This window comes from Lepidochelys olivacea (genome assembly GCF_965140295.1).
Source record: "Lepidochelys olivacea isolate rLepOli2 genome assembly, chromosome: 6".
Classification (NCBI taxonomy): Eukaryota; Metazoa; Chordata; order Testudines; family Cheloniidae; genus Lepidochelys; species Lepidochelys olivacea.
Genome location: NC_140416.1, coordinates 94,896,822 through 94,968,910, shown reverse-complemented (window position 1 = coordinate 94,968,910; position 72,089 = coordinate 94,896,822).

The window sequence follows — 72,089 nt, the reverse complement described above, 5'->3', positions numbered from 1 at the left end:
CTCATCTATTTTTATTGGTGGGTGGCTAAAATCTTATGAACAGCAATTCATAGAATCATTGAAACATAGAATATTAGGGTTGGAAGAGACCTCAGGAGGTCATCTAGTCCAATCCCCTGCTCAAAGCAGGACCAATACCCACTAAATCATCTCAGCCAGGGCTTTGTCAAGCTGGGCCTTAAAAACCTCAAAGGATGGAGATTCCACCACCTCCCTAGGTAACCCATTTCAGTGGTTCATCATCCTCCTAGTGAAATAGTGTTTCCTAATATTCAACCTAGACCTCCCCCACTGCAGCTTGCGACCATTGCTCCTTGTTCGGTCATCTGCCACCACTGAGAACCGCTGAGCTCCATCCTCTTTGGAACCCCCTTCAGGTAGTTGAAGGCTGCTATCAAATCCCCCCTCATTCTTCTCTTCTGTAGACTAAATAAGCCCAGTTCCCTCAGCCTCTCCTCATAAGTCATGTGCCCCAGCCCCCTAATCATTTTTGTTGCCCTCCACTGGACTCCCTCCAATTTGTCCACATCCCTTCTGTAGCGGGGGGAACAAAACTGGACGCAATACTCCGGGTTTGGCCTCACCACACTTCCCTATATCTGCTGGCAATGCTCCTACTAATACAGCCCAATGTGCCATTGGCCTTCTTGGCAACAAGGGCACACTGCTTACTCATATACAGCTTCTTGTCTGCTGTAATCCCCATGTCCTTTTCTGCAGAACTGCTGCTTAGCCAGTTGGTTCCCAGCCTGTCGCGATGCACGGGATTCTTCCTTCCTATGTGCAGGACTCTGCATTTGTCCTTGTTGAAAATCATCAGATTCCTTTTGGCCCAATCCTACTGGGGCACTCCGCTTGATACCAGCTGCTAACTAGACACTGAGCTGTTGATCACTACCCATTCAGCTCGACAATCTAGCCAGATTTCTATCCACTTATAGTCCATTCATCCAATCCATACTCTTTTAACTTGCTGGCAAGAATACTTGGAGTTATCATTCCTTGGAGCTAATCAAATACTATGAGATCCGAATTCTCCACTCTTTTTACACTGGTGGTAGTGTTTTCCACTCTCTTTCCACAGGTGTATACGGCTGCACCAGGCAGGGGGAATCAGGCATGCTATTTGCTGAGTTGTATTGACGGACTTTGTTGTTGATTCTGCAACGCGACTGAAAGAAATTTTATTCAACAACTTATGATTCAAATCCTGAAATTCTAATTCAATTTTTGTTCACACCTTTCTCAGGCAAATTCCCATTAAATATGATGGACGTTTGCTTGAGTAATAACTGATTGTGATTCTATTTTCGGAACCAGGTGGTCTTTTGCAACAGCATAAAAATCTTGGAAGATTTCTGGGCTTAACATTGGGTGGGCAACTTGCCATTGTATTGGGTACATAAGAGCACTGGAAGTTATATTTTATAGACTTTATGTTTATATAATAACCCTTCCTGTGTGGCAGTTAAAAGCCCTACTGCATGCTTAAGTCATTTTCCAACTATCTTGGCAAAGGCAGGCTTTTGACATACTAAATTTTATAACAATAAATGATTTTTACATACTCTAAGATCAAGTTAAATAATTATAGGAAGAACTGTGATTAATTATAACAAAGGGATTCAGATGCCTGGTAGCGGGAGGGATAAACTGTCATTTAGCTATAAAGGGGTTTTATCTTCTGTTTAAGCTTAGATATTTTTATTATGTGTAGCATATTAGAGAGCATGCCACAGATACAAACATAAGTACATCATTATATGTTCTATGATATTTAACAGCTGTTCTATAGAAAGTAAGGGACCATAATGTTGTGAAATAACATATTAAAAGCAAATAAAAGATTAAGGGGCTAAATTCATACCATCCATCCTTTGAAGTCAATGGAGTTACACCAGGGGTACTTTGAGAGTTACAGTCACCATTAAGTGACTATAAATAAGAGTAAAAATTATAAAGAATATAAATGCTGTATAGTTTTCTATAAACATGTTCAAAATATACTAGCTACTCAAAAAAAAAAAAAAGGCCTAATCCTTAATTTCCCCTGCTAGTGTCAGCAGAGAGGACACAGAATGGATGTATCGGGCCAGGCAGAGAGGAGGCAGATCTAGCTTCTTATAAGGTGCCCTTGACCCTAGAAAAGCCTCTCTGGGGATGCTCCAAAGCTCAGGAGGGGGTAGGATTAGGGGTGTGGTATTCTCATGACATTAGTTCTCTCACTAGTTCTCTCACTTAGTTCAGCACCGGGTAGGGGGCTGGGGATTCCGAGCATAAGCAAATGCTGAGTCCATTCACTTTAATTTAGTTTGCTTACTTTGCTACACACCTTATTACCTAAACCCCCTCTGGAAGGAGCGTATAGCTCCTTCCAGAGGGGGTTTAGGTAATAAGGTTTGCCAGTTAGGCATCAGAAGCATGGCTTCTATAGGGAAATATGGACAACAAGAAGAAGTAGAGAGGCAGAAGATGTTTATGAATGTCTCCGGCTTCTGGATATCTGTCATTGTCAGGGTCTGAGCCCTTTTCCTATTCCCAGTTCACTCTGCTCTGAATTTACTATCTCCCTGTCTACCTAGCTAATCTATCTAAGGACTTAGAACCAGCTCTGAGCTCCTTACTGCTCTGTAGTTTGAAAGATTTTTTGACCTTCACTTGGTGAAATGCTACATACAGTAGTAGGCTGGGTTAGATCACTAAAGAGCCACCCAGAATACGGAGTTACTTTTGGTAAGAGCCTGCTGATTCCCCAGTGTGAGGCGTCATGTTAAATAAAAGAAAGGTGGGGGGGAGCGGGAAGGAAGCTGTTTCTTCAAATTGCCTGTGGGTGTGGGAAACAAAAATGATACATTTTCAGTGAACAGCGCACACTAAAATGTTGATATTTTGTATCATTTCACAGATGCATGAGTCTGAACCCTATTTTAAAAAGAGAAATATATCTAAATATAATGTTTTGCAGTGTTTCCTTCTGAGACTCTGCACTATCACTCATTTTCATTTCTTCTGTCCTGATGACACTGATTTAAGATTCAGCATGTATTCTGTCTTGTTATTTTCAATTCCTCAAAAGTCAGTTGTGTCGAGCTGGTAAGAATTACCTTTACTCATAGCATTCACTTACTTCTAATCTTAAACCAAATAACATGAAAATAACGCTATCGAACAGGCTGTTAGTGAAGAGAGAATCTCAAATGGCTGGGAATTTTGATAATGGATCCAAAAGTCTCTATGTATGTGTCATGGACAAACCTTTCTTTATTCATATGGGAAAAGCACCCCAAAATCAGAGCCTAATCTAAGCACAAACAAACAGGAGCAGGGTGGACTCACCAATGTCCCCCCTTTTGGCTGTACATGATGTAGAACCTCTTTCTTGTCTAATGCCCGCAGCTGACACTTGCTCTGGTCTCTGCGGTGGTTTGCCTTGTCTCATGACTCAGCCCACCAGCCAGCTCACATTTAAGTCCACGCCTTCCAGAGTAACAGACATTTTTGGAGTAACAAAAATCTCCAGTGTCCTTACATCTGGTGCTGAGCCTAAACTGTCAGCCTGTGGTCCTCACACTCTTCTCTAAGAATGTTAAGTCATTCTTGTGCCTTTTCTCAAGGTGCTTCATACCACCTTTCTTAATGGCTGGGTGGATAACCCAGGTCCTCCCACTACATTAGGTTCCAGTCCAGGGACCCTACAACCAGCAACCAAGGTCTGTTGTATCTGATATCTATCCAATCTACTTCCTCCCTGGACTTCTTCATATCATAGATTGTCAGCAGGCCTCTCCCAGAGCCTTTGTAAATTCGCTCTTTGTTCAGGGCCAGGACTAACAGGGTTAGTCCCCTGGTGTCCCCAACAAAATCCCAGACTCAAGGTACAAATATAAATCCATTTCTGCACTCCTTAGGCTTGACCTTTCATTCCTCTCTGTTCACTACTCAGAAGAGGATCTCAAAGTAAACTCACTCCATGGGCTTCCTCCTTGATCCTCCTAATCTCTCTAGTCCTTTCAGAACAATTGCAGGTTCTCTCTGTAGTCCAGCCTTCCTTTCTTTATAGTCATCACTCAGCTCCTTCCCCAACCGGACTTCTTCTTCATCCAGTCACATAACATAATTGGCCTCTCAGGGCCACCTATTTCAGACCCTCATGGGTATGCTAAATCAGGTTAGAAGGTTTCATGAAAATAAGCTAATTTGGCACATGTAGACCCACCAGAGCCCTGAATGAAAGGGGGAGGGAAAGAAAACTAGTAGGAAAGAAAAATCTCTGAACTTTCTGAACCTTCCAACAAAGGCTCAGTTCAGGTAAATTTGAGTTGGGGTGAGGGTTTGCTTTGGTCTTCCTATATTATCAGAACTGGTTTGCACATCCTCTTTAGCTGGCAAACCGGATGAGTAAACTCAAAGGAATAAGCCTTTTCCCAACATTTGCAGCACATCCTGGCTTTGGGTGGGCTGGAAATAATGAAGTACAGCCAAATCTTGATAGATGAACCCTAAATAGCTGAAAGTGTCAGCTAGTTAGAGCTCAGATTTGAGCCCTAAGGTTTGCATGAATTGTGACTCCTGAAATCACCTGGACTTTACCAGATGACCCTCCCATGGGGCATATGGCTGAATCATGGGGCCTGTGCCAAGAGAACATCCCTTCAGGCATGTAGCTGGAAGAAAGAGGGATGTGGAGGCAAAGCTGTAGACAAGCTCTGCTCATGTGAAACCAAGGAATTCTGCAGTAACACAGGCTCAGTCCTAAAGAGTTTAGGAGACTGCTGGACAGAAACTGTACTCCTGTAGAGCAGCTAAGCTCCAGAGCAACATTCCTTTGCAGACCTGTCCATAAAGTATTCTGGCAGAGATGCTGTTTTGCTGACTCTCTCTAACCCAAGGGAGCCTGCTTGGTCAGGGTTAGGAGACTTCAATTTCCTTGATTAGCTGAACCCCCTAATATTCAAAGGATTTTAGTGTGACATATGAAGTAAAACCAAAAGATGATGTCAGCCAAATGCCTGTGAACATCCAAACAGGGCCCGGTTTGGTTCTTCTTTTCCATCCGGACAGTTTGACTCTCTGTAAACATTTAAAAAATTTAAAAAACAACAAAACACTTCATCAAGGCAAACCAGCCAACACTTCATCTCAACAACATACAGTGAAACACCTAATCCCTAAAACAGTATCAACTCAAACAGCACTTGAACAAGGGAAGTGACAATCTATTGTACTTCTTTAGTGAGTTCATTTTTGTGTGTGTCAGTTATAGCATCATAATGCACATTGCATTATTGTTCTACTTAGTGAATTGCTGATGTGTATAATGATGCACCTGTTAGTCAAGAAATCCCTCAGAAGCCAAACCGTGTTATAAAACTGACATACTCTGACACAGCCAGAACTGTCAGGATGTTTCCTCTGCATTATGCAATATTTTCTGCTTTATGGCCATTAAAGACAATAATAAAACAGCTGTTACTGAGTAGTATGTTGTCATATATCAGTGAAAAGCATGGAAATGATTATAGCAGTGCTATTCGCAGAGTTATAGTTAAGGGTGGGTCATAGTTTCCATTATAAATTCTTCTTTTTGTGGGCAAGTGTGACTATATATCTGCCATATAGTGCTCCAGGTACAAACTTGCCACAGAATGTGTGAATCCAGGAGCAATGAGCAACTTTTGTGTTTGAAAATATAAATTTCATGTAGGATTGACAGTGCCAGAAAGTCAAGACTTCATCATAGGCAAAAAATAGTCTACAACTACATGATAGGCTACAGGACCTCTACTGCTCTGCCTTATCTCTAACATGGACCATCACTGGCAGGGGGTAGTTTAATCACTGTGAGCTTTCAGTCTTTTGGTTGCAACAACTAAGTGTCTGTTTATTTAGGGGCCTATACAGCCCCCATCATTGACACTATCTGAGCAGCTCATAGACATGTATGAATTTATCCTCACAACATCCTTGTGAGATAAGAGAGAATTATTTCTTTATATTATTATTATTATTAGTAGTAATAGTATAATAGGGAACAGCAACAGAGAGACTACGTGACTTACCCAGGACATATAGGAAGTCCCATAACAGAACTAGAAATTCAACCCAAATTTCCTGAATTTCAGTTTAGTGCCCCAATTAGAGAATCATGCTTTCTCTGCTAGATCATCATTTAGCAAATGGTTCTGATTCTGAGGTTCAAGTTTTTAGTGTGGGCAGCAGGAACCAAACCGGGACTAGAGTAACACGACTGTCCTGCGCTGCAGTTGTCAGCCATCAAAGGTTAACAACTACCTGACCTGAGTCTGAATCAGCTACTGACCCTTGCTTGATTCAAACCAGTGAACTAGATATCAAAGGTTCTGTGTCGTTCCCAGAGTTGAGAGTCCTCCACTGAGAATGACCTCTGCGTAGCCCTCAGACAAACAAATCTATGGGCCATCAACACAAGTGTTCCAGCTGGCTTCAGTTTAGAAGGAGAAGGTCTACACAAGAATCAAATGATAAGAGGATTGGTAGATTAAAACCAGTACCTTGAATTAGACCTGGAAATGGAAAGGAAACCAGATCAATCTGTGGAGCACAAGCATAACATGCTCTTTGCATGCAAGTGCGCCATGCAGTGGCAGCTTGCAATGTAGGGTTAATTTCCGGAGCACACACTTCAATTGCTGAAGTCCCTGTGGCCTGCGCCACTTCCCGCAGCTCCCTTTAGCCAGGAACGGCGAACCACGGCCACTGGGATCTGTGCGCGGGCGTGCAAATGTAAACAAACTGCCTGGTGGCCCGCCAGTGAATTGCCCTGATGGGCCATGTGCGGCCCACAGACCACAGGTTGCCCATCACTTCCCTACAACTTACCCACATGGGTTATACACCTCCACAATCCCCCACAGGCTCTCAAATCTTTAATATGTCCCCCAGAGTTTCCTTTCGTTACTCCTCTTTCAACATTCCTTTTATCCTTCCTTTACTATTTCCCATTTCTCTTTTTTCCACCACCTACAGATAAAAATTGTTAAAGTCAATACTATTTGTGAAGCAAACATCTTTAGCTAATTCTGTATCAAAGCTGTAATTTTCTCTCTAACTGGGTTTTATAGTCATTACATTAATACAGGGTACTTAGTCTGAGGATCTTTGTATTTCTGATAAACTTGGAAATAAAATAATACAACTAGAAAGACATCTGCTAGTTTGAAAAGCATGACTCACATGTGTGTGGGGGAAATGGAAGCACTAAATCTTGTCTCGTCTTTCTAAGCTTGCTTAGCTGTGGATAACTCCTAAATATTTTGAATCATTCAATAATTATCATATGAATTTCAAATATGCAAATCATGATAGCATATGGGCACCAAATAAATGGATTAAAAGGAACAACTGCTTACTCTACAGAGGAGAATAAAAATCTTCGCCACATCTTCTCGCTCTGCTAGATTTGAGTGCTACTTAAAGAGATGTCTCAACTGAAGCCCAGTATGTGCTTCAACTATTTGCCACCTCTCAAAAATAGGCATGACTTGGGCTCAGCCTGGTTCTGGATATTCTCATTGTCCATATAAATAACTAATCTTTTTTGGAACTTACTAAACTTTTGGCCTCAATAATATCTTGTGGCAATTAATTCCATAGGGTAATTAAGCATTGTGTATCAAAGTATTTCCTTTGGTCATTTTTGTCTTTCAGTTTAATTATTTGTCCCCTTGTTCTTGTATTATGAGAAAGGGTAAACAGTATTACCTTTATTTTAAATGCTTCCATCCTATGCCTCTTACAGTGGCATGTGTGGGAGGGATGTAGGGATGGAATTGATGGCAAAATGTTTTGTAAGCTTGGTAAAAATGCTAAGTCTCTGAAGTAACTTAATTTCTGTGAAACCAGTTATGGCTGTTGATGCACTAACAAAGCACATCAATTTAAAATGGAAGGCTTATTTCCCTCAGGAGTTGGGGCATTTGATCACCTTAAAAATATATCTTGAAAATATTATTTTTTAAAAAAAAATCAGAAATATGATGAGGCCCCTGAATGCTATACTGGATACTTTTGAGTATTTCATGACCTTCATTTGGTTTTCACTGTAAGACTTCTCCTGAAAACCTAGAAAACACAGCCAATTCATCTACAATTCATTTACAGCTGCAGCAGCACAGGAGCTAGCAAACAGAGCTGTAAACAGGGGAGTTTGAGTGGGAGTTCTGTTGGAGGAGAAGGTATTTGTGTTTGTTTGGCTTTGTATTGGTAGTATTTGTATGTGTAGAGGCTTGTAGGGGCTTTGTGCTGGGAGAGAAGCTGAGCCCTGATTAGGGGGCGGGGCTTCACTGACTAGGGGTCCTATAAAGGTAGCAGCCAGTCAGGCAGCAGCACAGACAGCTGCAGCAGCACAGGAGCTAGCAAACAGAGCTGTAAACAGGGGAGTTTGAGTGGGAGTTCTGTTGGAGGAGAAGGTATTTGTGTTTGTTTGGCTTTGTATTGGTAGTATTTGTATGTGTAGAGGCTTGTAGGGGCTTTGTGCTGGGAGAGAAGCTGAGCCCTGATTAGGGGGCGGGGCTTCACTGACTAGGGGTCCTATAAAGGTAGCAGCCAGTCAGGCAGCAGCACAGACAGCTGCAGTAGCACAGGAGCTAGCAAACAGAGCTGTAAACAGGGGAGTTTGAGTGGGAGTTTGAAAGCGGAGTTTGTCTTGTGGTGCTTGTGTGGGGTTTGGTTTTGCTGTGGGTGGTGGTGTTTTGGTGTGGTTTGTGTTTCCCAGATTAACAGGATTTAGGTGGGAAGGCTATGACAGATTCAGAGGTGGCAGTGGGAGTGACCCATGTAGCAGATGACACAATGAAGATGACTGGATGTGGAAGCTGTGGTATGTACATGATCCTGGAGGGGGCACCTGGTAAGAGTTTTGTCTGCATGAAATGCCGTCTGATAGAGCTGATGGAGGAAAAGATCAGAGGTTTGGAGATGCAGGTGGAAAGTCTGGTAGAGTTTAGGAAGGGGTTTGAGCAGATTATGGAGCAAAGACATGAGGTATCTGAAGGGAAAAGCTCAGACTTGCAGATGGAAGCAGGACTAGGGAATTCTGAGGGGAGACTGGGTGAGGAAAGTGGTCAGTGGAAGCATGTGACTAAAAGAACTAGGCAGAGGAAAAGACGGGCTAGTGAAGGAGAAATAAAGCTTCAGAATAGGTTTGCAGAGTTGGAAAATGAAGAAGGGGCTCAGCAGGTAGTCACTGAAGGTGACAGGGCAAGGAAGAAGAGAAGAGCGGTTAGTCCTATAGGAAAAGGGGAAGAGTTAATGGAGATTACACCAAATATGAGCCCCAGGAGGATACAGGATGGGTTAAAAAGGATTACAAGGGAGAATGGGAATGGAAAAAACTTGCAGCCAGAGGGAACAGGGGATAGACTGGAGAATAGCACCGTCACTAGGAAAAGGCAGGTCTATGTGATTGGGGACTCTTTATTGAGAAGAATAGATAGGCCTGTAACCAGAGCTGATCCAGAAAATAGGAGGGTGTGCTGTCTTCCAGGTGCTAAGATACGGGATGTAGACCTGAGGTTAAAAAGGATTCTAAAGGGAGCGGGAAAGAATCCCCTAATTATCCTTCATGTGGGAACAAATGATACGGCTAGATTCTCACTGGAAAGTATTAAGGGAGACTATGTTAGGCTGGGGAGGACGCTTAAGGAAATTGAGGCTCAGGTGATCTTTAGTGGGATTCTGCCTGTTCCTAGAGAAGGGCAACAAAGGTGTGACAAGATTATGACTATCAATAGATGGCTTAGGCAGTGGTGCTATAAGGAGGGCTTTGGGATGTATGGCCATTGGGAGGCATTCATGGATAGAGGACAGTTCTCTCGGGATGGACTTCATCTGAGTAGGGAAGGAAATAGACTTCTAGGATGGAGGCTGGCACAACTGATTAAGAGAGCTTTAAACTAGGAATTTGGGGGAGATGGTTGGGAGATGTCCAGGTAATCTCCACGCCAGAATTTAGCATAGAGTGGAAAGAAAATGAAGTAAGAGTGGATACAGCTGTAGGTAGGAGGAAGGGCAGTGTAGATACAAGTCTAATAGGTTATACTGGTAGTAAAATAACCGTGCCTAATAGGGTACAGAATGTGAGTGAGGCCAAACAGCAAAAATTAAGATGTTTGTACACTAATGCAAGGAGCCTAGGTAACAAAATGGAGGAACTAGAGTTACTGGTGCAGGAAGTGAAACCAGATATTATAGGTATAACAGAGACCTGGTGGAATAGTAGTCATGACTGGGCTACAGGTATTGAAGGGTATGTGCTGTTTAGGAAAGACCGAAAAAAAGGTAAAGGTGGTGGAGTAGCACTGTATATCAATGATGAGATAGAATGTAAAGAAATAAGAAGCGATGAAATGGATATGACTGAGTCTGTCTGGGCAATAATTAAATTGGGGAAGAAAACTATTAGAGCCTCCCCTGGGATAGTGCTTGGGGTGTGCTATAGACCGCCGGGATCTAATTTGGATATGGATAGAGCCCTTTTTAATGTTTTTAATAAAGTAAATACTAATGGAAACTGTGTGATCATGGGAGACTTTAACTTCCCAGATATAGACTGGAGGACGAGTGCTAGTAATAATAATAGGGCTCAGATTTTCCTAGATGCGATAGCTGATGGATTCCTTCAACAAGTAGTTGCTGAACCGACTAGAGGGGATGCCATTTTAGATTTGGTCTTGGCGAGTAATGAGGATCTCATAGAGGAAATGGTTGTAGGGGATAATCTTGGCTCAAGTGATCATGAGCTAATTCAGTTCAAACTGAATGGAAGGATTAACAAAAATAAATCTGCAACTAGGGTTTTTGATTTCAAAAGGGCTGACTTTCAAAAATTAAGGAAATTAGTTAGGGAAGTGGATTGGACTGAAGAATTTATGGGTTTAAAGGTAGAGGAGGCCTGGGATTATTTTAAATTAAAGCTGCAGAAGCTATCGGAAGCCTGCATCCCAAGAAAGGGGAAAAAATTCATAGGCAGGAGTTGTAGACCAAGCTGGATGAGCAAGCATCTTAGAGAGGTAATTAAGAAAAAGCAGAAAGCATATAGGGAGTGGAAGAAGGGAGGGATCAGTAAGGAAAGCTACCTTATTGAGGTCAGAATATGTAGGGATAAAGTGAGACAGGCTAAAAGTCAAGTAGAGTTGGACCTTGCAAAGGGAATTAAAACCAATAGTAAAAGGTTCTATAGTCATATAAATAGGAAGAAAACAAAGAAAGAAGAAGTGGGACCGCTAAAAACTGAGGATGGAGTGGAGGTCAAGGATAATCTAGGCATGGCCCAATATCTAAACAAATACTTTGCCTCAGTCTTTAATAAGACTAAAGAGGATCTTAGGGATAATGGTAGCATGATAAATGGGAATGAGGATATGGAGGTAGACATCACCATATCTGAGGTAGAAGCGAAACTCAAACAGCTTAATGGGGCTAAATCGGGGGGCCCAGATAATCTTCATCCAAGAATATTAAAAGAATTGGCACAAGAAATTGCAAGCCCATTAGCAAGAATTTTTAATGAATCTGTAAATTCAGGGGTTGTACCATATGATTGGAGAATTGCTAACATAGTTCCTATTTTTAAGAAAGGGAAAAAAAGTGATCCAAGTAATTATAGGCCTGTTAGTTTGACATCTGTAGTATGCAAGGTCTTGGAAAAAATTTTGAAGGAGAAGGTAGTTAAGGACATTGAAGTCAATGGTAAATGGGACAAAATACAACATGGTTTTACAAAAGGTAGATCGTGCCAAACCAACCTGATTTCCTTCTTTGAGAGAGTAACAGATTTTTTAGATAAAGGAAACGCAGTGGATCTAATTTATTTAGATTTTAGTAAGGCGTTTGATACTGTGCCACATGGGGAATTATTAGTTAAATTGGATAAGATGGGCATCAATAGGAAAATTGAAAGGTGGATAGGGAATTGGTTAAAGGGGAGACTACAACGGGTTCAACTGAAAGGTGAACTGTCAAGTTGGAGGGAGGTTACCAGTGGAGTTCCTCAAGGATCAGTTTTGGGACCAATCTTATTTAATCTTTTTATTACTGACCTGGGCACAAAAAGTGGGAGTGTGCTAATAAAGTTTGCAGATGATACAAAGCTGGGAGGTATTGCTAATTTAGAGAAGGACAGGGATACCCTACAGGAGGATCTGGATGACCTTGTAAACTGGAGTAATAGGAATAGGATGAAATTTAATAGTGAGAAGTGTAAGGTCATGCATTTAGGGATTAATAACAAGAATTTTAGTTATAAGCTAGGGACGCATCAACTAGAAGTAACGGAGGAGGAAAAGGACCTTGGAGTATTGGTTGATCATAGGTTGACTATGAGCTGCCAATGTGATATGGCTGTGAAAAAAGCTAATGTCGTCTTGGGATGCATCAGGAGAGGTATTTCCAGTAGGGATAAGGAGGTTTTAGTACCGTTATATAAGGCACTGGTGAGACCTCACCTGGAATACTGTGTGCAGTTCTGGTCTCCCATGTTTAAGAAGGATGAATTCAAACTGGAACAGGTACAGAGAAGGGCTACTAGGATGATCCGAGGAATGGAAAATTTGTCTTATGAAAGGAGACTCAGGGAGCTTGGCTTGTTTAGCCTAACTAAAAGAAGGTTGAGGGGAGATATGATTGCTCTCTATAAATATATCAGAGGGATAAATACCAGAGAGGGAGAGGAATTATTTAAACTCAATACCAATGTGGACACAAGAACAAATGGATATAAACTGGCCACTAGGAAATTTAGATTAGAAATTAGACGAAGGTTTCTAACCATCAGAGGAGTGAAGTTTTGGAATAGCCTTCCGAGGGAAGTAGTGGGGGCAGAAGATCTATCTTGCTTTAAGATTAAACTCGATAAGTTTATGGAGGAGATGGTATGATGGGATAACATGGTTTTGGTAATTAAATATTCATGGTAAATAGGCCCAATGGCCTGTGATGGGTTTTTAGATGGGGTAAGATCCAAGTTACCCGGGAAAGAATTTTCTGTAGTATCTGGCTGATGAATCTTGCCCATATGCTCAGGGTTTAGCTGATCGCCATATTTGGGGTCGGGAAGGAATTTTCCTCCAGGGCAGATTGGAAGGCCCTGGAGGTTTTTCGCCTTCCTCTGTAGCATGGGGCACGGGTCACTTGCTGGAGGATTCTCTGCTCCTTGAGGTCTTCAAACTACAATTTGAGGACTTCAATAGCACAGATATAGGTGTGAGGTCTTTTTTAGGTGTGGTGGGTGAAATTCTGTGGCCTGCATTGTGCAGGAGGTCAGACTAGATGATCATAATGGTCCCTTCTGACCTAAATATCTATGAATCTATGAATCTATGTGAACCTGACAGAAGTTAATCTAGGAAAGTGCATTTCACTCACAAAGGCCCAAATGACATTTCCATGTTTACTAAAAGGGCAGCGTGAAATGACGCTATAAAAGCACAATGGAAGCTACAGCACGCTGCAGAAAACATGGTGCTAATGGGATGTGTGCTGTGTTGTGGCTTGCCAAGCATTTCTGAGATGATTTGTGAAGTTAGCTAGGGTTGTAAAGCCATTGTAGTAAGCCCTCCTCGCTCAGAACTGTGTGCTATCGGTCAAATGTATGTAACACCGTTCAAGATTAGATTAGAGGCTTCAGGGGCAAACACTGGATAAATGTTTTTTCATCAGTTGCTTAAGTAGTTTGTCAAAATAAGGATGGGTTCTAACCTTCAAGAAGAAGAATTAATACAGAGAGAGAGAGAGAGAGAGTTTAATGCCAGCTATTCTATCCAAAATCAAGGGGCAGGTCCTACAAAATGCTGAGCAGCCATAGGCAGGTGCTGAACAAAACTTAACTCCCACCTTGCAGGAAGTGTACATTGACTCTCAGGACTGGATCCCAAATGAATGGTTGCTATGGGCCTGATCCTAAGTCCAGTGAAGCAAATGGAATGCTTTTCATTGACTTCAAAGGACTTCATTGACTTCTGTTAAGAGTCCAATGGCCGTTGGTGTGGCAGTCACCTCACTGGGTCTTATTTCTGTCTAGGGAGAAGTGACAGGTTCAGATTAACTATTTTATGTAACATTAATATTATAGTAGCACCTAGAGGCCTCAACTGAGCTCAAGACCCCATTGTGCTAAGCTGTTTACAGACATCCAAGGGAAGAGAAGTAATTTGCTGAAGGTCACTTAGCAGGTCTGTGGTAGAACTGGGAACAAGTCCCAGGTCTCCTGAATTCCCTATCTCCTGGCCCATGCTGATTAAATAACTGATTTGAACTTCCTCCAACAACTCAGACTGGACCAGGACCATTTACTGCTTGGCTTTCCAAAGAAGTTCAATTGTTGGTTTTTTCCCCCTTAGCATTTCCAGTTTTCACACACCTCTGAATTATCTACTTTAATTCAGAATCAGAAGTAGGAACTGGTGATCTGTTGCCCACTGATACAGTTGTATAATGTGGTTCATTACAGTACATCAGCCACCAGCAGCTCAGTCTCAATAACGGTTGTTTAAACAAAAGTTCTCCCCCTGCCCCCTGCGAAGTAGTGTCCTGCTGTGACCCTTGGGAATGATGTTAAAGCAAGGAGAGTTATGAAACTAGCCTATTGACCTAATATGAGTCACAACATTAGGAAACATGTCATAGACCTTTGCCAGCAGGTCTCGTGCTAGTGCTGGAAGTTTGAACACTAGATGTGAGAGGATATGATGGGTTCATTTCCTAAGTGCTTTCATAGATTAACTGACTCCCTCCTTGCTGACAGCTAAACATGGAAGTCAAAGGAGGAAATTTTCTCTCTGTGGAAATTGCTCCCTGAAAACACCATGTAGAGTTCATATTCATTTTAAAAAATGTTTACTCAATGAGCAGCTCCAGAGTTTGTATGCTGAGATAACTAGGTCATAATTTGTATTTACTTGGGCACAATGGTCCCTGGAAAAGTGATGCAATATCTTATCCCGGTCTAGCCCCTGTGAAAAGTGTTGTGAAAAGAAAAACACACAAACAGGATACATGGGAAATGGAGAAAGCACAAAGGAGCTGCCAATACTGAAGGCAAATAAAGGACTTAGGACCAAATAAAGCCCCTTGTCCATGGGAAGATACTAAAGAGGATCCTTAGGCAGTGAAAGAATTGTGGTTCCACTTCATGTATAGGGCTGAATGCAGATGGCAGAGGATTTGTCAGAAGATACATAACCCCTGCATGGTACTGAGTCTTTCTGTGACCTTCCTGTGCAGCAGTATTTAAGGGGTTCAGAAGGAAGAGGGGGTGTCTGAGGATCTTTTTCTGGGTGGTTCCTCCTGTCCTTCCATCCATGGGATGGGGGGATAAGTCCCATGAAGGCTACCTCAATCACTGGTCTGAGAGTAGCCTGTCTGGACCAGTTCCACAGACACTGTCACCTGGAGAGAGGGTTTTCTGCTAGGCCCATGCATCTGCCCAGTGGCTGGCCTGGCTACCCAAGATGAGCACTGGGCTCAGAATTTGGCCTATAGATGTGGGTATCAAATATCTTTATTTATAGACCCATTATGTTTGTTCCCCATTACTAAAGCTGTTATTGCTAGTGATTGGACAAAAAGGTTCAGAGCTCAGATTCCATTCAGATGAGGATCCAAAACATATCCCACCATGCCCAGTTTGCAAAATGGGTCTGGAAATCACATGAGAAGAAGCTTTCTTGTAAGACTTCAGGGCTTCCTGCTTCTTCTTGCACTAGCAATAGCACAAGTAAAATCTCACGGCATTTCAGCAGTTCGGGAGGAGCTGTGAATATTAAAAGTCATCTTTCTAAACCAATTAACTACCCTTGATCACACTATTACAGGAGGGGCAGGGAGAGAAAGAGGGGGATTCTACTCATCCCTGGAGTGCCAGTGTGTGGCCACAGCTGAGAATTAGCTCCTCCAGTCTGACATCCCACTGATGGGATACTTATACCCACTCTCTTGCTCTCTCAGAACTTGACACCTCCTTCTTCGTGGCTTAGCCCTCTACCAGATCACTGTAGTTTTCCCATTCTGGGGGGCTTTGTGTATCAAAATCTTTCTGTATCAGCCATCCCAGGCAATCTTCCAATTCACTGCCTGTCAGTATTACCACTTCTCCAGTGACTGACAGGAGAATCCGGGCCCACCTTCTTTTCCAGGTTACAGCCCAGGGACCCTACAACTAGCAGTTAAAGTCTGCACTGTCCCACGCCTTGATTCTGTTTGCCTGGATTGCTTCCTACACAATCTCTATCAGGCTCCTTCTCCACTCACGTCCAAGTATGCCCTTTCCTCTGAGCCAGGCTCCCTTCTCTCCTTAGCATCAGAGACAGTGGATGCAGACCTCCTTCCTGCAGCCCCATTCTGCCGTCTACTAGTTGGAGTTTATACGTCCGGCCTGTTCCTGTCCAGGTGAGCTTCATCCTTTAATTAGGCCTCATTGCTCCCTAGCTCCTCCTCCAGGTGCACCCAAGTTGGTTCAATGGCCCACCTAGCCACCTTAACCCCTTCAGGCCTTGTGTGGCGAGAACATCACATCATACACACCTTGAAAAAAAGTTCAGTTCAGATTGGATTTGAATTTTGGAGTAAAATGTGTCAGTTCTTATTTTATCCATATAGCTTCACATATTCCCAGTTATTGATTTGATAACACACTGAAAAACAAATCAAATAAATACAAAACAGCTGAATTTTACATTTTAATGAAGAGATATGGCAACATATTGAACAAAATACAGAGGGCCATACCCCATAAATTAAAATTCTGAGACAAACCACCTGTGTCTACTCTAGAATACCAGTCTGGATACCATACCAGAAAGACAGAATTGAGGTGAGATCACATCCTGTGTCATTATTACCAGCCAAATTAATTTAGCACCTCATTGGTATGGGGTATTGTCAGACTATTTGCCAGATGGGAAGCCGAGGTTTTAATCTGGGAATTCTTCATATGAGTAATTTAAAACCCCCTTTCCTGCTTCACAATTAAGACTGAGAACTCCAAGAAGAGGAAAATCTATTTAAAGCTTTTTCAAGACAAATCTGAAGGTGATTTTTAAGGGGAATTTTATGGCTTCCATGAGGTAGAACGTTAACCCTTAGATGACTGGAATTTTCCAGATTGCCAGCAGAATGACAACGATCATCATAGCACCCTAATGGCCAAGGCAATTCTGGTTCACCATCATACTACCACTAGCCACAGCCATTCTGGGGGCACCAATCCAGTCTCCCTACATCTGGCAGCACAGCTTTTGGAAGGACAATGAGCACAGAGCAAACTTGCTCTCAGGGAGTTCAAGCCGTCCTCCAGCACAGCAGGAAACCCACTACATGAAAATGCTACTCGTCTAAATGGAAACCATTTTCCCTTTGGTGACAGCAGTATCACTTATTGGCTGAGGTGTCAGCTATCCCTCTCATACTGGTATATCTTCTATTGCTAAAGACATCCAGTTGTTGACCAGCTCCCCATGGGTACATTTGACAGCTATTAGCACTTTCGGCCCCCACCCTCTGGTAGAAGGATTTTTCACTGATCCCACTACTACAAACTTCCTGAAGGCTATCATAAGGACATTTCCTCCAGTTTCAAAATCAGAACCTGCTTGGGACCTGAACCTCACCCTTTCTGTCCTCATGGGACCACCTTTTGAACCCTTAGCCTCTTGTTTCCTCCCGAACATGACTTTGAAAGAAGCCTTTCTGATGGCTATTACCTCTGCAGAAGGGTAGGGAAACTTGGAGCCCTTAGGGAAGCCTCAACTTACACAATTTTTCACAAAAATTCCTACAGCCCAAGTTCATACCTAGGATGCCTTCTGAGTTTCACATTAGCCAGTGCTGTACACCCGCCAGTTAATCTCACCAAGGCATGGAGGACGCAAGACTCCATTACTCAGATGTGCAAAGGGCTCTTGCCTTCTATCTGCAAGGAATGGCACCCTTTGGAAGTCTCCCAGGTTGTTTGTTACTATCACCAAGAGAATGAAAAGGAAAGCTATCTCTTCCTGAAAATTCTCTAAGTGGATATCCTCTTGAATCTCCCTATGGTATGGCATTATGAACATCCTCTTCTCAGACCATCAGGGCTCATTTTCAGAGACCCCAAGCAGCATAAGTAGCCTCCTTGCAGGGAATTCCCTGCTTGGAGATTTGCAGAGGGATCAGCACTTCAAAAAGAAAGAAATGTTACTTACATTATATTGACTGGAGTTTGTTGAGATGTGTGGTCCCTCTGGCTATTCATGACCCACCCTCCTTCCCCTGTGCTCTTGTCAACCTGAGTCACAAGGTCAGAATTGAAGGGCAAGTAGTTGGTCCACACCTTCCTTTATGCCCTTGGATGGACGTATAAAGAGGTAAAGGGTACGGGCATGGACCAAGAGGCACTGCTCTAGAAGAATTTCTGGCCTGGGCACATGGAGTGTGCTCAAACCTATGAAGAATACCCATAGGGACCACACAGCTCCAAGAACTCCAGTGCCTATAAAGTAACCTTCCTTTTTGATAGCTACAATGACATAAAAGTTTCAGTTTGAGTGCAAATCATATTTTGAGTGAGGTTTCTGATTGGCTCTTATTGATCCAAATGAGATGAACCCACTCCAGCTCAGAACATGCATCATCTTTCCAGCTACCACTACAATATCTAAACTTTAAACTGGAGCTGGTCAGAACATTTTACATTGAAAATATGTTCAGTGAAAAATGGGGAAAAAATCAGTGAAAAATTATTAATGGTTTTCAAGCAGCTCTATTTTTACAACTGATATTTGAAATGTGCCAGCATCTGATTAGGTTTCTCTATCTCAAGGTAAATTATTATACATTTGGCTTCCTAGTTTTGCTTTCACCTAAACAATGACAGTAATTTCCCAGAGCCCCAAGTTGAATGCAAATTGCCACAAAGCATTATCTCCAAAGGTGAGCCTATTTTACTTCTTACCCCATTCAGTACAATCCCCACTAGAACAGGGAAATGTGTGCTCCAAAGTGCATTGAAGGATTTAATGGGAGTCTTGTACCCAGTGCCTGTTGCTGAATGTTTATCTCATGACAGAGATGGATGAACATTAGGGAACCATAATAGCAGAAATAAAATCTACCACTGTTGTCTCTGGGTCTACTATGATGTTTATTTTTAAATTATGGACACCCTGAGGCAGAGATGTGAAGATCTTTGAATATGAGGTCATGCAAGGAAGTTACGGCTCTTGCTCAGAGAGTGAATTATCTCTGTAAACTATGGGTCAATAATGTCTAAGGGCAGTTCCTGAGTACAGGAACATCTGAAAAATTTGAACCTTGATAATCCTAGAGAGGACTTTTGTCCAAAATGATGGATGTTTATCTATCCTATCCTATACTCTTGGAGTTTGCAGAACTGACCTAGAAATTTCTCTAGAACTGGTTTGTCTTGTGAGATTTCTGGGTCGTATTTCTTTTATCTGGTCAGAACAGAAACACCAAAAGAATAGACTTTATTTTCTCAGAATTTCAGCACTCCTGGATCTGGTCCAAACTGGAACCAGGAAATATGAAGGTGAGTGAAAACAAAATACAATAGTAAAAAATGTTAACTGAACTTCTGGATCCTCAAACAAGGTTTGGCTTGTGTTTAATTAATTCCTGGGAGAACACCCTTATATGATTCCATAACATTCAGATTCTTCCATTCTTCACAACCCAGAACTGAAGTCCTTTTCTGATATCCTGTTTTGTTTCATCTGCCCATGGAAATACATATTTTACAGTAATTTGTGAGTGCATGTTTTGGTCCACATCAGTGTCATAGTTGTCTCATTGCTTCATTAAATACGGATATCACAAAATAATACAGCTGTAACAAGATTAATGGGTCAACTTCTCTTAAGCTGCTTTCTACTTGAGACAAAGGGAAATCAGTGTATATTTAGAATAGTGCATTGACTCCTCAGGAAGCTCTGCACTGTATCCTGTTTTCATATGGTGGAGGGTAACATAGCCAGAGATCTATGTCTGATTAGTACTGAGTCAGATGCCTGTGGCAGTGTGGTGGGGCGGTGCCCCACCCCAAGGGCAGACTGGGCTACAGCAGGCCAGAGCGGCTGCACAAGGTGGCAGCCAATCAGGGAGGGCCTGTTAGAGAGACAATCAGGGCTGAGGAAGAGGCAGCCAATCAGGGCCAGGCTAGGCTCTATATAAAGGCTGCCTAGGCAAGAGGCAGGCAGTCTCTCCCAGACCTTTAAGGGAGAAGGTCTGTCTCCTGAGCGAAGGAGACCAGACCAGACCAGGGCAGGGCAGGGCAGGGCAGGTGGAGCTGAGGAGAGCTCCAGCCCAATACCTGCCAGGCTGCAGGCCCTGATAGAAGAGCCCACAAGGTGCATGGGGGCCGAAGGGGAAATGGCCCAGGGAGGAGAGGCAGACAAGGGGAGTGAAGGAGGGCAGGGAGGCTGCCTCCAGAGAGTCCCTGGGCTGGGACCCAGAGCAGAGGGTGGGCCTGGGTTCCCCCCTTGTACTACACCCGGTCTTCAGAAGGGGCCATAGAGGACTGCACCTGACCCCGATAGAAGGGTTTAGACTTTGGGGATGTGGTTGGCCACTGCAGCTAGGGTGAAGAGAAAAGACAGCTGTTAAACCCCCCTAACCCCAGAAGAGGGTGAGTGTGGACTAGGGGGCACTGCTAGAGGGCAGTGTCCTGAAGCGGACGCCGCCGAGCGAGGAGCAACGCAGGGCGAGACACTGATGGGACACCACCAATGGAGGGCGCTCCACATGGACTGAGCTAATTCCCAGACATACCAGTGGGAGGTGTTGTGGTGGTGAGTCCCCAACCCATCACAGGCAGCATCGCAGATATTAGGAGTTATCTGCCTGACAATTGTACTGCCCTAATGTAAAAATAACACTGGAAAGGAGCAAACATTTGAAACATACGGCAATCATAACTGTTATTAAAAAAATGTCTGCTACATGGAGCCACTGTCATTTTTGCCCAGACATGTAACTGACAAGCTGCTTCACAAGACTGGTTTGCCTCCTACCGAAAGCAACACTAAGATAAAAAGGTTAGCTAGAATAAGTAGCTAGAAAGACACAGCAGACAACTGAGACTGACAGATGTAAGGGCTGACAATCTTTGTTCAGTTCTTCACCTGCTATGACAGATTCCCATGGCTCACATTTTTTACTTCTCTGAACAATCCCTAACGTGATAGGTATGTACCCCTCTTGTGGAGTGGGGAAGCTGAAACATGGAGAGATTAGGGGCCCAACTTTCAAAAGAGCTCAGCACCCACAAGCAGGGCTCGATTTTTCAGAGGAATAAAGTACCCAATGCAGGCACCTGAAATAAGTGGCCACATTTTCAAAGAAGCTCAGAGACTAAACTGTTTTGAAATCTGACCATAAGCACCACAATGGGAGTTGCTGGGTGCAATCTGGCCCTTAATTGGGTGCGTAAACCAGAGGATATACAGCACACTGGTATAACTGAAACCAAATTATAGCTGGCAAGATTTTTATGCTAAAGGTTTATCACATGGTAAGATGCCAAGGAATGTAGAAATTTAAAAAAAAAAATCATCCCTCCCAAGAAAATCATTTAGTTTACATGGGAGGTGCTTTGCAGAGTTAAATAATGAATTTTCTCATGAGAGAGAGGAAATTATTCTAATAGAGAAAAGTAATAAAGCCAATTGTGTCATTTTGGAAGATTGCAATCTAAAAAAATAATGAAAAAATAACAGGCTGACCCAGTAAAGGCTTAAAAAAAGAGAGAGAAAACTCCAACAAGCTAAAGTTAAATTCCTTTTGATGTTTCTAATGTTCTGCTCCAATTCCCAATAATCACCAGGATTACTGGTGTATGATTCCTACAAGCCTTAACAGAATATGTCTGTTAAGGATTTACTCTCTTGTTTGTGACATTTCAGTAATCATGTAAACTGTTATGAAAACAGATAGCTGGCCACGATCAGAAATAAAGAAGAATGCAGACAATCCTGCAGAGAAAAAGATAAAGGATAAAAAACACCAAAACAACATACAATATTATAAATTCAGACTCAGTCATGCCTGAGAGGCTGCATCAGGCTTGTTTCAAAGGGCTCTCTCCTCAAAGAAGTTGTGATATTTTCTTGAAGCCTTGGATTAGCATTTATGCCATACAGCTACTGCGATGACACAGTTTGAAAGAATACCCTCCTACAAATATGCAACAGGACAAGAAAAAATCTGGAGAAAAATAATTTTGTTGAATAGCAAACTGTACTTTAGTTTATCATGATCATCATTCATTATTTGTATTCCAGTAGATGATGCTGATGAACTGTTTTTATTCCAGTAGCACCTAGAGGCTCCAACAGAGATTGTTCCCAGCACTGTACAACACACAGTAAGAGACAGTCTCTGCTCTGAAGGGAACTTAAGCAGTAGGGTTGCCAACTTGGTAATATTTAAAAACTGAACACTCCAGCAGGAATGCCGGAACCTCTCTTGCCCTGCCTTTTCCACCTGAGGCCCCATCCCTGTGCTGCTTATTCCCCCCCAAAGCTCCACCCCTGCCCCACCTCTTTCCCCAACCTCCCATCCCTGCCCCACCTCTTCCTGAGCCCCACTCCCCCGTCACTCGCTGCTTTTCCTCTTCCCCTCACTCCTCAGCCTGGGTCAGGAGGGATTTGTATGCAGAGCCAGGGCTGGGAGCTGCAGCCACCTGACGAAGGTAGGAGGCGGCCCTGTCTGAGTAGGGGCTGGAGCGTGTAATGTCCTAGCACCTCCCTTGCTCACAGTAACCAGACTTTGGGTGTCCAGTCACTAGAACTGACCAGATGCTGTCGGGTCCCCTTTTCGACTGAACTTTCTGGTCAAAAACTGGGCACCTGGCCACCCTATTAGGCAGAGGTGACACAGGAAATCTTTGTCAGAGTAGGGCTTGAACTCAGACCTCCTGAATCCCAGAAGGTCCTCTTTCCTGGCTTTAAAATGCAACATTTGCCTGGGGGGAATGTCTGTCCCTAAAACAGAAGTGGTGGCCTGGTTTTTAGAACCTTGATGGAAGGCGCAGGTGCTCAGGGTCTCTGAAAAATTAAGTTCATAATTGGGCTCCTAGTTATAAATAAATAACCATAATGGGATGAATTACCCTTTCCCAGAATAAAACACCTCGGGGAGAGAAATGGGGGGAAGAAAGCCTGAGGAGGATTCTAAGTGAAAATGAGCCCCCAAACCTGGAGGCTTATGGGGATCAACAGGAGGCACGGGCTGTCTGTGCAGAGACCTGGAGCACCCACTGTAACTCCTTCCTTCTCTGACTGTCTGGCTGCATGGCTGTAATGGAGTCACACTACAAGGGATTCCCCACTCTGTCCCCAACGCTTCTCCCTCTTATGGATCTTGGAGGCATGACCTGGCTATATAATATTTGCACTTCTACCAGGCCTTCCATCTAAGGGTCTCAGAACATACTTCATTAGTGAATTTAGCCTAATGAGATCCCTTGAGGTGGATATTTTTTATTGTCTCTCTCTTACAGATGAGGAAACCAATGATCAGGAAGGTTATGTGACTTGCAAAAAGTCACATAGCAAGTCAGTGGGAGAGATGAGAACAGACCATGTGTATCTTGACTACTAGGCCTGTACTCTAACCACTAGAAAACACTCTCTCTAATGTCAGCATTCCCCTGTAAGGGAAAAGTTTGACTTACGTGGCATATTTCCATCCTGCAATATACGTCAGCAAGGCAAGAGTACACAAAACTGGTCTTATAGTGTGATAGGTAATGTCACATGGAATGTTGGAGAAGTTAAGGTCAGAAGCAAATCAATGTATTATTCTCCCCAAGCTTCCATAAACAAGTCAGACAAACACTGCAGCTGTCTGCTGCTCCGAGTATGGATGGAACATGAGTTCATAGTTAGCAGAGGACACTCTGCATATAGTGCTATCTTATGTGAGATGTGGACGTCTTGTCCACTGAAGCTGCATTTACTAAATAATATATTCTTCAGCTGTTATTTAGGACACCATCTTTCTAGCTGTTAACGAATACATATCTCTTAGATGTCTCTCACGGCCAGGGACATCGCTCATGTTTGTACCAAGTTTACCTACGTAACAAGCCAATTTGGCTTCCCCTCACTTTTATTGTTGGAATGTATTTACACTAGAAATAAAGAATCATAAAACTAAAGTTACAAAATGAAGCTTTTACATTAGTGGGATGACTCTTACATTCTTTCAAATTTCTATCGGGAATGTTTTGGTGTCCTTGTTTTGGGCCTCTGTTCCATATTTCGGCCTTGTCAGGTATGAAGTATGGTTGCCAGGCATCTGGTTTTCGACTGGCATGCCTGGTTTAAAAGGGACCCTGGTGGCTTCAGTTGATGAGGCTGCAGGACTAAGGCAGGCTAGTCCCTACCTGTCCCGGCACTGCGCTGCACCCCTGAAGCGGCCAGCAGGTCCAGCTCCTAGCTGGTGGGGCCACGGGGCTACCTGCACAGCCCCAGCCCTGAGCCGGGAATTGCGGCCAATGGGAGCTGGGGGGGCAGTGACTGTGTGCAACAGGAGTGTGGAGCCTCCTGGCCCCCCGCCTAGAAGCCGGACCTGTTAGCAACTTCCGGGGCACAGTGCGGAGCCAGGACAGACAGGGAGCCTGCCTTAGCCCTGCTGCGCAGCTAACGGGGAGCTGCCTGAGGTATGCCCAGGCCCCAACCCCCTGCCTCAGCCCTGAGCCCTGAGCCCCCTCCAGCCCAGAGCCCCCGCAAACCTCTCATCCCCAGCCCCACCCCAGAGCCTGCATCCCCAGCCCCCCTGCATCCCAGCCACCTGCCCCAGCCCAGAGCCCCCTCGTGCACTCCGAATCCCTCGGCTCCACCCCCAGCCTGGAGCCGCCTCCTGCACCTCAAACTCCTTGTCCCTAGCCCAACCCCAGAGCCCACACTCCCAGCCCAAAGCCCATACCCCCACCCCTTGCCTCAACCCACAGCCTCTTCCCACATTCTGAATTCCTTGTCCCACCCCCCAGCCTGAAGCCTCCTACTGCACCCCAAACCCCACATCCCCAGCCCAGAGCCCGGATTCCCAGCCAGAGCCCTCACCTCCTCCCAAACCCCAACTCCCTGCCCCATCCTGGAGATCCCTCCTGCCCCCTGAACCGCTCCTTTCTGGCCCCTTCCCAGAGCCTGCACCCCCAGTTAGAGCCTTCATCCCCTCCCACAGCCCAACCCCCTGCCCCAGCCCAGTGAAAGTGAGTGGGGGGGGGGAGAGCGATCCACCGAGGGAGCGGGAATGTAGTGAGCAGAGGCAGGGTCTCAGGGAAGGGATGGGGCATCAGGGGCAGGGGAGGGGCCAGGGTGTTCAGTTTTGTGTGATTAGAAAATTGGCAACCCTAATATGAACATAGGCAAAGTAAACAGCAGAGTGAATGTTTTAGGACTTCTTTCTATTTAATTTTGCACTGGATTTGTTGATGCATCCCAACCTTTCCCATCATGGATTCACACTGTAGGGTGAAATATAGTCCATATGGTGCTCAAGCAAATTTTTCTTCTTAACAGTTGCAATAGCCTGTAGTTACTGTCAAGCAGTTTCTGTGAAAACCTTATAATGGGTTTCCTTAGTGATCGATCAGAGGAAGCTGCTGCTGCTGGGTGAACCCCAAAGCTTGGTTATATGTTTATCTGAACTCATCCTTCACTGTGGGAATTTCCTGACCTTTCAGAGCTTGATTTCTCAAACTTTGCCTCTAGTTTTTGCATGGAAAATAATCTTTACATACAAGAGAATTGCCAGTGTGCTTCACATTTGATGAACGGGGAGGCCAGATAGCAACTGTGAAAAAACGGGACAGAGGGTGGGGGGTAATAGGCGTCTCTATAAGAAAAAGTCCCAAAGAATGGGACTGTCCCTTTAAAAATGGGACATCTGGTCACCCTATATATATATCCATAAAGCATCTGGGGTTCCTAGAGTCAAAGGACATTTCAATAAAGACAAATGATATTATAGTGTTTATCATTTACTATTTTACAGTTACAAATAGTGTTCATTGTATTTTACTTTTTAATATTGAGTACATTGAAACTGAAACCCTGAGAGCTGGTCAAATACTTTCTGCTCAAAATCTTGGCCTTGGTGATTTTATATTAAATCCCATTACATCACCATTTCACTTTTTGGCAAGGCAGCACATGCGCTGGGGCTCCCAGCACATGGGGTATTTGAACAGCTGCTCATCACTTGTGAAATCGCACCTCATTTATTGAGTGGACTTACTCCATTAGCTGTGAATCTATTTTGACAGAAGCACTTGTCATTAAAAACGCTGTGTTTGGACTTGATTAAAATCTTGTATGTATTATATTGAGCATCAGCAAATGCTTTTGGAGTGTGGCTCTTACTAACCTGGTGTTGCAAAGGTTACCATACTACGAAATACAATTCATTACGTTGCCTCAGAAAATTAGTTTTAAACATCAGGTGCACATGATATCATGGACCAGATTCATCCCAGGTGTATAACTCCACTGACTTAAATTAACCCTTTTGGATAAAGAACAACTGTTGATATACATGGTTCTCAGACACTACAGTGACGGGCACTCCTAAAACCATAGAAACCCTACAGTTTCTTATAAACCCCTAGGAAGATACAAGATAATAACCATGATAAAATAAATAGGGTTTGTTGGAAAATGGGAAGTTTTTCCATGGAAATTTTTAACTTTTTGAGCAGAAAATCAAAGATTGAAATATTTCATTCCCAAATATGCATATTTCAGTTGGGAAATTCTGCCACAGTGTTTCATAGAAATTGTTGTTTGACTGCCTACTGCTTCCATTCTCCTTTAAAGGCCAGGCTCCCTGGCCAGACTTTATCTCCCATGATGCACTGCAGACTCTCCTCTTGGTGAAGGGAGTTGGTGCAGCATGGGAGTCTCATAACTGTGGTACATTATGGGAGATAAAGTCTGGCCAGGGAACCTGGCCCTCAGAGAAGAGTGGGGATGTGAGAGAGCGGAACTACAATGAGGCACCACAGCAGTATATCCAAATTGAAATATTTAGGTTTACATCCACAACCCTAAAACATTTTGGGTTTTGAGTGTTCACTTTTTCAATGGAAAATCCAAAATTTCCATTGAAACCAGACACTTTTTGGAAAAAAAAGATTTGGCCAAAAATATAATTTGATGTGGAGGTGGAAATAATGAGATGCATATACAATAGTACAGTTAAATGCAGAGGTGGCAACTTTATTTACAACTATTACCTATTGGGGTAACCCACCCCCAAACTATCCAGCAGAGTTGTTCTAGAGTGGACCCCCACTGGCATGAATGGCCCCAGGTCCTGTAAATCTGAGGTTGGGTGTGAAGGCCACACCCCCTCTATCCTGTTACTTGAGTGGGACTGGTAGAGTCCATCCATACTTCTCCTTCACTTCTCCCCACCTTTCCTCCCAACAAAAACCCCCTACTCATCTACACAACGACCTTTATCATCCAACCTTGTCAAATCAAGAAAGAGTAAAATAACATTTGTCGACAACATTTATTCTCCATAAAAGCATGCTGACTGGCATTAATTATATTCCTGTCCTTTAATTCTTTGTCAGCTGAATTCTGTATCAGTTTTTCTATTATATTGGCTGGGACTGGTATCGGGCTAACTGGCCTATAGTTACCTGGGTCATCCTTCTTTCCCCTTTTGAATATTGACACATCACATTCTTCCAGCTTCTGGAATTTCCCTGGTATTCCAACATTTTATTAAAAATTAACATCAGTAATCCAGAGTTCTCCTCAGTCAACTTTTTTAGGATTATTGAGTGAAAGTCTTCTGGGATTGTTGGTTTAAAAATGTTTAGCCTTAGTAGATGTTGTCTAACATCCTCCTTAGTTACTAATTGATTGGAAAGTACTTCATCATCCTCATATGATACTTGTACATTCTCATGGTTCTTTCCAAATACAGAGTAGAAATGTTTATTGAGTACTTCTGCCTTTTTTGTATCATTACTATCTCCATCTAGTAATGGAGCTATACATTTCTAGCATTTCTTGTGCTCCTAATATCCTGGGGAAAAAAACACCCTCCCTGTTGTCCTTAGCCCTGCAAGGTATGGGTTTCTCTCTATCTTTAGCTTCCCTTATCAATTTTTTGTACTTCATAAATTCTAATTTATATTGATTCCTATCTTGTTCCCCCTTATGCATTAGTTCTACATTGCTTTTTAATTTTTAATTGCTGCCTTCACTTTATCAGTGAAATAGGTCAGGCTTTTAGCCAAAGTTGTCCTCTTTCTTGATTGTGGAATCAGGTCTTTTGGGCGACTTAATAAACTTTTCTTAAATACCTCTTGAGTTTTAGTCACATTTTTCTATCAGAATTTCTCTTCCCGATCAATTTTGCTTATACTCATCCTTAGCTTTGGGAAAGTGAAACAGTGTTCTTCTTATGAGTAATAACCTCCAGTTACTCCTTCAAAGCCCTCCTCAAAAGACACCTTTTCTGCAAAGTCTTAAAAAGTTACCTTTAACCAGTACTTGTATCAGTTCTAGTGCAGAAGAGGACACCATCTATTTGGGATTGATCTCTTTTTCCTTGGTTTAAATGAGTCTGCAAAGTTCTTGAGCCAAATACATGATTTTTGCTAATTAACAAACAATAATGTGCATATTTAAAAATTCGTGTACATGGGCAGTAGACTGTTTGCAAATGCCAGTAATGCTACCATTTTAGACTTGAAGAACTGTGTAAAAGAGGAAATATTTTTGATTATCAGCCTGTAAAATATGATGGCATTTTTGATTTATGAAGTCAAAATCAAAAGGGTAAAAAATGGATGCACTTCTAAATATTGTTCAAATCAGCCAAACAGAATGTGTGAAAATGTTATAACAAACAAAACAATCCATGTTCTCCTGGGCTGATGCCTTCTATGGAATTGTACAACTGGAAAAGACCAATTACTGAAAATCACTGAACTCCAACTCTTTATCTGTTCAGTATTGTCCCGTGTGTCTCAAGGGTTTGGTCTAATCCCGTTTTAAATGTATAAGCAATGGGACTTCCATCACTTCCCCACGGAAACTAACAGTGTACAATATCAGGACATTTTTTCCTATAAGCCTACATTTGCTTTTTGATTGATTTCACCCCATTACTCCTCCTTTCATCCTTTTGTATTAATCTAAATAATTCCTCTCCCTCTTTGATATATTTATATGCTTAAGTACTTGTATGCAATGTTTCTGAATGAAGAGGACACTTATGGCTGTTTTCACAAACCCCTAAAAATAGGGATTTAACATGGAATTCCTGAGACCCCTAAATACAGCTTAGCAAACATTGCCTTAATTAACACCCCCATTTTTTTTAGTGAACTGCTCGTATTTTTTTTTCTTCTTCATATTTACATCAAGTCACGATCTCCAACAAGCAGTACTAGACTCCCACATTATTTATTGTTTTGATACACTGAGCAATTAAATATAATTAGCTGGATGATTATCATTTGATGGTAGAATCTACTACGAATGCACGTGTTCCTTTGGGGAGTTGCTTTCTATTTCTTGCACCACTGAACTGATGCTGTTTAAAGAGAGCTTCTTTTTTTTTTCCTTTCTATTTACTGCTTCACTGATCTGGGGCAGTAAAAAGTAACTACGGTATATGAAAATAAGTATGCACTAGCCTGTGAATCGCTCTATCACAGAGAGCTAAAGGATGGTGCTTCAAATCAGCTTTATTGCAATGCTGAGATGCACAAACACCAAAATATTCATAAGTGGGCCATGAAAGGGAGGTCACGCGGAGGCAAGGAAAATAATACAAATACTTCGGTGTGTGTGAGATACTGCAGAAATCATTTAACCTGAAAGATTGCAGGAGACATCTTAGTTTGTTCTTGATTTAGTTTGCTAAATGTCTTCATAGATATAATTGTCTGATTGTAGGGGTGAGTGTGTTATTTATATCATATGGAACTGATAATTTTCTTGCATTATGAATAAAGTCATCCCTGCACAGAGGGCCAGCATGGAGTCTGTTCACTACTCAGCACCTACTTAAGCCCTCAAAATTGAGTTTATCTAAAACTTAAGTGATGCCCAAATGCAGAGATGGTACTCTGCACAGGGGTGAATTGCACTGTATGTGATCAGCCAACAAAATGAACTGTATCCTGTCAAAATGTCACAGATCATTCCCAGAGTACAGTGGGATCCATGAAAAACCAAACCCTCATCACTTTGGATACCTGCAATGTCTTCCTATTTTTAGAAGAGGAGGCACTATGGTACTGTAATTGCTGCTGAGTGGCAAATATTGAGATTTTTCATGGTACCTACAGAGATGATGTCTCTGGACTGATATCAGTACATAGTTGTTTGGCAGCACATAGAGCCAGCAGAGTTTATTTTTAATCCTTGGCACCAGAAACCTGGAGAGCTGAATATTTTTAGTTTATCGCTAATCTCCCATCATTAAATTGTCACTTGGTCCCTCTGATTGGAATTCAGGCCCACATTCTGTATAATGTTTTATTCCTTTGGTGAGTAATGTAGTATAGTAAAACATTTTAGATGCTGCTGAGCTTTAGCCTGAAACAAAGGAATAAAAAATGGCAAGCTTGATCATTTATGAATCAAAGTTAGAGTGTGGAGGAGTCCAGTTCATTGTGGTCTAGGGAAGCCCATGCAGGTCATGCTTGCTTCTGTTTATATTTAGTGCTTTCAAAAACCACTTGCCCATCAGGCCTTCTCCTGTTTAACTGATATTTCCACTAAGTAATTTATCCTTTTCCTCCTCTCTCTTTAGAAACCCACCTAGTTCCCTTTAGAATGCTCCATTTATGCTTGTATGCTAGGAACAGGGGACAGTCAGGCAATATTCTGTGTAACTATATACTCCCTTCCTTTCTGCACTTCAGCATAATTCTTTATTGAAGCACAGGCTAGAGTTCTCTCTTTTCAGAACTTTTCAGAAAGCATTTCACAGAGTTAAATATCAGGGCTATAGTAAGTAAAACCCTGAGAAAGGGATATTAATAATTCCTAGTCAGTTTTCAAAGAGAGAGTACTATTTCCTAGTAACACAACTTTTAGTGCACATAAACCATATTGTGACTAGTATAAAACACTGTAAACAGTATTTGAAATACTATGAATAATTTTACTGATATTCCTTAAACAGATTTTCCTCATCTCCCTGCCCCCACAAACACATTCAAATACAAGGTTTCAACATAACATTTTCAATACTGCAAAAATCAAAACACATTCCCCCATCTGATCTTCTCTCACAGATTTTTCAGTCTTTATAGAGTGAACATAGTATGTAGTGTGTGTCACCCGGAGTCTTCAGAGCTTGAGAAATGGCAGCATCTCAGTCCTTGCAAACAATACAGTACCGTGTCAGCAAACAAAACAGTCTAGAGATCGCCACAACTAGCAGAAGTCCAGCCCTCAGGTTAACAGCTATCTGGGCCTTCAGATGCTGATGAAACAGAAATCTGTAGCCTGTATTCAAAATGGTACAGGGATTAGGATCAGCATAGAAAATATCCAATCTCTGGATCTCTATAATACGGTCATGCTGTAGGACACCATCTTTTCCCCATAAGCCCAGCTAAGTCAGGCAAAAATTCACAAATTCTCACCTCAGTAAGTGTTGCCTCATTCTCTCATTAACCGAGACAGAATCCCAGTTTAGAGGAGTTAGCTGATAGCTCAATGTAAGTTCCACAGTTTCTGTAGCCTCTCGGCTAACAAATACTTCCTCCCCAGCTCTCCATCTGGGGCTGTCCGTCAATGATGTAAGACATTTTTGGTGACTTTTCAAGACCCACCCACCCTCTTATATCACTTTAACACTGAAACAAATACACAAAACTAAGGACCCACCCACCCCCTAATATGTTAGGTAACTTATGGACAGTCCCTCCATAAAACACTCCACAGTGGACAAAACATTATCCTGAGTGTTTCCCTAGCAAATTAAGATGAAATAGCACTTATTAGTTTCCAAAGTGGTTCAGGAATTGGGACCCAGCCCTCACAGCAGACGCATCTCTTGGTCCTGCATCAATCAGCCACTGAGTCCACAGAGTTGTCTTTAACCACTGTATTTGTAACTTCCCTGCCCCATCTACACTCTGATTGACTCAGCTCTCAGAGGGTGCTAAGGTGCAAGCTATTAGGTGGGTTTCCCACAACGAAAACTCATATAGCACCTCAGAACAACTACTGACCATGTCTGGTAACGTTAGCACCCTGTTAACATATATTTCACAATGACATTTAACACACCTTAAAACACTTAAAACCACCTGCACCAAACAATGACACTTCACCACAGTAGTAGATTGCATCATGGAATGGACCATGCAAATATACTGAAAGAACCTGCTTCAATACAGAAAAAAAAACCCCTCCTTCGACAGCACACCCCTAGTTGTCAGCTACCACACCACACTGGAACCCATATGAGGTATCATCAAACAACCACAACCCATACTCAATGGGACCCCATCTTGAAGAAATCTTTCCTGAACCCCCTCTTGTTGTAGGGCCTACAAACAACCCTACAAGCTTGCCAAGCTCATCATCAAAAACAAGCTCCCCACAGACAAGGACCCACCAACTCAAAGTGGCACCAAACACTGCCATAACAACAGATGCAATACCTGCAGACATATCTCCACTGCTACAAAGATCAATACCTCCCACAACACACCTTTCAAGATTCATGGATTCTATACATGCCTATCACAACACATGGTGTACCTCATCCAATGCAATAACTGCCCCTATAACAAATATGTGGGTGAAACCAGACGATAACTACACTCTTGAATGAACTCATCCAGAAAAATGATAGAAGACAAAAACACCATATTACCTATGGGCGAAAGCTTTTCACAGAATGATCACATATATCTGTCCTGTCCGCCCTCATCTTCAAAGGAAATCTTCACAACACCTTCAATGGATGAGCCTGGGAATTTCAAGCCATAACTGTGTTAGACACTAAAAATCATGGTTTAAATAAACACATGGATTTATGGCTTATTATTACAATCAAACCACTACCCCCTCCTTTTTTGGCGAATGACTGCCATTTCACTTTGAGTGGTCTCTTACCACATGTATTAACTACTTATGCTAAACAGTCTGTTCCACCTCCTATTTAGCTGCACTCCGAGTACCTTTCCCAGATCTGAAGAAGAAGCAATTTGAAAGCTTGTCTCTTTCACCAACAAAAGCTGGTCCAGTAAAAGATATTACCTCACCCACCTTGTCTTTCTAATATCCTGGGACCAACATGGCTACAACACTGCAAACAACCTGTTCTGGAAGTTTCTGTGTCTTTCTAAATGAGTTGCCCTGCCCTGTTCTCTGCATGTATGCATAGACATAGAGGAACTGACCTTGGTCGTGCTTGCATTATTTTCTTTAGCATTTTATTATCTGCTGGATTGGATGATCTAGAGTTAAGCCCCTTAGTTTATGCAGATGACATTGTACTACTGGCAGACATGTTTGAATTAATTATGATACTGTTTGCTACATTAGAAAATTGGTGTAGTTGACTTGGGCTTCTGATAAATGTCATTGTAATTACATCTTGGAAAAAAGACAACAGATAAAGTGTTGAAATGTAGCAGTGGTGAAGTCAGAGAACAAGTAAAATCTTATGTGTACCTAGGAAGCTTGATTAGTCTGATGATTCCACGGAGGGTGAGGTTAAAAGGAATTGTGCTTTAACTATATGCTGCACAGAAATTGATGAAATTATGACTAATAAATACATTATGTCTGGCTCCTAAAATGAAAACGTATCAAATCAGTGTACTAACAGTATTACTCTATGATCTGGAAGCAGCTACATTAAATGAAACAGAAATCAGAAGGCTGGCAGCAGTAGATGTGGGAGTTCTTCAAAAGGTAGCAGGTGTAAAGTGGAATAATTTTAAGACAAATGAAGTTAGAAGGAGAGTAGGATGTGAAATCAGGGCATGGGATGGATTACAATCAAACAGATTAGGATGGTGGGGCCACTGAAGAAGACAAACAGATGATAAGATAATACAGCTTTATCTGTAGAATATCTTGTTGCCATCACAGTTCTAAAATTTAGCTTATTTTTTCTGTTCTTAAGAATATTGGAATCCATTTAATAAATGTCTTTGTTCAATTTAAAACATATGTTTTAGGCTTATACTGAATGAAAAAAATATCTGGAGACCTCTCTCTCTCTTGCAGTCTTTCAGTGCACTGTAAACCTGATATATTTCTGGTTCCTTTGAGTTCTGCTATACCCACTAAAACTCTCTCTCTCTCTCTGGTTATGCTGGCAAGCACAGTGCATAATAATGCTTACCATTTAGACAACGTTTTTCTTCTTCAAAAGGGTTTTACAAACATTAATTCTATGTCTAGTCACCATGAGACCTGGGGAAACATTATCCACGTTTGCATAGAAGGAGAACCTCAAGTAGAGAGATTTTGAAGAAACTTGCCCAAGGCTACTACGTGTGCTTCAGTGGCAGAGTTGATATTACAACTGAGGAGTTCCTAGCTCCCACATATGTGCTCAGACCATTTAAATTAATCTCTTTTACTTTAGATTAAATAACTCTGTTTGTGAGTGGTTTCCTGAAATATTTTGAGTTTGATGTGCAGTATTTCTAGCCAGCTCAATAACTGTCCTGGAAAGAAACATAGACATTTTATGGCCAGAAGTATAGGCACCCTCTATTAGAGGGGCCTCTGAACTTAATTGGGAGTGTTGAGTCAGGTGGGTCCTGTGTGCTGCAATCCAGCCTTGAATATCACAATGCCCATGATGCCTTGGGGAAGTGAGAGACTTCGACTTCTAGGGCATGCAGGGAGAGCATGCGGGGCGCTCTATCTTGGAGGCCAGCTAAGATCCTGGTCAGTGGAGCTCTGTACAAGCCAAGACCTGCTGCTAAGCTGATGTTAGAAAGCCAGAAGCTGCTGAGAAACTGCTGGACTTTGACTAAACAAAGAGCCATGGAGGCTATTGCTGAGCTTCATTGGAGCCAGGATAGACACTGTGGCTGTGCCCAGAATTGAGTAAGGTTGGCCTATAGTGAAGGCAGTAAGAGTAAGCACCACCTCTATTGTTTGGGAACATGGCTGCAGAGGAAGGGGGATAGAGAAGAGACTTTAAGGGGTTTTCCTAAATCTGAGAAGAGACAAAGTGGTCTTATTGTCTAACTGGGATCCAGGGTTACTGATCTCTGGTTCAAACAACTCCCATCTTCAGAGGGATTGTGCAGCTTGGAATGATCTCAAGTTAGAATTTTTCTGCCACTTCTTGTAAATGATGTCAGTGTAAAGATAAGTTGGGTAAGTTTCATTTACTTTGTGTAAATTGCATTTATTAATTGATTTATTGAAGTGCCCCCTGCTGATTTAAAGTGGTTGTGACATTTTAATTAATATCAATCTGTTACATCATGTTTTTCTAAATTGTTAAATAAAGGTGTGTTAATTGAAGAAGTGGGGGTTTTTTACTCACAAAAGTTTATGCCCAAATAAATCTGTTCGTCTTTAAGGTGCCACCAGACTCCTTGTTGTTTTGGTGTGTAAACTCTAAGAGGATATTGGTTGTATATTTTTTATAACTAGAACAGGTTTATTCCTGGAGGCTCCCAAGGCATGCCAGTAAGTATGTGCAGGGCCCATCCACATGGAGGCACCTGCAAAGTTAATTTCCTTTATAAGTAAAAGGACTGCAGCAGAGGGAAGGATAGAGGATTCCCACCTTTCCAGCATCACCACTGGGATACTGAGGATCTCCTTTAATGTCGACAATGTCAGGTACCCGGGTACACCGATTAGCATTGCCTGCTCCTGAGAAATCCAGGAGGGAAAGGGGGGATTAGGGAAGGAACAATTATGAGAATCTAATCTGCCCTTCTGCATAACACAGGCCATAGATTTCACTGAGTGATTCCTGCATCTGGTCCCAAAACTCATACTTAAACTATGCATTGGCCTGAACAAAGATGTCATGGTATTGTTTACAACATTGTCTGTATTTTTTTGCATGTCCATATATTTTAACTCCTTTCCAGTAATGAGAGATTCAAAAGAACAAATTGTGCTGAGATACATTCTGCTGCTGCTCATGACTTGCTTTAGTAAAAAAAGAAAGCATGGTACTACATAATTAAATAAATTATATTAAGAACCCTATCTGACTCATTTAGCAGCTCTAACGGATCAGAGGAACAGCATGAAGTGAACTATAAGTTGCATAGTGGGAAGTTTACGGTAACAAACGCCAGTTCACTCTTGTAAACTCAACGGTGAACACACCCACAATGGACAAATGTTCCTGTTAGCTGTTGTTTATTGATGCTGAAATACATTGCATCGAAACTATTCTTTTTCAATTGTTTCCTTTAAGCAGCAAGCTGATTAACAACTTTGTCTTCACTAGGAAAAGGGGTATTAACACAAAAGCTACTGTGTTAAAACCCCAGGGTAGACATGTAGACAGGGTAATTTGTATTTTAACATGTTAGCTGTAGGGGTCAACTCTATGCTCCCTTCTAAAGTTGACTATGATCAGCTAATACATTTTAAAACTACCACAGCCTTGTCTACACCAGCATTATAATATGTGTTAGTTAACAACAATCATGACAAAAACCCCCTTTCTTCCTAGTGTAGGCATGTCCTCTGTGGAGTCTACTGTACCACTAAAGGAGTCTAAATAGTCAGTGTCTTATACAGTAACTGACCAATTCATTCTATTGCTATTGCATCTTCTCGTGATGTGTTTGCCAATCTCTGTAATGGGCTAGTCCAAAGCTCTGGGTTCAAATCCCGTCCTCCAGAACATCCAAGAATTCATAATTCAGATTTGAATTGTATGTCCTAGATCCTTCTCTAATTTCACAACCCTGTCCAGTATAGTTTGTGTCCTTGTGGTAGCTTGTCAACCTTTGTTAAGTACCGGCAAATGTAACTGCTGATTAAGGAAAATCTCCAGCTATAAAGTTAACTCATTTCTGGAACTTTATTTCTCAACCATGTTTCAATTACATATCTCTGCTGTCATTCCCATACAACCTGTTGCTAGGCCCCAGATCAAATATTCTAATCCTTCCTTCCCCTCACCAATTTTTTGCTCTGTAAATTTCCCCAAGATTCACCAGCAGCCAAGGTATCAAAGAAACACTGTGAGATCTGACAGGAAGATGATAAGCTTACCCAACTGTCTGATTGGTGACTTCATGATCCTTTCATTTGTCTTTTTCTCCTGGTAATGTCTTGATATTTGCCTTGGGAGGTATAATCTTGTAATATACTTTCAGTGTGTTTGTGAGAGAAACACAAGTTAGCTCTTGTTATGTACTGGAATTAATTAAACCCAGGTAGGGGTTGTGCCCATCAGTGCTTTCATGTGGGATCTGCCGTTACAACAGGAATTATTCTGTCAGGTTTATAAATCTTTTATTTAACATTCAATTAGCTGATCAGTTTTAACACACACCTACAACTTTAAGAATAGATTATTTCCATGCATTTAAAAAAACAAATACAACTCATTAGAATTGTGACCAGTGATATTGCTAAAGAAAGTAGCCCCATATTAAAGGTTTGTTAAGATTTCTCCCAATCTAATATGAATCGGATTGTGAGTTTTGTGTTTTTCCATTATTTTCTATACTGTGGCACTTTATTGAGAGTGATTCTAGGGGCAGCCTTGGTCAGGAAGTTCAGCTGGCAGCCTGGCATGTATAGGAGTTGTCCAGGGAGGCAAACAGCTTAGGGGAAACAGGCAGTGCAGTGGAAAGTGGCCTTAACAAAGAAGTCCTATATGAAGCTAGGTGGGGAAAATATATTGAGATTCTGAAAAAAAAAATTGCATCTTGAATTGGGATGAAAAATGGAAATCTTGAAAAAGTTTGTGAACTAAAAGTCTGAAGAAACAAATATTAGGTCGGGTCAGTTGAAGTGTTTGTTTTTGACCTTCTTAAATTAGTCAACATTTTTTTTTTTACTATAAATTAACTTACTTTAAATAAAACAGCTTGTTTTGGAAAATTGGAAATTTTTCAGTTTGAAAATGTCAAAAATGAGAGATTTCACAATTATAAAACTTTTTAAAAAATATTCATGAAATGGAAAACTTGCCAAAATGGACCCTGGGGAAGGAAATGTTTAGGTTCAATCAAATTAACGTTTTCTGATTAAAAAATGTTTTGTCGAAAAATTCCTTACTAGTTTTAGTCCTACATAGTAATGTTCAGATATTTGTTTCCATGTGGAGTAATAGAGAAGGATGTGGAATTCAGATCCTACATTGGTGGTTGCTAAGCTGGATAGGTAAATGGATAGAAGAATGGCATGGAACCATAGGTACTGAACTAGAGGGTCTGGGGGTGCTTCCGTACCCCCTGGCTTGAAGTGATTTCCATTGTATACAGGGTTTACAGTTTGGTTCAATGGCTCTTAGCACACCCACTATACAAATTGTTCCAGCACCCCGGCATGGAAAAGAAAATGGGGGGAGAAGAATTCAAAAGAGAAGGCAGCACAGCTCTATAAATCATATTTATCCTGGGAGGAGCTATCAGGTAGTGCTTAAATGACCATCACTATCAAAAAATACTTTACTCCCCCATTGTAAGGCATTCATTTGTTGGGCCTCCATGATGTAAGTCAGCTGTCAGCTCCTGTGAAATCTATTATCACCATCTTTATGGCTTTGTCATGGGGTCAATATACCCTATGCTGGTTTGACAACCAAATGATTAATTGAGAATCTGCCTGCCTGCTCAGCCAGTGCTGATTGGCAACACAGAGCAGCTGTGAGAATAAAAGGGCTGTAAAGCAGGAGGGTGGGGTGACTGCCAGAGAGGCAGAGTGACTGCAGAGAGAAACTCCTGCCAATAAACTGGTGAGAAACCACCAGAGAAGCCAACACTCTAGAGAGAGAGAAGCAGAAAAAATAAGCTGGAAATCCCACAGAAGTAGGAAGCAGTTTAGGGATCAGCAAGGGACTTCACAAGGGTTAACTCTGGCTGCTCTGAACAAGAACCTTTAGCTGGAACCTAGTGGAGTGGGCAGGCCTGGGTTTCCCTCCCTCTCCCCCAGACTAAAATGGCTGTGAGTGTTAGTATGAGGCCAGAATAGAGACTATGATACTGCTGCACTTTGAGTTGCCGTATTTTTGGACCATGTTTGTTAATCATGAAAGTAGAGAGATTGAGCAGTGACTTAGCCAAAGAGCTAGGCCACATAAGATGACAGAATGTCTTGACACCAGAAGGGCTGGAGAGGGCATTAGGCGGAAATTACCCTTGCAACACCACACCTGGACACAGTGAGGGTCTGTAGCAGTGCGGGCATGCTCCCACATGTGGTACCAGAAATGTTCCCAAGCCACTACACTACAGAGAGGTGTATGTTGTGATGCACTTTGTTCATGAGCAGATTTATAAACTAATACAAACATACATCTTATGCAATTGATAAGACTCTGGTCTTCCACATCTTTCTAAAGTACTAAATTAGGGCAAAACCAACAAGGAGTCCGGTGGCACGTTAAAGACTAACAAATTTATTTGGGCATAAGCTTTCGTGGGTAAAAAACCACTTCTTCAAATGCAACATGGTGGTTTTTTACCCACGAAAGCTTATGCCCAAATAAATCCGTTAGTCTTTAACGTGCCACCGGACTCCTGGTTGTTTTTGTGGATACAGACTAACACAGCTACTCCCTGATAAATTCGGGCAAGTTTATTGTTTGTCAGATTTCACGTGCATTTCATTATGGGTGTCTGAAAGTTTCAAAGAATATTCAGTGTATTCCATATCTCTACAGTGTCTTAATACTTGCAACAATCTATGCCTCGCTCCACTACTGCTATGTCATTATTGATCATTTATTTTGATCTTGTGTGTTAAGTTTCTTTGGCACAAGACTCTAGATTTAAATAATAATCCCATCAACTGGTTAAAAATAAGAACATAAGAATGGCTATACTGGGTCAGACCAAAGGTCCGCCTAGCTCAGTATCCTGTCTTCTGACAGTGGACAACGCCAGGTGCCCCAGAGGGAATGAACAGAACAGGTAATCATCAAGTGATCCATCCCATCGCCCATTCCCAGTTTCTGGCAAACAGAGGCTCGGTTCACCATCCCTGCCCCTCCTGGCTAATAGCCATTGATAGACCTATTCTCCATGAATTTATCTAGTTCTTTTTTGAACCCTGTTATAGTCTTGGCTTTCACAACATCCTCTGGCAAAGAGTTCCACAGGTTGACTGTGCGGTGTGTGAAGAAATACTTCCTTTTGTTTGTTTTAAACCTGCTGCCTATTAAAATAGGATGTTATTAGTTCACCTACTACCAATTTAAAATCAACTGTGTAGTGTTTTCTGAGAATTCTCAGTCTTTTCCTATGCTTAGAATAAGACATGACAGCAGAGTATCAGATGTATGTAACTGTTGACAAATGCTGACATTTTAATGGGGATTACTGTATGCTAATATCCAAAATTCCACAAGATTTGTTATGAGATTGTGAGGTCTGGAAAGAAATACAGTGCCTTTGATCCTGGTTAGGGAACTAGATTGTGATGGTGTTACCTACACAATCCTTTCCTGAATTCCCCCGGGGCAGTGACGCTCCAAACCATCCCATACTCAGGTCACATGCTAGAAGTGGCAAGATTTTATGTGATCACAACATGAATTTTCACTGGTATAATACTGATAGCTGACTGCTTCTTGTAAATACTGAACTGAATTCTTCCCCAAGTTCACCAGCAATCTCAATAGCTGCTTATGTCTGACGTAATAGGATGATGATCTAGTTCCAGTGAAGAAAGAACACTCTTTCCTTCCCTCCCTGAACTTTCACCAACACTCTGATGGAAAGAGATGTTTACTGATGTCTAAAAAATGTGCAGTTAATTCTCCTCCTCTCCAGTAGTTTTCATTATATGTTGCTTTTGCACTTCCAGATTCCATCAGGGACCAGAAGCAGAAGTGCCAAAATAATGCAGTAAGGCTTTTCTCGTGTTATTTCTGGATGGACTAGAAAGAGGTAAACTCTGAATTTCTAGCTCAGGTTTGCGGTGTGTGTTTAAACACAAAAGGTATAAGACATGCAGTTAAGAGTCCTGCCAGAATGTGGCTGCAGTTGACTCATTTAAGTAGCTGAGCTTTGACTGGGATGTGTCAAAAAGTGGACAAGGAAGGAAGAAGAGTTCAGTGTATGGGGCAAATCCTCTGCCCCAAAGCCCCCTCAGATAGTGTGGGTGGCACTGGCAAGGGTTATTGCTGCAATAGGAAGGAATCATATGTGCCAGGGTGCAGAATGGCAGTGAAGCCTTTACCCATGTTATTGAAGCCCTGAGGCTGCAGTAACTCACCATACCCTTTACACTGCCTGCACCTCTGTTCTGCAGGGGGAAATTCTTCTGCACTGCAAGGAGTCCACAACCTCTCTCCCTTCCCAAATCTGAAAAAAGCTTCCCCCTGCAATCCTCTCCCTCTGCACATCAGGGAACACCCAAAGACTTAATCTCCATGACATGCAGGGGGTGCACAATCCTTGGGTGGCCTCCCTATGCACTTCCCTCCCCTTCCTTCCTGTGCAGTGAAATCATATTGGTTCCTGTTTGGTTGGGGCCCCCCGACACTCGCAGAGTTAGTAGCAGGATTATAAATATAAATATACCACAGCAACTCCAAATCAGAAAACAAAAAGCAAACAAATACCTGCTGTACTTCACATATGTATGAGAATAGATCCCAGAAATTCATAATGCATTCATGTGTAAAAATGGGGAACGGGCAATTTTAACATGCTGAAGAAAACTGCTGGAGGATTATTGTATTTCCAAGAAAAAATATTGTATCTGAGCAGCATGTGTTCAATATTTACAAATAGAATGAAAATGGAATGTTTGTTCAGCTGCTAATGGACCTGCAGCACTCCCCAAAAACTGTGAGCAGACTTCTTGAGGACAGTGCATTTTGTGGGAAAACTGTAGGGGAGATTGTGGGTAATGAGATGGGATGAGACTGGTTATATAAAGACAAGCTGGGCTCTGCCTACAGCGCATGTGTATGTACAGTGAGGCAGCTGGACACCAGGCGGTAAAGTAGGCAAAGTGCTGACTGGTATTTACTCACATGCTGTCAAAAAGAGAGAGCGAGGCTCATGGACTAGTACGCAAAACCCAGCTGCAAAATATACATCTGTGCAAGACTAAGTAAGTAGGCTGTATTCAAATTATACCATGAGTGGTCCTGGAACTGTGTTTAATGTGGAACACAAACATGAGAAAAGGAGTACTAACAAACATGAGACTATTCTTAGGAATGAAGGACATACAGAAAGCACCACACATGTACAAGTGCACAAGGATGTATGTCCAGAGAAATGCACGAGACAGTCGTATTTATTGACAACCTAAGAGAGAGCACGCGCGAGAGAGGAATAAATAACTCTGTATTGCAGTTGAACTGAATTAGCTTGATTTCCCGCATGTCATCCTAGCTAGTCATGGCAGCCAGGACTGGATTTCCAATTAGGCACAGAAGGCAGGTGCCTAGGGGTGCTGGTGTTCTAGAGGTGCTTAAAAGTTGGTTAAAAGTTTCATTTTTGGGGGAAAACACTAAAGTCAGCTGTAGGCGGGGGGAGAGGGAGAGGGGGTGCTGAAGGTGCTGTGCCTAGGGGCACATAAGGTATAGATCCAGCCCTGATGACAGCAACAATAAAATTACCTTCCTGAAGACCTAAATAATGCTTTTTTTTTTTTTTTTCTAAAAATGACACTCAAATCTTTAGCTACAGCAGTTTGGCAGCCACTGTAGTTAACATTGCACAATGTTTTCTATTTTCACTATTATGTTTCTATGTATACAGAATAAAATATGTGCTGTCATTAAGAAATGACTTATGGATTGAAGAAAACAACAAAAAAACCCAAAGTAAAATCTCTGAGGGAGCACAGTGTGTGTCTTTCGCTAAGCTGCCAAGACTGGGGAACAAAATGGACTCTGCACATACTGTGAGTTCATAGAACTGTAAGGAAGGCTCTGATTTTTCCAGTGGCAGTTGCAGGGAGCTGGCTGTAGCTCCCTGGTCCTCGGCTTTTTGACGCTGGTGGAAGTTAGAGCAGCAGGGACCCTACAGTGCTTACACCAATGGGGGCTGTCAGACATAATGGGCCTTGGCTCCACTGTACTCTCTCCCAGCCCCCAGACTGACCCCGCCTCCTCTTTTTGATGGTATTTGGGGGAGCTTATAATGGCACAATGTGAACTTAGTAGAGTGGAGTATCTGGTCTGAAAGGTGCATTATCCAGAAACAAAGAAAGAAAGCAAAGCATCACACTTTTGTAGCTACGTACATTTTCCCAGTGCTTAGGGTTCTCCCACTTAGCATTTCCATGTTTCAGGATGAAATTTGCCAGACTTATTTTATTTATTTATTTGCTTGTTTGTTTGTTTATATGTGAAAGTTGGAACAACAAAACTAAGTGTTATTTTTGAGAATAAGAATAGTTAAAATATGCAATTTGACAATAATAAACACGAATGTGGTATTTTGTGTGGAATAGATTTAGCGCCACTACAGATACGGACCTGCTGTTGAAAAGTGCAGACGAATGTACTCTATTCTCTATTGTAGTGTATTATTTGAGAAACAATATATGATAATGGAATTAAAGACTTCATTGCAATGCACAAATACAAAGGAGCAGAAGATTGTATGTGGCCCCTTCATTTTATAATTACCTGACTTTTGAGTGCTTAATCATACAATCTTAGTGCTACATCATGGCTAGACACAATGCCCCAGAGCAACCCAGAAGAGATTGTAACTAAGCTGAGCCAAGACAGGAATATACTATGTCGAGTCTACATTGCATGACTCGCCAGCATAGCAGCAGCACCAGGTACATTGGGGATGCAAAGCCAAGGCTTTGTCCACTCCTCTTGCCCTCCCATTCATTCCTGTCCTCTGCAGAGCCTGCTCCTACATCCGGCTGCTTCCCTGGCACAAGAGAGTGAGCGGTGCCTTAAATTCCTCACACTGTTGTGAAACAATTTGTCCCTTCATTTTTCCTAATGACATCTTAGAATCATAAAAAGAAAAGGAGTACTTGTGGCACTTTAGAGATTAACCAATTTATTTGAGCATGAGCTTTCGTGAGCTACCGCTCACTTCATTGATGAAGTGAGCGGTAGCTCACGAAAGCTCATGCTCAAATAAATTGGTTAATCTCTAAGGTGCCACAAGTACTCCTTTTCTTTTTGCAAATACAGACTAACACGGCTGTTACTCTGAAACCTTAGAATCATAGAATATCAGGGTTGGAAAGGACCTCAGGAGGTCATCTAGTCCAATCCCCTGCTCAAAGCAGGACCAATCCCCAATTTTTGCCCCATATCCCTAAATGGCCCCCTCAAGGATTGAGCTCACAACCGTGGGTTTAGCAGGCCAAAGCTCAAACCACTGAGCTATCCCTCTGTATGTTTCCTTTGCAGAAAGTAGATTTGGGGCCTAAAAAGATTAACACTGTCAGTAAGAAATTCATGGTTAAGCCACAAGAAATAATCACAGGAGATTGATGTCACCTGCATTTTTTCTAATAAGAATATGGATCTCTCTCTGCAATAATGATAGGGTTACAAAAAAAGCCCATATGCAGAAATTTAAAAGGCCAAGAAAATTGCACCTTATAAAGCTATTATAAATATACATGTACTTTATCTGAGTGCTTTGTATGTCAGATTCCAAGATCCAAATTAGAAGTATCATCCATTATGGGCATTTATCTTGTTGTGAGCCACAGATTTATGGTGTCTTCAGAACAAATCTTACACAATATGAGGCAAGAGCAGCATTTAATATATGGCAAGAAAATTTATGATACAAAATTGTAAGGCATAAATATGTCAAGGGGGGAAGTGAAAGCTGATAGCAGAGGCATCAAGAAAACAAGAGAGGCAAAAATGGACAAGTGAGGTTTGCAAAGTAAACAAGAGATGGGGACTGACTTTGTGTCCTTATACTGTGAATGGGGAAGGAGCACAAGGATAAGGAGATTACCCAAAGTCTACAAGTATAACCCACTAGTGAGTGTGGGTTACAGGTCCCCTCTGTGCTGATCCACAGAGGATATGAGTTGTTACAGCCCCAGTTTTTGAAATTTGACTCTTGAGTTCAAGCATAGCTATTCATTCTCTTAGTTCTGTAGATCAACAGTTCATCCCTCGTATGTCAGCCCAGATCGCTGCTGTCACACAAGCTGAAAGCTAACTAAGAAAATTCACATAAGTGGTAATGTACAATTCTCAACAAGGTAGGGCAAGTCAAACAACATGTTGTTCTTCAAAGCACTGAGAAGTTTAGACAAAATGTTTAATTAGGGGAGAAAGAAACATTTTATATTCTGCAGTGTTTCTCAAATGTGGCAATCAGGAGCTTTTCTTGCAGACACAGCCTCCTGAGTGGTGAACGAGGGGGGTGTAAAGCAGCAGCCCCTCCCCTAGGGCTGCCAACAGTGCTTGGGCTCTGGCTACCTCTGGAGACAGAAAAGCTGGAGGAGCAGACAGCTGGTGTGTATTCCCCACCTCCCAGGGGCGGTGGGGTTGGGCTTCAGCACTGGGGTGGTGGGTGGCAGACTCCACCCATGGGGCTTTGGGCTCCATCTCCAGGCCCCATTCTCAGGCATGAGGCTTTGGACTCCATTCCCTGGCTGTGAGGTGATGGGCTCTGGCCCTGAGCTCACCCTCCCCAATCACCCCTGGCCCCTGCTGCCTCCCCCAGTGCCCCATCACCCCACTGTCTAAGTAACCACTTCCCCATCCAGGGCTTAATTTGTCTCTGGGCTTGCCAGGACTGAGTAAGTCTGCTGTGAAAAGTGATATTTGTATGTTTGTTAATATCACTTTTCACAGTAGACTTACTAGCTAGCAAGACTTAAGAAAAGCAATCAAAAACAAAGCAAAAGAAACAATAAGAAAAAAAGACAAGAATGTGCAAAGCACTTTGTGTTTCAATTCTGTTTAGGTCCAGCAAAGAATAGAGACTGTACATTATTTTTATTACTGAGTCTTCAAAAAAACCCTACATAAATAAATTACAATGATTTGGACATGCATATGTGCATATTTATTTGTTTTTCCTAAAGTTAATTAAGTATTTTAGGAAAAATTGTCATAGCGGCCACCAGCAAGAGTCGGTGGCCGCACTCTGAGGCCTCAAAATTTTTTTGTGAGAACCCCTCAAAGGTACTAATTTTCTAGAGAAGAGGTTATAGTTCCTATAAGGGAGCAAAGCCAAGTATGTCCCGACTAAAACTACGTGGCTACAGCCACTTTACTGTGGGGTCTATTTGTCTATGTCATTTAGGTAGTTTTATTGTGCTTCACAGAATTGTAGAGGGCCTTGGCCCTGCTTCACTACTACTAAAATCCACCGCCAAGCTGTCCCAGGTGGAGCAGTCTTTACTGTGTGTGAGAGATATGGGTTTCCTTCTCTTTGCCAGCTCTACAGGCTGAACACAGTGGAAATACAGTGGCACAGCTGTATTTTCGTGGCCCCCTACACTTCTTGGAGTACGACGCCTTCTATGCCTTCATCATCTCCTTTTTTTCACCGGTCTCTCCATTTTATATATTAAAGAATATAAACAGTACTGTATGCATATGCTTTGACCATCCCATTCTGATTAGTCCCATTCCCTTTATGCTTCCACCTCATCTCCTCCTTTGTCACTTTCTACTGCCTGAATGTCTGTCTCTCTCTCTCTCTCTCGTCCTCACTCGTCCTCTGTAGTCGTCTGATTAGGGTTTCCCCATGCCACTTTCTTTGTACGAGGGTTTGCAAACAATCACCTATGCTACTGTAAGATGCCCTTCCTCTTCATGCTGCTGGCTCATATTTCTTGTCCCCTCCAGTTCAGCCTCCTCAGATAACTTGCCTGCTGTTTGACCACACTGTTTAGAGTGAGCCACAGCCTAACGAGCGTACTCAAGTTATTACTCAGCGTGGGCTAGACTGTGCAACCTTTACTCATATTTGTGAGCACTTACTCACATGAGTGGTTCTAGTGAAATAATCTTTTATTATAAATTAAATCTTTTATTATAATTAAACTCCACCATGCTTAAATTCACCTCTGGCGTAACTCTACTGAAAACAATGGAGAGATGAATTTTGCCCAGTATCTCTTATGCTAACGTTTGTCTACTATTTCCTCTCCCTCTTTCCTCTGTGCCACCAATTTTCACACTGGCTGAACTTTGCCCAACTGATGTTAATTTCAACTTTAATGATATCAGCTGAAATTCAGTGACTGTTACCATTTACAGAGGGATCTGCAAATATGTGATTTCGCATATTAGCATATTATTAAAAGCATTACGGTACTCACACAATTTCTCATAACCAAAAAACATCTGTTACAGTAGATGATGTAGGTCTGCTCTGGGCAGTGATTAGAGATCTTGTTTTGAACTTTCTAGTCAACAGGAAGCAGTATTCACACCTGACAGCTCACTTAGTTCATTTTTAAGGTGCAGTACTAATGTCCATCTTAATGGTTATCTAGACTCTAAGACCACATCATTATCATCATTTTATACAGATTATTTAACTAAAGTGAAGTGATTTACTCAAGAATATGTAGTGAGTGAATGGCAGAGCTGGTGATAGATTCCAGACCTCTTGACTCCCCTGGCTTGTGTCTTAATTTGTCTTGAGGTTGCTGGAAACAAAGGCTTACCTATGTTAAGTACCAAAGGTTTGTGTACTGTGTAGGCCTGAAATCGTTATTAATGGAAAAGAAATCAAGAAAAATAAGGGTCTGTAAAAATTAAATTATTAACACAAACCAATCTGCTGGTGGTGTCAGCATTAATTACATCATGCCCAGAAGGGGCACTTTCCTAAGGGGTATGTTGGCCAATTTTAAATTACTCCATTTACTTGGACTTGGGCCATGCTACATGTTATGAAACACCTGCCCTTTTCCAAACCTAACAGGCTCATTTTTAATTCAGCAAAAAAACATGGTTTTCGGTGTTAGGAAATGGGTAAATCTTTTAAAAGAATTTTTCATCTACTAAAGGTGTATTACTTTAAAACATGACTGACATCTGTGAGTGGCCAGATGCATTAATATATTTTTTCCAGTTTCAACTGGTAGTAGGTAAAGTCATAAAAAATACATAATTGTTAGAATTCACTGTAGGGAGATTTCAGGAAAGCAGAGCACCGCACATTTACGTATACACATCTGCCAGTTTATTTAAGCTCATGTTGCATAAATACCCTGGGGCATAATGTGGGAAAGAGAAAGGAAGCTCATGGATAAAGCCTACTCTTTTTCACTATGCAATGCTCAGCTCATCTCCTCTGGGCTGTAAATTCCAATATTATATATGCATATTTTATAGCTGTGTATAAAATGAGGACTTCAGAGTTGGATACAGTTTCTGAGTAAAGAGTTATTATGGCACAGTCAATGATTTTCTGCATCTAAAATCTTACTGAATGTAACTACACTTATTTAGCTGTTTTAAAAATTAAAAATATTAGCTTCAAGTTTCTCTCTCTCTCTCTCTCTCTGTATGTGTATAATTGAAAACTTCTGTTTTCATTTTCACTTAGCAGAATATCTGGAGGCTGATCATTTGGGGAATGGAAACTTGTCTAGGGTGTTATCATTGACTGATGAGCCTACTCATAAATGCCAAAGGCATCAAGGGCAGATGTCTGAGAGTCATTTAGTTCTTGTGTGACTCGTTAATGAAATGACAAGAGGATCCCCCTGTCAGTTATTGCATTCTGGTTTCATCCCAGCGAGTTCTGATTCAACCATGTCTGCTTGGAAAAACACAAAGATGCATAAATTAAACATCTATCTATTCAATAATGTTCCTTTCCCCCAGACACAAATCCCTTATTATTTCTCTGACAAACAGTATACTAAGACATTATCATCTCTCTTGATACTAAGTAAAGAGAAACAGATTTTAACAGTATATCTGGGAATGGATGCCTGATCTGTTGGCCTAAAAGACCATATATTTATAAGACTGGAATTTTTAAATATGTAAACAAAAACTATTAGAGTTGGTCAGAATTTTTTTTTTTCAGAAAATAGTTTGACTTGGTGGTGAAATATTGAAGACTGAAATATTTTGGCCAAAAAGTGAAATATTTTGATTCCAAAATGCCTTTGCAGTGATCATGGGAGCTGTAGATTGGGTGCCTCATGCTCCCATTCTTCACTATAGGCTGGGCTCGCTGGCCAGATTATGTTTTTCATAATGAATCACAGTCTTCCTTCTTAGGGAAGGGAAGTGATATAGCATGTGAGTCCTTGGCTTCAGTGCATCATGGGTATCCTGGCCCATAGAGGAGAATGAGGACCTGAGGCAAATGAACTACAACTTCTATGAGACACCACAGTAGCATGTCTGAATTAAATTTTAAAAATGGCCAAAATATTTCAGTTTTAGGTTTTCAGGAATTCAATTTGTCAATGACAAATCAAAGATTTCTAAGGAAAGAAGACATTTTTTGAAAAGAAACAAAAAAAAGTCAACCCCCCCAAATTTTTTGTCAAAAAAACAGTTTTGACAGAAAAGTTTTGACTACCACTACAAATAATGCTATGTGCAAGACATGTTTGAAGACAAAGTCTTCCTAAGAATTTATCTGGCATATGTTACATTGCAAGAAAGGAGTATTGAAACAACGCAGCCATCTCAGGGGTGGAAGGAAGCTGTCATCATTTAAAAATAAGGTTGATATACACTGAGCTATGAAACGTCACAGATTTACAGCCTTAGCAGCCGCAGATTCTAATTCTGATATAGGAGAAAAACTCTCTTCTTCTACTAACATTTGCTGCTATCATTAGAACCTAAGATCTCCCACAATGGAGTAGACCAAAAGTCTCTCTAGTTCTAGTCTGCTACTCTCTTTGAAGCTCAGTGCACCTAAGGGTATGTCTACACTATGAAATTAGGTCGAATTTATAGAAGTCATTTTTTTAGAAATCGTTTTTATATATTCGAGTGTGTGTGTCACCACAGAAAATGCTCTAAGTGCATTAACTCAGCGGAGTGCTTCCACAGTACCGAGGCAAGCGTCGACTTACGGAGTATTGCACTGTGGGTAGCTATCCCATAGTTCCCGCAGTCTCTGCTGCCCATTGGAATTCTGGGTTCAGATCCCAGTGCCTGATGGGGCTAAAACATTGTTGCGGGTGGTTCTGGGTATCGTCAGGCCCCCGTTCCCTCCCTCCCTCCGTGAAAGCAGCAGCAGACAATCGTTTTGCGCCTTTTTTCTTGAGTTACCTGTGCAGATGCCATACCCCAGCAAGCATGGAGCCTGCTCAGGTAACTGTCACCGTATGTCTCCTGGGTGCTGGCAGACGTGGTACTGCATTGCTACACAGCAGCAGCAACCCATTGCCTTATGGCAGCAGACGGTACAGTAGGACTGGTAGCCGTCATCGTCATGTCCAAGATGCTCCTGGCCACGTTGGCCAGGAGCGCCTGGGCAGACATGGGTGCAAGGACTACATTAGAAGTGACTTGACCAGGTCATTCTCTTTAGTCCTGCAGTCAGTCCTATTGAACCATCTTATGGTGAGCAGTCAGGCGATACAGATTGCTAGCAGTCCTATTGTACCATCTTCTGCCGAGCAGCCATGAGATATGGATGGCTTGCAGTCCTTCTGCACTGTCTGCTGCCAGCCAAAGATGTAAAAGATAGATGGAGTGGATCAAAACAAGAAATAGATCAGATTTGTTTTGTACTCATTTGCTCCCCCCCACTGCTTCTAGGGGACTCATTCCTCTAGGTCACACTGCAGTCACTCACAGAGAAGGTGCAGCGAGGTAAATCTAGCCATGTATCAATCAGAGGCCAGACCAACCTGCTTGTTCCAATAAGAACAATTACTTAGGTGCACCATTTCTTATTGGAACCCTCCGTGAAGTCCTGCCTGAAATACTCATTGATGTAAAGCCACCCCCTTTGTTGATTTTAATTCCCTGTAAGCCAACCCTGTAAGCCATGTCGTCAGTCGCCCCTTCCTCTGTCAGAGCAATGGCAGACAATCGTTCCGCGCCTTTTTTCTGTGCGGACGCCATACCAAGGCAAGTATGGAGGCCGCTCAGCTCACTTTGGCAATTAGAAGCACATTAAACATCACACGCATTATCCAGCAGTATATGCAGCACCAAAACCTGGCAGAGCGATACCGGGCAAGGAGGCGACGTCATCGCAGTCACGTGAGTGATCAGGACATGGACACAGATTTCTCTGAAAGCATGGGCCCTGCCAATGCATGCATCATGGTGCTAATGGGGCAGGTTCATGCGGTGGAATGCTGACTCTGGGTTCAGGAAACAAGCACAGACTGGTGGGACCACATAGTGTCGCAGGTTTGAGACGATTCCCAGTGGCTGCGAAACTTTCGCATGTGTAAGGGCACTTTCATGGAACTTTGTGACTTGCTTTCCCCTGCCCTGAAGTGCATGAATACCAAAATGAGAGCAGCTCTCACAGTTGAGAAGCAAGTGGCGATAGCCCTGTGGAAGCTTGCAACGCCAGACAACTACCTGTCAGTTTGGAATCAATTTGGAGTGGGCAAATCTACTGTGGGGGCTGCTGTGATGCAAGTAGCCCACGCAATCAAAGATCTGCTGATATCAAGGGTAGTGACTCTGGGTAATGTGCAGGTCATAGTGGATGGCTTTGCTGCAATGGGATTCCCTAACTGTGGTGGGGCCATAGACAGAACCCATATCCCTATCTTGGCACCGGAGCACCAAGCTGGCAAGTACATAAACTGCAAGGGGTACTTTTCAATAGTGCTGCAAGCTCTAGTGGATCACAAGGGACGTTTCACCAACATCAATGTGGGATGGCTGGGAAAGGTACATGACGCTCACATCTTCAGGAACTCTGGTCTGTTTCAAAAGCTGCAGGAAGGGATTTTATTCCCAGACCAGAAAATAACTGTTGGGGATGTTGAAATGCCTATAGTTATCCTTGGGGACCCAGCCTACCCCTTAATGCCATGGCTCATGAAGCCATACATAGGCAGCCTGGGCAGTAGTCAGGAGCTGTTCAACTACAGGCTGAGCAAGTGCAGAATGGTGGTAGAATGTGCATTTGGATGTTTAAAGGCGCGCTGGCGCAGTTTACTGACTCGCTTAGACCTCAGCGAAACCAATATTCCCACTGTTATTACTGCTTGCTGTGTGCTCCACAATATCTGTGAGAATAAGGGGGAGAAGTTTATGGCGGGGTGGGAGGTTGAGGCAAATTGCCTGGCTGCTGGTTACACGCAGCCAGACACCAGGGCAGTTAGAAGAGCACAGGAGGGCACGGTGCGCATCAGAGAAGCTTTGAAAACCGGTTTCATGACTGGCCAGGCTACGGTGTGAAAGTTCTGTTTGTTTCTCCTTGATGAAACCCCCCGCCCCTTGGTTCACTCTACTTCCCTGTAAGCTAACCACCCTCCCCTTCTCCCTTCAATCAGCACTTGCAGAGGCAATAAAGTCATTGTTGCTTCACATTCGTGCATTCTTTATTCATTTATCACACAAATAGGGGATGACTACCAAGGTAGCCCAGGAGGGGTGGTGGAGGAGGGAAGGAAAGTGCCACACAGCACTTTAAAAGTTTACAACTTTAAAATTTATTGAATACCCACCTTCTGTTTTTTGGGCAATCCTCTGGGGTGGAGTGGCTGGTTGACCGGAGGCCCCCCTCACCGCGTTCTTGGGCGCCTGGGTGAGGAGGCTATGGAACTTGGGGAGGAGGGTGGTTGGTTACACAGTGGCTGTAGCGGCAGTCCGTGCTCCAGCTGCCTTTGCTGCAGCTCAACCATACACTGGAGCATATTGGTTTGATCCTCCAGCAGCCTCAGCATCGAATCCTGCCTCCTCTCATCATGCTGCAGCCACATTTGAGCTTCAGTCCTGTCTTCAGCCCGCCACTTACTCTCTTCAGCCTGCCACCTCTCCTCCTGGTCATTTTGTGCTTTTCTGCACTCTGACATTGTCTGCCTCCACGCATTTGTCTGTGCTCTGTCAGTGTGAGAGGACAGCATGAGCTCAGAGAACATTTCATCACGAGTGCTTTTTTTTTCTTTCTAATCTTCACTAGCCTCTGGGAAGGAGAAGATCCTGTGATCATTGAAACACATGCAGCTGGTGGAGAAAAAAAAGGGACAGCGGTATTTAAAAAGACACATTTTATAAAACAGTGGCTACACTCTTTCAGGGTAAACCTTGCTGTTAACATTACATACATAGCACATGTGCTTTTGGTACAACGTCGCATTTTGCCTCCTCCCACCACGTGGCTACCCCCTCAACCCTCCCCCCTCCCCGTGGCTAACAGCGGGGAACATTTCTGTTCAGCCACAGGCAAACCCAGCAGGAACGGGCACCTCTGAGTGTCCCCTGAAGAAAAGCACCCTATTTCAACCAGGTGACCATGACTGATATCTCACTCTCCTGAGGATAACACAGAGAGATAAAGAACGGATGTTGTTTGAACACCAGCAAACATACACTGCAATGCTTTGTTCTACAATGATTCCTGAGTACGTGCTACTGGCCTGGAGTGGTAAAGTGTCCTACCATGGAGGACGCAATAAGGCTGCCCTCCCCAGAAACCTTTTGCAAAGGTTTTGGGAGTACATCCAGGAGAGCCGCGAATGCCAGGGCAAATTAATCCTTTCACATGCTTGCTTTTAAACCATGTATAGTATTTTAAAAGGTACACTCACTGGAGGTCCCTTCTCCGCCTGCTGGGTCCAGGAGGTAGCCTTGGGTGGGTTCGTGGGGTACTGGCTCCAGGTCCAGGGTGAGAAACAGTTCCTGGCTGTCGGGAAAACCGGTTTCTCCGCTTGCTTGCTGTGAGCTTCTACAACCTCATCATCATCATCATCTTCTTCATCCCCAAAACCTGCTTCCATGTTGCCTCCATCTCCATTGAAGGAGTCAAACAACATGGCTGGGGTAGTGGTGGCTGAACCCCCTAAAATGGCATGCAGCTCATCATAGAAGCGGCATGTTTGGGGCTCTGACCAGGAGCGGCCGTTCGCCTCTCTGGTTTTCTGGTAGGCTTGCCTCAGCTCCTTAAGTTTCATGCGGCACTGCTTCGGGTCCTTGTTATGGCCTCTGTCCTTCATGCCCTGGGAGATTTTGACAAAGGTTTTGGCATTTCGAAAACTGGAACGGAGTTCTGATAGCACGGATTCCTCTCCCCATACAGCGATCAGATCCCGTACCTCCTGTTCAGTCCATGCTGGAGCTCTTTTGCAATTCTGGGACTCCAACATGGTCACCTCTGCTGATGAGCTCTGCGTGGTCACCTGCAGCTTGCCACACTGGCCAAACAGGAAATGAGATTCAAACGTTCGCGGTTCTTTTCCTGTCTATCTGGCCGGTGCATCTGAGTTGAGAGTGCTGTCCAGAGCGGTCACAATGGAGCACTCTGGGATAGCTCCCGGAGGCCAATACCATCGAATTGTGTCCACAGTACCCCAAATTTGACCCGGCAAGGCCGATTTAAGCGCTAATCCACTTGTCAGGGGTGGAGTAAGGAAATCGATTTTAAGAGCCCTTTAGGTCGAAAAAAGGGGTTCATCGTGTGGACGGGTGCAGGTTTACATTGATTTAACGCTGCTAAATTCCACCTAAAGTCCTAGTGTAGACCAGGGCTAACTGTGCAATAATCTACAATGGAGAAAATTTCTTTCTGACCCCATGATATATTGATCCCATGTTGCTTATAAAATGTCAAATAAATGAAACATCCACCAGTCAACTCAAAGCAAAACCAAACTTCTATAACTCAGATATCAACTAAAACAATAATTCAAAGCTAAACACCAAAATCCTTTGCCATAATGAGATAGATAACAATATTTGTGAAACTTTTTGTGAATTTACACATGCTGTCAGATACAGGTATTTTTTTAGAGAGGCCTTATTATGTAAGGGATGTGAATAAGCTAAAAAGGAAGTCTCAAGAAGTCCCCCTGGAGTATTAGAGAAAGGTCTGTGACAATATCTCATCTATTAGATTTGTAAAGTGTTTTAATATTTCCTAAGGTGCAGTGGTCTTTCATGAACTGCTCAGTGGCTACCTAATGAAGCAGGAAAAATATCCAGTCTCAAAACAATAGGCATTGATGGGAAACTCTCTTCAGTCATTAACTCAAACCTCAGTCCTGAAAAACTCATAGCATCTTTGTGCTCACTCTTTTCCAATGGACTTAATTGGCATGGGCCCCTATGTTATCCCCCAGATTCTTGTAGAAAATATTCATTTTCAGAGGATGTCAAAACTTTAAAGGACTCCCCCTCCACCCCCAATCTCATTAGTTGAGGAACTGTGACTCCACCCAGGTGCACTGGATTCAGTCTCAAATTTGTGGGAAGCATCCCACTAGGGAAAATATGTTACAATTTCCATTTCAAATGACAGTTAATGTAGCAAAATCTCAAATGAAGTAAAAGTGACACATTAAAGATTTTATAAGTGGTTATAAGAGATTTTTCGTATTAGAACCTTAAATGAACTAAAATAACTCATTAAGGAGGCTGAGGAGTATTATCAATATCAAATCATCATAAAATGAAATCCATTTTATAATGCCATTTTTGTATATTTTTAATATGGAACAACCATATTGGAAATTCATTAGTATGCAGAAAACCATAGGAGCCATATGGAAATACATCTTACAAAGGATTAGGATACAATAAATTTTATAAAAAGGCATAAAAAAATCTTTAGGATGAATGATCATTCTGAGAATAATATGCACTAAAATTGTAGGAGTGGTATTCACTCATTAGTTGTATGAAGCCATTAACTGTGCAAAATCATTCTTTTTTGCATAACCATTTGTCACATAAAATCATTAGCTCCCTCATAAAATTGTTAGAAACGTGAAATGATTTTTTTAAAAAATAATTAGTTACAGGGTGTTACATTAGAAAAATCAGAGACATATTACTTCATCATTTTCTTCATAAAAATGTGTCGGTTATGCAAAATCATTTAAGTTGATAAATAACTTTTTAAGTAGCGTTATTGTCCAATAGTCAGGCTGTTAGCTGTTCGGTTTCAATGGTAATTTTAATGGCAAAGACATTTATTAGTTATGAAAAACTCTGAAATGAACTAGAACAAACATTACTTTTCCATCCAGTTGAAAATGACAGTTTTAAAAAGCAGTCTCATTCCCTGTAAATGTGCTTCTCAGAGCTTGAATAGCAGCAGCTGTTCCTATTTATTTACTATCATTTTGTCAATGCTTGAATTCTATTCATTAAAGCTTTTGGATTCGTGTTCTCACATCCTAAGCTTGATTCAGGTAACAACAGGTTTTTTTTAATAATGTTTCCGGGAATATCATAGAGTTGTCTAAGGATTTTTATATAGAACACATTGTTACACTAAGAAGAATGATTTACAGATCAACATGGAACACATTACCACTTTTTCAGTAGTCGGGAAACTTTTAAGCACTCTGGGCTTGATTCACTCCTGGCGATGCAGGGGGAGAAATTTGCAGCCCCTTTGCTCTGGGAGCAATTGATTTCTGAGACGGGCAAGCATCAGTGCCAGGTGCTATGGGAGGAACTTGAATTTATAGCCAAGGCTCATGGGAACTCTGCTGAGGGAATATGTTGATTCAAGGCTACCTACCAGCAATCCCCTGAGTTAGCCCTGGCTACTTTCTGGGCTTCATAAACCAGCTCTTTGCCGCGCAACACAGCAGGGGTTGCAAGTGCAATGATTGCCATCTTGGTTGACATACCAAGCATTGAACCAGGGATCTCCAAAACTAAAGGCATGAGCAGCTATGGCTTAAGCTAAAGAGTGAGGCTCTCAAGGGGGGCTGTGAAAGACTTGTGGCCTGTGCACTGGGCACAGAACACACACCAACTACTAGGTTACATAAGCAACTTGCACTGCTACAACCCCTTTCTTGATGGACTATCTATTCTTGATGGAACCCATTGGAATTACATATACCCCATCACTGCAGCCATCTATCAGAATTGTGCCAATTTTGAGCACTGGGGGAACCCAGGCATTTAGCCTGACCCTAGAACTATGTGTAACTCACGCACCTCCTGGGTGTGGTGCTCTGTCCCATCTAATGGCACCAAGACCACTTAGAGAGAGATTAATGAGTCTGCTCTACAACCTTAGCTAACAGCCCTGGGGCTTTTAGCTCAGGCACTAGAGGCTCATGCATTTAGCTCCAGAGGTCCCAGGTTCAATCCCACCTGCCAGTGACCAGCATCTATCAGTGTTATAAGTGGGGGTTCATCTGGGATGTCAACTGGGAAGTCTCTGAAGCTCGGGATGCAATTCCTCAGCTAGGGGAAGTATGTAACCCACACACCTCCTAGGTGTGGTGCTGTGACCCATCTAATGGCACCAAGACCATTTAGAGATTAATGAGTCTGCTAACGCCTTACCTATGGGCCATGTGGCATTTAGCTCATGCAGTAACGGCTCATACACTAAGCTCCAGAGGTCCCAGTTTTGATCCCACTTGCCAATGACCAGGGTATGTTGGTGTTATATATGTACCAGAATGTATCTCAGGAAGACACAGCAGCTCCCTCTTACATAAAAACAATAAGATGTATGCATGACATTTTGGCAAATTTGTTAAGATGGGTGGAGCTAGAGATGCCTAATGTCAAGATAATCTGACACTACCTTTAGAGATGGAAAAATTGATTTCTGCTAAGAGGTTAAAATCTCCTAAAGGAAAGTTTTTAAATATTTGGTTGGTCAGGCAGGGAGTGGATCCCATCTGGGGATGGGATGGGTAGTCAGCTGGGGGATGGACCACCTTTGTTTCTGAAGGGAGCAGAGGAATTCAAAGGAAGAGGTGGCATGGGGAGCCTGGGAGGAAAGGAAGATGATCGAAACATCTATGAAAATAAAGGATTTGTTTAAAATAGAAAAGCAAATAAACACTTTTCCAACTTCTCCATATTCACTTTTGAACCCGTTCCTTGTTTTAGGTTCTCATGCTGCATCCATCACTGTGAGATCTGGGCATATCGGACTCAGGTAGGTTGGGATCCAGCTTAATTCAGATGGGGAGGTGGAAAGATAAGAGAGAATACTTTGGTGGGAATCACTTGTTAAAATATTGGCAGCACATCAGTGAGCTGAAGTCTTCTGTTTATCAACTGACTAGGTCACGGATCGGCAACCTTTGGCCCGTGGCCCACCAGGGTAAGCCCCCTGGCAGGCTGGGCCAGTTTGTTTACCTGCCGCGTCTGCAGATTCGGCCGATCACAGCTCTCACTGGCCACGGTTTGCTGCTCCAGGCCAATGGGGACCGCGGGAAGCGGCAGCAAGCGTATCCCTTGGCCCGCGCTGCTTCCTGCAGCCCCCATTGGCCTGGAGCGGTGAACTGCGGCCAGTGGGAGCTGTGATTGGCCAAACCTGAAGACGCGGCAGGTAAACAAACTGGCTCGGCCCACTGGCGGGCCACGTGCCAAAGGTTGCTGATCCCTAGACTAGGTAGAACACAAGCTGTTGATGCTTCTGAGCAGTATCCTCTCAAAGTGCCTCAGTTAACTTCTATTTGTCTTTCCATTAGGTCTTCTGTTTAACTTAAGGCCCTAGACCTACACCTTACAAAGCATGGGTAAAGTGCTGTGTCCATGCAGTCTGAAGTCAACGGGATTCCACGCAGGTTCATCGATCTGCCTGCCTGTTGTAAGTTGTAGGATTTGGGTCCCAAGCTATGAACTCCACAGGGCAGGATCCTTGTCTTTTTTTGTTCTGCCAGTAAACAAAAACAGAACACGAATGGTTGAAGAATAAGGAAAGCAAACTTGATGCAGTACTTTACTTTCTTTATGGCATCTAGCTAGAATGGCAGCTTTTTCTTATTATGTATATAACCATGATTCTGGTAGCACACAGGTTAGCACACATTAAACCCTACTTGAATAATTGCTCCACCAAGTAGGGAAATAAAAGCAGGCCTGCAATTCTTTACAATCCACTAGCAAGTCATCCTGAACAGGTAAACAACTCCACTGTGAAGAGCAGCTAAGCAGCTGCATTCCAGCAACTCTCCTTACAGCAGAAAGCAGAGAAATCAATATGTTTTAAGTATGTTATTAAAAAGTGCTGCATTATGTAACAAATGAATAGAGTATTTTTCAAAAAGAAGCATGTACTACAGAATAACATGCATCCTTATTTCCACTGACTGGAAACTCTCCCTCTTTTACTTACTATGATGGGTATGTAATTGTACAACTGCCTTCTACTGAAATATGGATGAGAACTGCACATGGAGGTTATGGTTCTTTTCAACTAGGCCTGCCTCTTTAACTGCCAGGGCAAAGGGCTTTGAATATGTAGTTTACAATCCTTATCTCCTCTTTCACCCTCTGATCTGAGTGCCTACTCTTTAAACTGCAATCTTCATGTGGCACATATACTCAAAATTGTTTCCCTCCAGCTCCAGTTTTACACTGAATGTAATCTCTTCCCAATAAAATGAGCCTATATCCTTAAAATCGCAAGCAGATTTTTGTAATTTTGATTTAAATCCAGAAGATTTTCTATCTTCCTGAGTTCGATATAATCTGCTGATCTGATCTGGGTCTAATTTACCTCATTGCTGAGAACGCCTAATGCCCTCGAAACCCAAAAAACTGTTGGGAGGGAAACAGCAAAGTAATTGCTAGGTTTAGGAAAACCGCATTTATAAGGCAGTGGTTCTGCAGAAGGGCAAAGAGCTATTTCCTGAGTCTGACACATAAAATTAGGAATCCAGGATGTTGGGGCAGGGACTGTGTCTTTGTTTCATGTTTGTGCAGTGTCTAGCACAATGGGGTCCTGGGCCATGACTGGAACTCCAAGGTGCCACCACAATATAAATAGTAAATAATATTGATAAATGGTCTATGCCCCAAACACCCCAATTTTGTGTGACATGGAAGCTATCTCCCATTGTGTTTCTCTCAAGCTGTCCCCACAGCAACAGCAAGCACAACTGGTTTAGAATTTTCTGACTCTCTCTTTTAATGCCAGGTACTGTATTTACATTTGTCTAGTCTTCTGATTACACAAAATAGATTGCTGGGGTGGTTAGGGTACTCCCCTGGGATGTGGGTGACACCCTGCTACAAGTCCCACCTCTCAAATGAGTTCTCTAATCACTGGGCTATGAGATATTCTGATGTGGGGTTCCCTTAATCTCTACTATTACACTGGATAACATGATAACTTCCTTATATACTATAACTGGATAGTCATGTAGCAAGGGGGCTGGATCCTAAATCTCCTATATCCTGGGTGAGTGCTCTAACCACTAGGCCAGTGGTTCTCAAACTTTTGTGCTTTCAAATAGCAAGCCTCTGAGTGCGACCCCCCCACCTTATACATTAAAAAAGGCTTTTTTATATATTTAACACCATTATAAATGCTGGAGACAATGCAGGGTTTGGGGTGGAGGCTGACAGTTCGTGACCCCCCCATGTAATAATCTCGCGACCCCCCGAGGGGTCCTGACCCCCAATTTGAGAACCTCTGCACTAGGCTATAGAGTCATTCACAAAGGCATTCTTTCTCTCTCTCCTCCCAGCACCAAATGACTATTTATCCACAGTGGAACAGCTTCAACTGGTGAGACTGGGAGACCCCTATCACAATGGCTAACTCCTTTTGTGTATCTGGGCCTAAGTGATTAAGAGCGTACAAGATGCATACAATAATCCTTGTGAAACCATAAATAAAATCACTGTGCTGTGCCAAAGATCTCCTGAAATAGGTTTCTAACCCTGTTTTGCAAGCCTCATTTAAATCCAGGGGGTCATGAAGGTTTAAAGGGTTGTTTCTCTTGCACAAAATGTCCCTTTTCTCCTTAAGATCACCTCAAGTTACAAAGCAACACAAAAATGACCTATTTTCCATCAAGTGGGAAGTCCGCACTCTAGTAGCCAGTATCCGAGACTTCCGCAGAAGGTGAAAATCCTATAGCCTAACAAATTGTTCAGTGCCGCACATGGAAGAAATTATTTGCCTGCTTCTGATTACAGATTGGTTTGAACCAAATTCCCAGATACTAAAGCCCTCAGATTTTGGATGCTTGAATTTAAATCTAGATCCAGATTATATGGGTTGAAGATAGGAATGCTCCTATTTCTAAAGCATAGCTATCCTAATTTTATCTGTGAAAGGAAAAATTCTTCAGGAACATTAACAACAAAGGGATTGATATTGATATAATCACAATTTATTAATGTTATTATTTGTAGGGTGACCAGATGTCCTGTTTTTAAAGGGACAGTCCCATATTTAAGCCCTCCTGCAGGTGTCCCAACTTTTTCTTAAAAACAGGCAAATTGTCCTGTATTTTCTGTGTCCCCCTTCCCTTTCCCCCTCAGTACTGGGAGGTCCTGCTGCTGGCCAGATTTCTGCTCACCAGCTGCCCAACCAGCAGTGGTGGGTGGGGGAGTTCAGAGGCTGACGATGGGGGTGGGTGTGCAAGGCTGGTGGCGGGAGGGCTGGGGGACAGGAGGCAGCTGGGTTATGTCGGTGGCCAGCAGCAGCCTGGAGGTGTTAGCTGCCTTTTGACACTGTGTGGGCAGGAAGGGACCAGTTGCTTCCAGCCACAGGAGAGGTGGGGGATAAGAGATGAGCTCTGCAAAGACATAGGCCAGGTCATCCCTTCCCCCCTTCTCCTTGCCTGTTGCTAAAAGCAGCTCCCGTCCCTTCCCTCCCACACAGTGCCAAAAAGCTGCTGCTGACCACATTCTGGTGTGAACCCTGGCAGAAATCTGGGGAGGGAGGGTATGTGACCCTGCATGCCCCCACCCCCATGTGTTGCCTCGGGAAGACGCTGTGCCAGGTACCAGGAGAGGCAGGTCTGTCCCAGGGACCCAGCCAGGCATGGAGTGTGGATAGCACCGGGCAGGCAGGGTGGGTGGGGTCGGTTAGTCACCTCCCACCCCTGTGTGAGAGAGTTGTACGGGAGTGTGTGTCACCTCTCCCTGTGTGTGTGGGGGGGGAGGAGGCTAGGGGTGTGTGTGTCACCCCTCCCTGTGTGTCCCTAAAGCCTTAAAGATAAGAAGGTAAATAAAAAGAATCCAATGACACAGTATTTCTTTTTTAACGGGGGCTCAGTCAGCCTGATGTTAATTTGAACGTTTGGACTGCATAGTTCTGATTGATTGCCATTGAACTCCCTTGAATACGAGTAATTTTACCAGGTGTCCCGTATTCAGCATAGGGAAATATGGTCAGCCTAATTATTTATGTTACTTATGATGCATTTTCTCAAACATATTTTGCTTAAGATCTATCCCGTGGGCACTAGTGAAAATTATTTTTTATTAATTCTATCATTTGATATTTATAAAATAGTAAAGTCCAGAACCCCCTGTCAGTTTTTGCAGGGTGAGAAGATTGGTGCAGAGACCACTGTCAAGTGCAAAAGTTCTTAGCCTGAAGAGCAAGTCAAAGTAACTTCATGGAAATCAGTTGGATTACTGTGGACTTAACCCAGGGTTAATGAGAGCAGAATGTTGCCTTCTGACTTCACTCTAGCCCCTGGGTGTAATGATTTTCTCAAAATGGGCAAGTCTCTACTGAGCATGTGTAAACTGTAATTTTTCAAAACCTTGTAACTTGGCCAAAGTTGGGCATATTTTCACAAAAACAGCAAAAAGCACACCTGAGACAGAGAGGCCACCCCAGGCCAAATTTCAAGTCCTGCTCAAAGCACAGGGATATCAGAGATTCTCAAAGTCACCAGAATTTTCTAACATGGGCAAAACAATATATTTTCCCCTAACCTCGTTCCCAGAAACAGCTGGACCCAACATGGCAAATTACAGACCAAATGGTCAAAATTTGGTTAAGTTATAAACAACTGAAAACAGGATCTTATAAAAGGAAGTATCAAACATTCTTAATTATTGGTAGGGCAGTAGCCCCAGCAATAATATATGGAACAACTTTATTTCATAAAGAATTTTTTAATTTTTTTTAAATCTGATTTTCAAGGCAATCTGACATGAGGTTATCAGATGAGCTCTGCATAATTTGTAGAGGCTTCAGTTGAAATAAATGATTGGCTAATGGTGCTATGGCTGAATGCCCCAGTGTCATATCTATGCATGCTGTGAAAGCAGTGATAAACGTGATATATTTTTATTACCCTGAATGTTCTACGTGTCAATAAGATATTTGTTAAGCGAGAAGAAGGCTCTGCAATGAGCCTATAGACCCTGAAGCATAAAACCCAGGCTGGCCAGCCATCCCATCCAGCCCAGATGAGAGAAACATCAATCACATCTGGTAGAATTAGGTACATATCGCTCATGGCATGTGTGATGTTAGCCTGTTAATGGCCTAAGAGTTATTCTAAAAGACAAAGCCAGAAATAGTTCAGTTGCTTATGTTCTGGGAACTGGACCATGATTATAATCTACCTAGTGAGCTAAATGACCTTCATTTGAAATAACTAATGATCCTGCAATTGGGACCCATCAGTGATCAGTTTATGTGACATTCACATCAAGCACGAAAAAAACCCAGAAGAAGTAGGATTTGTGCAGGTGAAATGACGGGTGTCTGGAGAACCAAAACCCACCCAATCAGCTCAAGGTTAGAGTGTAGTTCTGTTTCACACACAGTTGCTCTCCAACGAATGGGCTGAAATAATGACCACAACAATAACATGGGTTGTTAGGACCCCTAGATCTGCATGATCTTGTACCGTGTGGCTCTTTCCACAGTCTGTCCCTAGCTTGCTCCCAACACTATCCTTCAAGTCAACCTATGCAGGGCAAGGAGATTAGTGCAGAGACTTCTTCAAGACATGAGATGTAGAAGCTGATGGTGCTTCTGAAGAACCCCATCACGGAGCTTCTCCCATGCCGAAAGCCTGTGTGGAATTGCCATAACTAGGTAATTGTAACAGGCATTTTAAAGGGCCAAATCATCAGCTGGTGTAAAGTGGCATATCTCCATTGAAATCAATGGAGCCCTGGTGCTATATGCTAGCTGAAATTCAGGTCCTTCTTTTGCTTATGTGTGGAATACATGTATAGTGAATATCAGGTAAACTGCATAAATGAAACAGTGGCTTCAGCTTGCTTTTTACCCTTTTCCTTCCTTCATTCTGAGGAAAATTACCTTTGAAACTGCAGTAGAAAGCTCCCGCCCTGAGAAGTTTGAGATCACAAGATTATTAGCATGTGGTCCCAAATGGCAACTCTCACCAGAATTGCTGGTATTTACATAATGATTCAACATACATTAAGTTAGTAAAGGTCAGTGCCCTAACCCACTACTCTATTGAGCACTTGTACTGCCATGAGATGCAAAGCATTAATATAGATTTCTGTTCAATTACAGTTCATTTTATTCCAAAGTTAACTTGACACTTTTTTAGAGTGCGTGTGTTTTGAAGGAAATGAAGGTCGAGCCAGCTCGATACAGGAGGTGGCTTGTTTGAGAAAGATCAGGAATGGGGCATGTGAGTGACTAGATTAAATATTAGGAATGGAAAGTTGGTGAAATCTTCGGTAAGCTGAGAGACTGCTGGTTCAACACATTGGAACTGCTCCCCTTCACATTTTGAGAGGCAGTGGGCACAGCAATGGTCATTGATGGGCTCCTGGTCCACATGCAAGTGCATTCTTTGTTAACAGTAGGCACCTAGGATGCTGAGACATCCTTATACTGATATAATCAGCATTCTGCAGCATATTTGTTATAGAAGAAAACTGAGCCAATCACTAATGAAATTGTACTTTGAGCAGCAAACAAACCCATATTCTATATACTTTGTATTCTCACATTCTAATCAAAACTGAAAACTGGTGGGAGACTGAGGCACAGTTAATGTGAATTAAATTCCAGGGTGTGAATGATTCCTTTAGGGTGCTAGTGAGTTAGGGCCAGGCTGTGCAAAGTAAAGGCTACGAGCACCTCCTTAAAAATGCTGGGTGCACTCCTCTCTCACAGACTTCAGGATTGGGCCCTTAGTCTTCTGCGGCATTAGCAGCTTCTCAACTTTAGAGTGATGGAGGACTGCATTGCCTAGATAATTGACTAGAAAAAATTTCTGGCATGGCAAAATGCAGATGCTGATATTTGGCTTGGGCCCATTAACATGTATGACAGTCAGTAGGATGGTGTGTGTGTCAACATGCAGGAAAGCCAATCTGACATGCAGGTCAAGGATTGCCAAATGTCACTCACTTGCTCACGTGATCTAACTGTCATGGGGATGTGATGCCCTGATCTCTAATAGTTTATTTAGTATTAGTGAGGAGACAATTCTTACTTCAAATTGAAAATGCTTGGGTCTAGGGTTCCTGGGCAGTTGCCCACCCTATTCCCATGCTGGGGGGGGTCTCTGCATGAGGCACTGAGAAGTCATGGGGGGTCTCTGTGCACGGTGCTGAGGGGGTTTGGGAGGGTCTCTGCATATGGCACTGAGGGTGTTTGAGGGGGTCTCTGTGTGTGGTGCTGAGGGGATTGAGGGGGGGTCCCTGTGCGTGGCGCTGAGCTTGGCTGGCTGATTTTCCCATGTCTAGGTCTCAGGCACTGAAGGTGTTGGGGTCTCTGCTCCTGCACCGGGCAGGGCATGTGGGGGCCCACACGCAGCACTGTGATCGTGGGCCGTTTGTGTGTGTGGTGCTGAGTGGCGTTGTCGGTTGTGTGAGGTGCTGAGGGGGCCTTGCGTATCTGAAGTTACAGACGGATGAAGCCCACTAGGTCCTGGCCCATCCCTCTCCCAGGGGCCAGGGCAGGGCTGTCCCTAGGGTGCAGTGACGAGTGCTCCACCCCTGCTAGCTTTAGTTTCTAAGGCTCCTCTCCCCTCCCCTTCCCGCCCAGCCAGGGGTGCCAGTTTTGGTTGGACGTATTCCTGGAGGTTTCATCCCCTGATAGAATCTTTGATTAAAGTCTAATTGTTAATTTCTGGAGACTACAGGACAATCCTGGAGGGTTGGCAACCCCAATCCCATCCCATCCCATGCCGTGGGGAGATGGTTCCCTAGCTAAGGGCCAAAGCTGGGCCCATCTCCCTGCACGTGGCAGATTTTCCAGAATCTGAGCATTCGTCACAAGAAGAGAGTCGGGTCTCTGGCCCCTGTGGCTGCAGAGAAGCTGTGAAATGTGAGTGAAGCGGGACACCTGCACCCGTGCAGTGCCTGAGCGGGCCGCGCTGAGCGGCGGGAAACACCTGTCATCGGCACGGGCTCGGCTCGGAGGCCAGGGCAGGCCGCTCAGTGCCTACACTGCCCGTTTCGCTGCTGATCAGAGCAGGCAAGAAAGGAGCGGGACCCTGACAAGCGGCTGGGAGGCGTGTCTTGTCTTGGTGCCGTGGGTGGGTGACCCTCAGGAGACACCAGCCCCTTTTATTCCTCACTCCAACCCAGGGACATCTGAGCTACGCCCAGGGGAGCCAGTCACAGAGGGCACAGCTGGCTGTCCAGGCTTCCCAGCCAGCCAGCTCCACCCCAGAGCAGCCAGGGCCAGGCCGGGGCATGGCAGCCTCCTCCCTGGCTCCCCTAGACGTAGGCAGGGGGAGGGATAGCTCAGTGGTTTGAGCATTGGCCTGCTAAACCCAAGGTTGTGAGTTCAATCCTTGAGGGGGCCATTTGGGATCTGGGGCAAAAATTGGGGATTGGTCCTGCTTTGAGCAGGGGGTTGGACTAGATGACCTCCCAAGGTCCCTTCCAGCCCTGAGATTCTATGATTCTAGTGTTGAGACCCTATTGCTGGTTTTAACTTAATCCTACTGCACACGCAGGATCCTCCTTTAGTGAGACCACCTTTCTCATTACTCATTTATGTGAGTTCCCACTCTCTCACCACAGAATCTCCATGAATCCCTTAGACCTCTAAACAAATGTAGAGTCCAATTTTAGAAAACTTGACCTGAAGTGTTTGGAGAGGGCATTGTGGAGGGAGGAGGAAGGTCAGTGGCTATGCAGAAGAGGGGCTATGCTGGGACTCCTGAGGGCCCCTTGATGCTTGCCTGAGAGATTTCCCCCAGGTCTCACCCTGAGAGTCTTGTTCAGTACCTCATGTCAGGAGGCAGCAAGGAACGGGGAGTTTATTGAAGGTATAGCAGGAGGATGAAGAACAAAATAGTTATGGAGGGCCCATGTTCAGAGGCCAGGGTGGTAAAGCAAGGGAAGAGAAGAAAGCTTGATTCCTGATAAGAGGAGGATCCATATTTCAATACCTAATGCCTGTGAAAGGGTATTTTTTAGAATCCAGAAGTGGAAGGAAATGGTGGGGCTCCTGGCAGGGGCCAGTGAGCAGAGGAGAGAGGTGGAAGTAGAGTTTAACTTGATTCGTGTTGCTGAATCAGAGCTCTAAATACAAGCATACTTGCTCTTAAGAGTTCTAAGGATTAACACTGCAGACACTGCATACAAATTGAAGCAAATATTTGTTACATGCACCTCCATTTAGTTTGTTCCAAATACATGTGCAGTTACTGTACATAATTGCAGCAAGAACCTGGAAAACATATCAGGACAAGCTATAATGATTCTAAGCAGTCATCTCGCTTGCTGTGGGTTTTATTTGCAAATTCATGGAATCAACAATTAGCGGTTTATGTGCCTGATGTTTTGCCTTCACTGTCATGTAACCCTTAAATTCAGACCATAAAAATCTGCCACTCTTCTATGTAGCTTTGAGCTCCAGGAGCTCCATTTGAGAACAGAATACTAGATAATGATATTTGTTTCTCATGTTTGTCAACATTTTCTGAATCTGCTTGAGCAGTTTCTCTGGGACCATGAGCTAAATTTGTTTGTGCAATTGGCCAGAGCAGGCTGTATATGCTAATGAGCTGCAAAAGCAGTTTTCACACGTGCAAGCTGAGGATTTGCATGGGCAATATTGTCAGACTGCTGCTTTGCAAAATACACACTCTGTGTGAGGGCAGAAACTCCTTGTCCATGTCAATGGCAAAATTATTTTTTCTAGCATCCTCCCTTTAATGCAAAGCATCATTTTTTTCATCTCATGGGAGTTTGCTCAAGCAATTTTAATAACTCAGACAAACTTACATATTAACTTAGGGAAGCTCCAGAGAACCTGGATAAAAACAGAGGCAGCATTAGACATAAAATATCCTATCATTTGATGGGCGATGTTAAGGGCAGCATTTAACTTAATGGAACCAGCCCATGAGAAGGATGAGCCAACACCTAAAGAGAAAGCAGTGGAAGAATGGATAAGTTGTTGGTGTTCTGTGCAATTTGATAGCTCCAGTTTGTAATGGAACAGTGAGCCTTTTACCGATTCTAATGTGGTGCATATCTGTAATAACCAAACATCATTAATGGCAGCTGGAGATCTCAGCCTTATTCTTATTGAAGAGTTGGCCTCATCACAAAAACAAGTACCCCAAATGGCACAGCTGGCAACAATTTAAGCTAGACATATCTGTGGGATAAATTGGAGGCTTGCTGCTCACACAATTGTCTGAATGAGATTACCCATAATGACAAGATTTGTACCACAGCCCCATTCCCTAGAATATAGGCCTTCCCAGTAGTTTGAGAGTAATGGGATATTGGAATTGTAGTAAATATTGGTTTGAGGAGGTGGAACTTTTCAATCACTGAATCCACCTACTCATTATTCACAAGTACATCTATTCACTGTTGACCTCTCTCTTTCTCTCTTTTTCTCCCCATGTTAAAAGATCCATATTTTACTTTAGACAATACTCAGTTAATTGGCTTACTATTTACACCATGTAGTCTTTGCTATTCATAATCATAATCAAACTGCCTTAATCCTCAGATTTGAATGTGATGCTCATTGAGAGAATAGTATAATGATTGCTTTTCTAGTTTATTTACATGTTGCCGCTGTTATGAATGAGAAGAAAGGCATAGAGACAGAGTATTACACTTCACATTCACCTCTCCCAATAACTGCCTTATATTGACATTGAATGTTGCATCTACTTCTGGTTATTCTACCTGACAGTAGAAATAGCAGGGGTCCACAGACTGGTGATGAAAATGATTAGAGGCATGGAAAGATGTCTGTCTGAAGAAATTGACAAGATTGGGACTGCTTACCTTAGAAATGAGGTAAATAAGATAGAGGTCTATAAAATAATGAATACTACAAAGAAGGTAAATTGTTTTCTCCTATTTATTATTTTTCACAACAGAAGAACTTCCTACCTCTCTAATCTCTCCACCAGATGTCCTTTGGAGGGTCCTTCTTATCCCCCCTCCAACTTTCTCTGGGGGTTCCACAGGGGGTGTGCTTGGTCCCCTTCTCTTCACCCTCTACACCTTATCTCTGGGTAATCTCATGTTCAAACACAAACTGAGCCATCTCTATGCTGATGACTCACAGATCTACCTCTCTACTCCAGACCTGTATCCTTCTGGCCAGACTAAAATCTCAGTATGTCTCTCTCTCTGACACTTCCTCAGGGATGTCTAGCTGTCACCTCAAAATCAATCCAGCTAAAGACATTTCTTTACCTTCACCCACCCCCAAGATCTCCCGACTACCTCCTTCCTTGATCACTGAGGACAACACACCATCCTGCCTGTCACTCAGGGCACAATCTTTGACTCAGATATCTCTCTAGGTCTTCACATCCAGGCTATATCTAAATCTTGCAAATTCTTTCTTCCTAACTATCCCTAAGATATGGCCTTTCCTATCCATCAGTACAGCTAAAACTCTTGTCCGGGCTCTCATAATATGGCATCTCAGTTACTGTAACATTCTTCTTTTTGGCTTTGACAAATGCAATCTTGCCCTGCTCATATCCATTCAGAATGCTGTGGTAAAGATAATTTTCCTAGCCCGACACTTTGACCATGTCATCCTTCTGTTTGCATCCCTCTACTGGCTCCTTCTTCTCTATTGCATCAAACATAAGCTACTTGTCTTCACTTTCAAGGCCCTTCATGGCCTAGCCCTGCCCTATCTAGCATCTCTCATTCCCTATCAGAATGTCAGCTCCCATCGCCAGTCAACCCATGAAGCCAGCCTCTATTGCCCGCTTATTAAATTTTCAAACAAGCACTTTTCTCTCACGCTGCTTCTCACAACTGGGAAGAACATCCACAAAGCTACCTTATTGTCCTTTTTCAAATCCCTCCTCAGAACTCTCCTGTGCCATGTTGCCTAGAAAAACTTGACATTGGTTAGGCTGCTGGTGTGCGGTATTGTCTCATTGTTTCCTTGTACACCCCACCTGTCTATATGCACCTGTTGTCTCTTATATTTAAGTTGTAAGCTTTTTGGGGAAGAGACTTTATTTTTGTTCTGTTTCTGTAGGGTGCCTAGCACATTGGGGTCCTGATTAATGAGTAGGGCTCCTAGGTGTTATGCTAGAAGTAATAATAATAATAAATAATTATACTGATAATAACAACAAAAACATCATCCAGTGAAACTAAAATAAAGAAAATTTAAGCCTGATAAAAGAAAATATTTTAATTAATATATGTGTGAAATCCTGTATTCTCATTTACTTACGATTAACCTATGGAACACATTGCCTCGAGATATCATGGAAGCCAAACATTTATTAGGATACAAAAAAGAAATAGCAAACCCTTCTGGAAAAGTTTTAGAGGATCACATTGAAAATGACAATATTTCTATGGCATGTATGGCTGCTTTTATAGAATGTAACAGAAAATTATACTCCTGATTTAGAATTTTGTAGGTTGGTTAAAAAACCCTAGGAGTCTAGCAGAACCCAGCGAGGCATCTGAGTCACTAAAGGGGGAGTCAAGCTCAAGAAGCCCAGTGCTTGAGTGTAATCAGATCCTATGGAGGGGGAACCCATACCAAAGATCCCCAAAAGCATGCATGATTATATTTTGAACATATGCACAATCTACTGTGAAAAGATCTGAAGTGAGTGGAGCTTATTTTGCAGACAGAGCTTGGGAGAGTACCACTACCATCCCCACCTCCTCAGTCTGACATCTGGGAAAGCTAAATATCATTTACTAGATTCTAGAGGCTTCTAGAATAATTACTATAGAAACCTATTCATTTAATCCCTATTAAATTCTATGATATTTTTCCATAAAATCATGAATATGTATAATAAATATAAATAAGTAAATCAAAGGTGCAGTTTTACAGTTTCTGTATTGAGTCAGACCTGGCAATAACTGAAGCCCCTTGTTTTTCATATCAATTCTAGAATCCAAGATGATCAGATAGGAGTAGAATTTTGCCTACAGATATTGCTACTGTGATCTAATTAACTAATACAAATATTCTTTAAGGTGTACCAGCTCCCCCTGTGTGGAGAAGTAGCACAATCACCCTTTTCATATCCATTTGCTTCAAAATACTTAAAGATGGGGGAGATGGATTGATGGAATAAGAACGGACCCAAAATTCTAACCAAACATTACTTTTAGTTTAGGTTTTGAAACATCCAATAAATGTTAGATTAAAAATCTCCTAGGCCTCTGCATTTCCAGGAATGGGTATTATGGAATTTAATAACTGCAATCAGTTAATAATGTGGGGAGTCCTCCAACTCTCTTAGCATCCTGAATACTTTGTTCATAGTTTCCTTAGATAGTTATTAGTTGATTTAAATGAACCTGAGAAGACAGTATATTGTGATATGACCTTTAAGAAAATAAGAATGGCCATACTGGGTTAAACCAATGGTCCACCTAACCCATTATCCTGTCTTCCAACAATGGTCAATGGCAGGTGCTTCACAGGGAATGAACAGAACAATCACTGAGTGATCCATCTCCTATCATCCACTCCCAGCTTCTGGCAATCAGAGGCAAGGGACACTCAGAGCATGGTGCTGCATCACTGATCACCCTGGCTAATAGCCATTGATTGGATGGATCTATTCTCCATGAACTTATCTAGTTCTGTTTTTAACCGTGTTATAATTTTGGCCTTCACAACATCCTCTGGCAATGAGTTCCACAGGCTGATTGTTCACTGTGTGAAG